This window comes from Enoplosus armatus, chromosome 7, assembly GCF_043641665.1.
Source record: "Enoplosus armatus isolate fEnoArm2 chromosome 7, fEnoArm2.hap1, whole genome shotgun sequence".
NCBI lineage: Eukaryota > Metazoa > Chordata > Actinopteri > Centrarchiformes > Enoplosidae > Enoplosus > Enoplosus armatus.
Genome location: NC_092186.1, coordinates 46,230 through 118,318, shown reverse-complemented (window position 1 = coordinate 118,318; position 72,089 = coordinate 46,230). Strand labels below are relative to the sequence as shown.

At 43.2% G+C, this 72,089-nt stretch overlaps 2 protein-coding genes across 3 annotated transcripts in view; both read right to left on the bottom strand.

Moving 5' to 3' along the window:
- grin3bb (glutamate receptor, ionotropic, N-methyl-D-aspartate 3Bb) overlaps window positions 1-6,798 on the bottom strand; it is a 66,245-nt gene extending 59,447 nt beyond the window's left edge. The window contains exon 1 of the mRNA XM_070909014.1: window positions 6,256-6,798. Coding sequence (XP_070765115.1) covers window positions 6,256-6,735 — 480 coding nt within the window. The 5' untranslated portion in view covers window positions 6,736-6,798. The remainder of the gene's footprint in view (window positions 1-6,255) is intronic.
- A 10,613-nt stretch (window positions 6,799-17,411) lies between these two features.
- wdr18 (WD repeat domain 18) lies at window positions 17,412-57,681 on the bottom strand. Of its 2 annotated transcripts, none has more exons than XM_070909281.1 (10): window positions 57,457-57,681; window positions 56,532-56,642; window positions 56,160-56,293; window positions 53,855-53,996; window positions 45,935-46,078; window positions 42,057-42,121; window positions 41,316-41,440; window positions 20,015-20,178; window positions 18,693-18,761; window positions 17,412-17,691 (listed from the first exon to the last, which is right to left on the bottom strand). In XM_070909281.1, exons 1-10 carry the CDS (start codon window positions 57,664-57,666, stop codon window positions 17,563-17,565), a joined length of 1,293 nt encoding a protein of 430 aa, XP_070765382.1. In that variant the 5' UTR covers window positions 57,667-57,681; the 3' UTR covers window positions 17,412-17,562. The 2 variants fall into 2 exon arrangements, with proteins under 2 accessions (XP_070765382.1, XP_070765381.1); XM_070909280.1 differs by having other exon boundaries at window positions 18,693-18,758; window positions 57,457-57,666.
- Window positions 57,682-72,089: the final 14,408 nt, after the last annotated feature.

Below are 72,089 nucleotides of genomic sequence, written 5' to 3'. Positions count from 1 at the left end.
GACTGCACTCTGCCAAGTGTAAAGTTTGGTGGAGGGGGGATTATGGTGTGGGGTTGTTTTTCAGGAGCTGGGCTTGGCCCCTTAGTTCCAGTGAAAGGAACTCTGAATGCTTCAGCACACCAAGAGATTTTGGACAATTCCATGCTCCCAACTTTGTGGGAACAGTTTGGGGATGGCCCCTTCCTGTTCCAACATGGCTGTGCACCAGTGCACAAAGCAAGGTCCATAAAGACATGGACGAGAGAGTTTGGTGTGGATGAACTTAACTGGCCTGCACAGAGTCCTGACCTCAACCCAATAGAACACCTTTGGGATAAATTAGAGCGGAGACTGAGAGCCAGGCCTTCTCGTCCAACATCAGTGTGTGACCTCACTAATGCGCTTCTTGAAGAATGGTCAAATATTCCCATAAACACACTCCTAAACCTTGTGGAAAGCCTTCCCAGAAGAGTTGAAGCTGTTATAGCTGCAAAGGGTGGACCGACGTCATATTAAACCCTATGGATTAAGAATGGGATGTCACTTAAGTTCATATGCGAGTCAAGGCAGGTGAGCCAATACTTTTGGCAATATAGTGTAGTTCTGGTCACTGCGTTGACTGTCCTTCAACAAGAAATAGTTAGTCACTGCACTGACTCATTCAAAAAGAAATAGTTACAATCACTGTGCCAACTGTCCTTCAACAAGAAATAGTTTCCGTCACTGCATCGCAGGATTTCCCCCAGAAAAGTTGTTAGGCCTGGTGGCAAGTATCATTTGACTGGGCCAGGCGAGGGAGATTTGAAAATATGGCTAAGTCATGTGTTGTTGGAAATAAATCACTTATTCAACACACATGTACTGTCTTGGTCCAGTCCTGCTGGACACACAACAACAACAAAATAAATTAAAACAAATATATCAAAGTGTGTTGCACTCTAAAAGGGTTAGGGTTAGGCCTAGGAATAAATCAGCACTTGCTGCCACTCCATTTGCTTGTAATTGTGTCCTCTCCTTCATGAGGACTGGAGTCAAACAAAGACTGGGTCAGTGAAAGCAAGCAAAGTAGTATTTCCATGGTGTTGCACTGTATTCAGCTGTTCTTGTTCTAGCGCCGTTTCAGAGTACAGGGTGCTCGGCTCTACCGAGGACGAGGTGCTCCCCAGCTGCACCTCATCGAGCCGAGGCTGGGCTAACGTTGTTGACTCAGTGGAGCCGCGAATGTTAGACATTTTTTTCAGACGGCCAAATACTGGAGGTGATGGTGATGGCTTTTAGCACACACACTTTTGGCTTTTACCTTTCCTCCTTGACATTATCCCTAAATGTCTCAAAGGAAGTATCTGTGTTACTGACTGTTTGGCTAGCTAGCTAAGGTTGCTGGGTGACGTTAGCTTATGTTTGCGAAAACAATTCTTTTTAGATTTTGAAATCCACATTGTAACTAATAAACGTTGACAGATTCAGTGATGTTCAACAGCATCTCTTCTGGTTCACACCAGACTTTATACAGATTTTTTATGTTTTAAGTCACGCTACTTGATTTGGGACTGAAGAGAAAAAAGGTTAGACTGAACGTAATACAGAAAACCAAACTTCATTCATATTTTCAAAGGTTTTGTCAGCTAGTTTCCTGGTAAATGACAGGGCTCATTCAGATTTTGTTATGATTTAAAAGATGATGTTTGCAGTGAAAAACATAACAGAGACAGCCAGACAACCATCAACCAAACTGAATTCTAATTTGAAATGGTTTTATTGGCTACTTTCACAATTAATGACAGGGCTGGATGCGCGGCTGAACAGACAGTAAAAACCTGTTGACCACGTGATCAGTATCACTCAATCAATGATCAGTATCAGTACCTGTCTGTATGTTTATTTTCTTATTTATAATCTTGTGTGAGTGTGTTCACCGACTTTGACCTGATGAGAGGAATCTGCTGTGTAAACATCAAGCAGCAGCTAGTTTCCCTCTCTGATTTTCTGAGTCTCTGAGTCTCTGAGCAGATGTTGGAGCTCCTTCAGAGAATCTCTGAAATCAACAACAACAACAAACAGCAGCAGGAGGACGAGTAGAGTAATTTCAAACACTGAAACACTGAAATGCAGCAGAATCAGCTGGTTTGTTTCTTCGGGACAGAAAGAGAATATGAGAGTTTGTTGTTCACATGTCTGTGAAGCTCATTGCTGTGTGATGTTGCACTAAACTATAAACCTGACATCACAATTTCAATTTTTAATTTCAAACACTCAGCCAGTCTGAATCCTAGAATCTGATGTTCTTAAACAAGTGAGACAGATAATAAAGTGATTAATCTGAGAAACGACAGCCGAGTCACAAACATCACAAAAGACTCAAATATAAAGTAAAATCTAATAAACGTGACTTATTACTACACTGATCTACTGCAGCCTCCACCTGCTGCTCTCTGATCACCTCAAACCTCCACCTCTGATGACTCATCACCTCCACCAACCCCCCAGAGTTTAATCAGCTGAAACTGGGCCAGAAGAAGAAAAGACTTCCCTCCACCTGCTGCCCCCCTCCACCCTTCTCTCTTTCTGTCTGTTTGCTGCAGACAGCAGAATGAGGATTGACTGTGCTGCTTCATCATGTGACGGATAATATTATAATAATATAATAATAATCCTCCTCTGATCTCTGACTGCTCACACAAACTGCTCACATCATCCAGAGACCAGAGACCACAGAGTCCACGTCCTCCTCACACAAACTGCTCACATCATCCAGAGTCCTGTAAAGTTCTGATCCTGATCCTGCTGCCTGTTTAGACTGACACCTGTCTGTCTTGTGGATTAAACTAATCTAAATCTAAAATAGTCTGTGTTGTTCCAGAAAGGAGTTTATGATTAAATTAAAAATGATTATGATTAAAAAACAAGGAAACCTCCTGAAATCACTCTGCAGACATAATCTCATCAATACACTCACAGGCTTTTACTGCGAAGGAGTCCAGGAAGAGGTGCTGCTCTTTCTGGGTCAGTGGGGAGGAGGAAGAAGAGGAGGAGGAAGAGGAGGAGGAAGAGAACAAGGAAGAGGAGAAGGAGGAAGAGGAAGCGGAGGACAAGGAGGAGGAGGAAGAGAAGGAGGGGGACAAGAAGAGGAGGGAATAGGGGAGACGGGGCCTGCTGACTCAACAAAGAGTCGAAGTTCTTCACACTGTTTTCGCATTTAAATATATTTATTGTCATATTCATTAATGTAAATATACTTATTGTCATATTTGTTCATATAAATATATTTATTGTCACGTATATTAATATAAATATTTAGGTTTTCTACATCTTCCATCATCTGTCCAGTAACCCCACCTGCAGTAACGATGACCGGCCTGTAGATCTGACATCACTGGTGATGAAGAGCCTTGAGCGGCTTATTCTAGCCCGGCTACAGAGGGGGGTCGGTGTGCTCGCAGACTCACTCCAGTTTGCCTACATGCAGCAGAGAGGCGTGGACGAAGCAGTGCTAATTCTACGGCACCACACTAACGCACATCTGGAGAAGCCCAAATCATTTGCCAGGACATTTTTTGTGGATTTCTCAAGTGCAACACTGTGCTACCTCACGACTTCAGATGAATGTCAAAGTCCTCATCCTCTCTTTCCTCACAGACAGACACGAGACAGTCAAAGTCAAAGGCCACTACAGCTCCAACAGAACCATATTCACCAAGGAACCAGAAGGTTCTGTCATCTCACCAGTCCTGTTCACCCTGTACACAGACGACTGCAGCAGCTCAGATCCTCAAGTACTCTGACTACTACTAACTACCAACAACCACATCAGTAAGGACAGTCACAGTTTTTCAGGGTCTTGTGAGAACAACTACCTGGACTTACATCCCATTAAACCAAAGAAATGCTGGTGGATTTCAGGAGGGACCAGCCCACTGCCCCTATTCTATAGGTAAATGTCCAGACAATAGAATATATTTTGGGAAATCCACACTGACCTTCAATATTATGGCATACTTTGGAGGAATGAGCGCTATGAACCTGAACTCCCTCAACAGGAATGCAAAGATCAGCATCATCAGGCTAACTGAGGAGGACTAACTGGCTAACATGCAGTTTAAAGTAAATTTTGTACATTTTATGTCATCTTATGCTCTAAATGTTGAAGTCGTCTGTGTGTGTAAAGAAAACTACAGTTTAAATCAAAAGTAAATCTGCAGATCATTTTAATTATAAACTGAAGGATCTGAAAACCCTTCCTCATATTTTACACAAACCATTTAAAACCAGTCTGTCCTCCCAAAACAACTTCTGTTTCCATTCAGTGACGGCAGATGATGTCGTCATAGAGACACAAAGGGCAAAACACCAGCCACTGGCTGCGGTCGATTAGTGTCTTTTCTGTGACCTCGATGGAAAACATGATGAGGTCGAGGACAAAGAGAACTCATCAGAACTCAAAGACATCTGGTGCTGAGAGGATCCAACTGCACTCACACGAAGCTACGGAATTATTATTTCAAATACTACAAAATATTGTACAAGGAAATATATATTTCAGTTGATCAAATAGAAAAATTATCATTTTTAGACCTTATATAGAAACATGAAACAACATTATCAGACATAACTAAATGCCCCCACCTACCACCCCTGATATATACTCAAATATCGGCCGATATTAGTTAGTTGTCTGCCAGACGAGTCGATTTCTACACTGTAAAATTTTCTGATCAGCACGTTCCTGGTTGTGTAAAAAAATGTATATCTGCTGCTCAGTATCAGAGATTTTACATCTTTTCTTCTTCTCCTGTTAACGGTCTAAACTGTAGCTCTGTGACAGGAAGACGACCTTTCTACTGAAAGGACAAAAAACTTCCTGTTCTTACAGTGTAAGAAGTGTCTGAATCAGATTCACTATGATGATGAAACCAGTCCAACAGCAAACCAGTCTGACTCAGACCAACAGGCAACCAGTCTGATTCAGTCCAACGGGAAACCAGTCTGACTCAGACTAACAGGAAACCAGTCTCACTCAGACCAACAGGAAACCAGTCTCACTCAGACCAACAGGAAACCAGTCTGATTCAGTCCAACAGGAAACCAGTCCAACAGGAAACCAGTCTGACTCAGACCAACAGGAAACCAGTCTGACTCAGTGCAACAGGAAACCAGTCTGATTCAGTCCAGTCTGATTCAGTTCAACAGGAAACCAGTCTGACTCAGTCCAACAGGAAACCAGTCTGACTCAGACCAACAGGAAACCAGTCCAAGAAGAAACCAGTCTGACTTAGACCAACAGGAAACCAGACCAACAGGAAACCAGTCTGACTCAGTCCAACAGGAAACCAGACTGACTCAGTCCAACAGGAAACCAGTCCAACAGGAAACCAGTCTGACTCAGTTGGTCTTGATGACCTTTCCAGGTTTCCAGGAGGAACCTTGAGTCATCCCAGTGAACTTTTCCCACCTGTACAGCTGAGCCTGAACACATCATCCTGTCAGACCTTTGAATAAACTGAAGATGAAGATGAAACAATTAAATTAAATAAAAAAAATATTTTTATTACATTTCATATTTCATTAATAACAAACCTAATAATATATTCAAAAATAAACTAAAACAGTTGAAGTGGATGATCCACACTCTCCCCTCCTGCACACAAAATGATTCAATCTCAAAACCTCATATCTCCCTTTTTTAACATTTAACAGGTTTCATGTTTGCCTTCCAACCACAACTGGAGATACAAGGTTTCCAGCTCACATTGACCTAATTGTTGAGTTTTAAATCTCAAATCTCTGACAGTTTTTTCCTTGGGAGTCTGATGGTTTGTGGGAAATAATAAATAATATCATCTGGACTGAAGCAGACTCCAGACTCCAGAGACCGGAAACATAAAACCAGAACCATTAAAGAAAGCTGAAACCTCTCAGGAAACAAAACCCGGAGACTCTGAAGTTTTTATCTTTAAGCTTCAAATAAACACACAGGTTCAGGTCCGTGTTTCCGGTCTGTCACAGAGCAGCCGCAGGCGCTCAGCGCTTTTCTCCAAAAACCACAGACTGGAGCTCATCTGCACGTTAGAGAAACCTCCAGAAATCAAAAAGGTCAAGGTCAAACCGGATCACACAAAACCACAAACCAGCTACACAGACCAGAACACAAACCAGACACAGACCGGGAAAGACCGGGACAGAAACATGGAACAGACCAGGTGAACCGGAGCCACATGTCAGCTCCGGGAGCGCACGTACCGCCCCGGGTCCAGGTGTAGTTTTCAGAGAGATGAATACCTGCGTGCGGAGCGGCTCTCCTTGCTCAAAGACGCTGAGGAAGGGGATCTCCAGGAACGAGGCCATGAAGTCCACCTGTAGCAGCTCCTCGCGGTTCTGCGGGAAGGCGAGTACGGCGGACACTCCCTGCACCACCACGCCTTGACACACGCACCGGAACAGGGACTCCGGGTCCGCGGAGGCCGGCTGCCGGGACACCAGCTCCAGGCTCAGGTTGTAGGGAAGAAAGTTGTTCCGCTCCCGGTCCGGGTCCCGGTCCCGGTCTCGACTCAAAGCGGCCGCCGCGCGGCTCAGCGCCGCCTGGACCTGCACGCGAGCTGCCCGCTGCGCCGGGAGGAGCGCACCGACGCGCACCGTGTGTCCGATCTGAGCCAGGAGGTGGCACGGCTGCGGGTGGAGGAGGCACGACGGCACGAGGAGGAGCTGCAGAAGAAGGAAGACTCGGAGAGTCCGGGACCAGGAGGAGGAGGTGAAATACATCCTGCCGCGCTCTCAGCATTGCTCTGCCGCTCCTCCGGTTTCTCCTCCTGCTCCGCCGAAACACCGAGAGGCTGCTGCTGCTGGAGAGGGGAGACTGCTGCTCCTCCTGCTGCTGCTGCTACTGCCGAGGGGAGACTGAGAGGGGGAGGAAGGAGGAGGAGACAGGAGGGGAGGTGGCTCCCAAAAAACAGGAGGTGCAGAGGAGACCCTGACGGGAGAGGAGGATATGGAAGAGAGGAGGACGACAAAAGGTATTAAGGAGGAAGACAAATTGAGGGTGGGGGTAGGGTGAGAGGAGAGGAGGTGCTAGAGAGTAGAGGGAGGGGGTGAGGAGGTGTAGAAAAAGGGAACATGAAAATAAGGGGGTGGAGAGGAGGTGCTTTAAGAAGAAGGAGGTGGAGGTCAAACTTTTAAGGAGGTGTCATCCCAAACAGAGGAGGAGCAGACAAGACAGAGAGGAGGTGGAAGGTGGAAAACCTGAGGGGGGTGCAGTGGAAGAGGAGAGGAGGAGGCGAAAAGGAGGAGGTGTAGAGAGGAGGCGAGGCAGAAGTTAAAAAAAAGATGAAGGTCAAACTAGAGAGGAGAGGAGGTCCTACAAAGAAGAAGAAGTACGAGGAGGTGTAGAGAGGAGGAGGCGAAGAAGAAGTACAACAAGTGAAGGTAAAGGTGGTGAGGAGGTGCAGAGGAGAGGGGATATAGAAAGGGGGTACAAGTGAGGTAATAGAGATGAGGAGCTGAGGAGAAAGTGTAGAAGGGTTGGAGGTCAGAGTGTAGAGGAGGTGACGAGGAGGAGGTGTGGGAGAAAAGTTTAAAAGTGAAGGGGATGCAGGGCAAGAAGAGAGGAGGTGTTTCACAGAAAGAAAAGGAGGAGTAAAAGAGGTGCAAGGACATAAAAAGAAGGAGGTGCAGAGGAGAGGACATCAGCACAGGAGGAAAAAGTGGGGGGCAGGTAAGAAGATATGAGAGGAGGTGCTACAGAGGGGGAGAAGTTGGAAAAGAGACATTTGGAGACAGAGGAAGTGAAAGGAAGATGGAGGTGTTACAGAAAGGTTGGGAGGTGGAGGACGAGGTAAGGTCAGCAGAGGAGGAGGTGTAAGGGGGGAGGACAAAGGGGAGGAAACAGAGACGGAGGAGAAGAAAGATGAGGAGGTGCAGGTATTTGTGTATTTAGTGAAGTATGTTATTCAGTATTTATTCGAGGGAGGGGGCGGGGTGGGTGTCACATGGTACAAATATATTATTGTGTATGAATGAACTGAGTGAATATTTTATTTTGTAAGTCTTTCTGGAATATTCCTCTGGCTTTCAGAATAAAAGCGGATCATTATGATACTGTAAGTGATTTGATGAAACATTTAATATCTGATCACTGCTGTCAGGAAAATAATAAATACTATTCACAACATGTTAGTCAGTGTACAAATATTATATTCTAATTATTATTATTATTATAGTTATAACGAGTCATAAATGATACATAAATAATCAAACTGTTACATCTGTTCCTGATGATGTTTTCGAAAATTGATTTTATTCAAAATTCCCATCAGAAAAATATGAAGTTTATGTTTTCATTTAAAGGCAATGTGGTCGTCACAGCAGTACAGGAATATGTTAGAAGTACTACAGGAGTATCAACAGTACTACAAGAGTATCAACAGAGTACTATATGAGCATCAACAGAGTACTACAGGAGTATCAGTGGAGTATAAATAAATAAGTATATGATAGCAGTATGATATTTTACTGCTGCAGAGGATTTTTGGGGAGAATCCAGTTCGTTTTTACTTGGTGAGGTTTTGATTCGTCATCCTGAGAACATCACAGCTGAGAGCTGGGCCACTGTTACATAACACACACACACACACACACATACACTCACACACACACACACACACACACACACACACACACAGTAAATATTCCCATATACACCTAATCTCCTTGAGAAAAAGTGGAACAAGAATCATCATTAATTAGCAAAATAAAATCATCCAAACTGATCCTCTGATGTGATGAGAGAAGAACAAACTGACCTGAAATCAGCTCTCTCTCTCTCTCTCTCTCACACACACACACAAACACACACACACACAGAACTCTGAACTGTGATTGGTTCTTGAGCTGTAGTTCAAACGGAACACTTACTGTTATGTTCACAGCTCACCTGACTCACGTGACAGCAGAGACCTGTACCGTTCATCGTACCCGAGGTATCTTTACGTTATCTGGCTTCACTGACCCACACCGCCCACCTCCACCTGAGCGTGACGACTACGTCACTGAACTCATAGACAGCGCTGCTGCCAGCCTCATATTTCTACAGCCATCAGTCATAGAATGTTTCATTATAAATTTACTTATATTTAATTTATACAGAAAAAGGTTAAGAGGTGTGTGTTTGATTGTAAGTGTTGAGTTATTTTTTTTTTTCATGTATATGACATACCCTACAGATATGGACAATGAAACTGTAGTGAAAGGTACTTGACACTTGGGACACCCAGCTTGAAACCAGGACAATACCAGACAAAGTGGGACGTCTGGTCGCCGTATCCTACAAATTTTAAGATTGGCACATAACATATCTGGACTAATCTGCGGAAATTCTTCTTCTTTCAGATTTTGAACTTTTTGAACCTGTGACTTTAAGTTCAATTTTACAACGTTCATAAATCAAAATTGGCTTAAGCTATTGTAACCAAACTTGGTGCATGTATTTGAATGTTGGAATATTCTATCACAAGGGGCGCCACAAATGTGAAAAGTTTATATCTTATAATTAGCTGCTCGGATTTGAGTGAAAATGTTTCCGCATGTGCTACAGTCATGTTAAATTCACTGTATAACGTTTGGTCATGATTGGTGAAAGGGGAGAGGTTTATGAATGTAAACTGACATTGTCATCTATATTACAGTCAAAACTGCATTCAAATTTCACCATAGGTCCTAGAGAGATGACATTTTGTCAGCACATCCACTGATGTGTGTTTCAGAATTCTGTCACTCACTCTCTTTTCAAAATGTGCAAAATCAATTAACATCTATATCTCCACAAGTCTTCATTCAAATGCTAATTGACAATTCTCTTGACCGGTCAAACAGTGAGTCTGCAGTGATATTGAATAACTTGTTGTAATTTGTACTGTATGCACACAATAACTATTTGTATAGCACCTTTGAAAACAGAGTTACAAGGGTTGATTAATAGGCTTGAGTTGAAGATGGCTGAAACTCCACCTTCTCGGCCAGTGCCTCGAGGAATGTGAGTATTAAAATGACTGGGCGGAGCGGATTGGAAAAAGTATGTTTGTGCAGCTTTATCAGTCTCTGTATGTCCCGGGGCGCCTCCTTTTGGAGGTTTTCTGAGCAACTGGTAGGAGACCCAGAACACAATGGAGAGATTACTTATCTTATCTGGTTTAGGAGCAACTCTGGATCCTCCAGGAGGAGCTAGAAGATGTTGCTGGGGGAGGGACATCTGGACTAGCTTTCACAGCCTGCTGCCACCATGACCTGGCCCTGGATAAGCGTTAGAAAATGGATGGATGGATTGCCCTGATGTGGACTTTAATGTGAATGATGAGGTTTCACAAGTACAAATGAAAAAGCTCACCTGAGCTTTAAATCCTCACAAAGACAATGAAAGCCACAGAAACACACTCTCTGTGGTGTGTTAGTGACTGAATTTCGACCTGAAGGCAACTGAAGCACGAAGGCGTTTAATTTGTTGTCAGACACATCGGAATCACAGTCCAGCTGCTGATTCAGTCACAGAGGTGAAGGTAGAGGGACACCTGCAGACACTGTGATTCACCCTCCCTCTCTCTGCTAAACATACACACAGTAACACACACACACACACAGTAACAGCAGTCAGTCGGGTGGAAACGAGCTCCTGAAGTGAATCCCAGACGAGCTGCTGGAATTAAAAAGATAATTAACATTCAAACGCACAGAACCAAAACACAGACGAGAGGAGGACACAGAGGAGAACAGAAAAAAACAACAGGTAGACAGTTATTTTCATCGTATTTATCAGATCGATCTCAGTTTATACACGTTAACGATGAATCCTCCATGTACGCCAAAGTCAGTCATGGAGTTCCACAAGGTTTTGTGCTTGGACCAATACTATTCACCTTATATCTGCTTCCTTTAGGAGATATTATTAGAAAACACTCCATAAACTTTCATTGCTATGTGGACGATACCCAGTTATATCTATTGATCAAGCCAGAAGAACCTCATCAGTTAGATAAGCTCCAAGCATGCCGTAAGGACATAAAGACCTGGACGACCTGCAATCATCTTATGTTGAACTCGGACAAGACAGAAGTTATTGTTCTTGGCCCTGAACACCTCAGAAACACAGTATCTAAGGATATTGTTACTCTAGATGGCATTGCCCTGGCCTCCAGCGCCACCATGAGGAATCTTGGAGTTGTCTTTGATCTGGACATTTCCTTTAACTCTCATGTAAAACCGCCTTCTTTCACCTCCATAACATCAGGAAGATCCTGTCTCGAACAGATGCAGAAAAATTAGTCCATGCATTTCTTACATCTAGGCTGGATTACTGCAGTTCCTTATTGTCAGGCTGTCCCAATACGTGCCTGAAGACCCTCCAGTTGATCCAGAATGCTGCGGCACGTGTACTGACAGGAACCAGGAAAATCATATTTCTCCTGTATTAGCTTCTCTGCACTGGCTCCCTGTAAAATCCAGAATAGAGTTTAAAATCCTTCTCCTGACCTACAAAGCTCTTACTGGTCAGGCACCATCATATCTTAAAGAGCTCATAGTACCCTATTACCCCACTAGAGCACTGCGCTCCCAGAATGCAGGGATGCTTGTGGTTCCTAGAGTCTCCAAAAGCCAAACAGGAGCCAGAGCCTTCAACTATCAAGCTCCTCTCCTGTGGAATCGGCTCCCAGTTTGGGTCCGGGAGGCAGACACACTCTCTACTTTTAAGAGTAGGCTTAAAACTTTGCTTTTTGATAAGTTCGGGCTGGCTCAGGCCTGCCTGGACCAACCCCCAGTTATGCTACTATAGGTCTGGACTGCTGGGGGAATTCCCATGATGCACCAAGCTTTCCTCCTCTCCCTCCCCATCTTTACACATTCATGTCCCTCCAATGCATGTTACTAACTTTGTATCTTCCCCGGTGTTTCTTTGTGCTTTCTCGTCTCACAGGTTCCTGTGGATCATGGTCCTGGTACACCTGGCTGCTGCTGCCATGGGCCTGCCTGACTCTTATCACTATAGTTATTATTATTAGTCATAGTTCTAATAAAGTTGTTATTACTGTTATTAATCATATCTCAGTTACTTTTACAGCTGTAACTACTATTATCAGTCATATTTCCATTGTTATTATAATTATAGTTGCTATGGCTACTGCTGGTGCTGCTATATATCTCTGCCTGTCTCTCTCTCTCTCCTGCCCACCTAGAATCTGGTTCTGCTTGAGGTTTCTGCCTCTGAAAGGAAGTTTTTCCTCTCCACTGTCTCGATAGTACTTCTCATGGTGGGAACTATTGGTCTCTGTAATAATATTATAACGAGTCTAGACCTACTCTACATGTAAAATGTCATGAGATGACTTTTGTTATGATTTGGTGCTATATAAATAATACTGAATTGAATTGAATTGAATTATTTCACAGAAATAACCTCCAAACTTCCTCATTACTGTTCATCAAGTCAACTTTATTTATAAATCACAATATCACGAATCACAAATTTACTTTGATTCTATGTTTTTCACTCATCTGAATTACTGTTTAACAGGCCAACTTTCGAACCCTGAAACCACTTGAATCATTACACAGACAAGCACTCAAAACACTTGATAAAAGCTCTTCCATCACTGCCCAATTCTAAAAAAATATCTGATTTTAAGATGGGATGACTTGATAAAATATGTAAACTTGTGCTTGGTGTACAGAGTCACCCGTGACTTAGCTCCACTGCCACTTGTAGCCTGTAGCAACAAGAACCAAAACGAATCATGTCACTAGGGGGTCTATAAGAGAAGATTGCACTATTCTGTTGCGCAAAAGTGCCTTTAGCCAGTCAGCCTGGTCTGTCAGAGATTCTTTAGACAACTAAACACTTATAGATCTATCAGTAACCAATTAAAACAATGGATGAATAACACATACACGTGTCAGCTCCAAACTCTTTTTGCTGCTGGTATGTGTCCTGCTTGTTTGCAGTGTCATTCTATATCCTTGGCCAGGGATGCGTCAGACAGGAAATTGTCCTTGTGTGAAGCATTCTCACTCCTGGAAATAGTTTGGTTTAGACAAGGGGTGAAGCCTGGGTAGAGCTGCAGGAGGCAGGACATGACGTAAAAAAGACTGCGGAAATTGCAGTGATTTCTTTACAGCACTTCATAAATGCCGGACGAAGCTACCTACTCATTCGTAACGATGACAGTTTTTGCGTCGACCTTTTCGTTACTGTCTTTGTGGAACTGACCCTTCTTCTTCACCCTTGGATGTTTGTATTCTTCTGGTTGCATGAGAGAAACATTATTAAAACGCCCAATTCCTCGTTGTGAATTCTCCAGACAATGACCTGGGCTCAATCGGACATTACACAGACTTTGTACAAGGGAGTTGGGGGTAAAGTCTATTTAATGTCCAGTCCAACTGATTCGGACATTTGTGTTCTCACATACAGCTCTTTCGGGTAATATCTAGACAAGTTCAGGGTCGCAGTGCATGTGTGAAAGATGCTTGAATCTCCTCAGCACCTCCTCAGGACCTCAACACATCTTTGACGCCTCTTCAGAACCACTTCAGTGCTTCAACACATCCTAAGAACCCCTTTTAGAACCTTCCCAACACCACCCCAGCCTCCTCAGCACCTCCTCAGGACTTCCTTACCATCTCCATTTTACCTCAACACCTCCTTAGCAACTTCTCAAAATTTCAACCTCCATGGTACCTCCTGAATACCTCTTTGGACCTCCTCAGGACCTTTTCAGCATCTCCCAAGAAACCTGTCCTCTGGACAATCTCAACACCTTTAGCATTTTCTTGAGACCTTGTTAATAGCTAGTCTGCACCTCCTTAACATCTTCTCAGTACCTCCTTGGAATCTCCCTGACTACTCTTGAGGACCTGAGAACACCTCCTCATCACCTTTAGTAACTCCTAAGGACCTACTCATGACCTCCTTACAACTTATGACCTCCTCACCACCTTGTTGCATGTCCTCTGTACCTTCTCTGAATTTCCTCAGGACCTTTTTGGTACCTCCTCAACACGTCCTCCAAACCTCCTCATCACTTTTAGTACCTCCTAAGGATCTACTCACAACTTCCTTAGCACCTCCTTAGAACCCCTTCACTGAGGGTGAACCCGAACCCTAATCCTAACCCTGAGTGACTGATAGAGTTTGTTGCCGTATCCTGTCTTGATGGATCAGTGACATTGCCATTATAATCAGATTAGATTACAGAGGATTTATTTTCTAGTGAAAGTGAATAAATAAATTTCAGCTCATCAGACTGAAATAATGAATCTTGTTTAAACACTTGTTAACTCAGTGTGATTCACAGACTAGAGTCAACTCCTGCTGTTTTAATAGTCCAAAACATTCAAAATTCATCCTATAATTCACAGCTTCCTGCTCCTGTAGCCCAGCTAGAGGGTTGAAACAGCCCAGTCTGTTTTCATGACTGTTTAAAGACATAAAAGCGTCTATGTCGATCACATGAATACAGAAATTGGGGTATGATTTTACAACAATTTTACTGTCTTGTGTCTTATTGCTGCACTGCATGTGTCATTAAATGGTTATAATCAGTATCACTTAGCTGTGTTTTGATGCTTCATGCTGCTTGCATCGTTACATGTACTGAATAGTAGATATTGATGTTGTATTACTGTCCTCATGTACTGTTTCCTGTTGTCTTCTATAATTTTTAACCATCACTTCATCGGTTTCATGGCATCTCGTCGAAGGTTTGCAGATGGAAAATCGGCAGCTGGCTAACACTGGCACATTTACAGAAATGTTGATTCATTTGTCCTTACAAATAAATAAATGAAATGAAAAGTTCTGTTGTCGTCTTGTTGTTCATATGAGATTAAACTGAAAATTAACTTCAGTCCGAACAGCCAGCCACACTCTGCAGGAAACACTTACACTTGTTTCTTTATTTATGATCAGTTTTGAACTGAGGCTGATTCCTGTTGATCTCATCATGTGATCCTGGTGAACAACAACAACAACAACGACAAACACATGTGCCCCCCTCAGAACAGAAAAGTAACAGCACTAGTTTTGACCACCTGCAGGCAAAGAAAGGAACAGCTGCTGAACACCTGAGGCAACCTGCAGGTACTCAGAGAAATAGCTGCTGTTCGCATTCATGACTTTGACATTTAGATTTTTTTTTAAATGTCACAGCTAATACAGATAATAAATAGAGTTTTTTATCAATCCCTAAGGGAAATCATAGAGTTACAGCAGCCACTTCATACACTCAATGAGGTAGTTGAGAAACAATTATAATTAGAAGGCTACAATAAATACAATATCTACAATAAATAAACTAGAAAATATTAAATAGAATCAAATAAAGAGCTGAGAATAGAGACTAAAGATAAGACTGACATTAATAAACTCTGATATGTCCTGACTTAACACAATGTAGTAATATACTGTTATATAATGTCGATGTACAATAAGCTGCTGGTTGATGTGGAATGCATTCTGGGATACTTGTCTGTCCACACACAGTCAACTCCCAAAGAATCATGGGTAACATGGACCTCTAAGGTCATTCAGACTGAACCTTTTTAGATGTGAACAGAAGTTCGACTGAAGATGTATTCTGAGTACAAAGCTGAAGAGTCAAACTGATGTTTCACTGTTGATCCCAGAACAGCTTTTAAATGATTGAAACACTAAATACAGTCACGTTTCCTGTCTAATGTCCTGATTAAAGCTCCTCTGATGCCGTTCTGGCATTTCCAGACCTTCCTGCCTCTGATCTTCCTCTTCCAGTGGAATCATCCTCACCTGACTGCAGGCAGATTTGCACTGACCCAACATACCCCCCAAAACCTCCCCCTTCTTCCTCCTCCTCTCTGATTTCATACTCCTGTGCAGTCAAGGCTGTGAATTGTGAATTGTAAAAACAGTCCAGTGACATTTAAGGAAAGGCATCGAGTTGCTCGTCTGTTCAGGAAGCTGCAACAATTTGAGCTCACACTCACAGACACTCAAACAAAGTACACATATGAGTTTATAACAAGAAGAATTATTATAATATTGATAATAAGAAATGGTCTCTGAGCACTGAAACTATGTCTTACATGGAGATATGTAAAAATGACAAAGATACATTTGAAGCCTGAGATCTCAAATACTTAAATTAAAAAATGTTTTTAATATTACAGCATTGGATGAGTATTTTACCTATTTCAGTAAATAGCTTGCAGGTGTAGATTTGTGTGTGGACAGTAGAGACGTGACCGTAAATGTCAAGGTGCAAGGTAAGATCCATGCAGAGCTGCCAGTTGTGTTTCCTGCTAAAAGGGAGTTATTGTGATGAAGAGTGACAGAATGAGATACCTGGCAGATACCTGACCTGATGATCTGTACTCTGCTGTACTGCACATGCCTGCTAGCTGCAGTTGTGTTATATATCACACAATAGTACTGTAATATTTGTGTTATATTTAACACGTTACTGTAATAGCTGTATGTTATGTAACATGCAGACTGTGGGGTTTATTTTTCTTCCTCAATTCCGTCTCTCCCCTCATTTGTTTGGATGATTATATTCATACCTGATATTATTTCCCCTCCTCATGACAGCAGCTGCCAGCTGAACCTTCTTCCTCCGCCTCCTCAGACTCATTACCCAGCAGCCCTCTCACTGAGGACATCCTGATTTTTCTCTGACATGGATAATCAGTGATTCATGTGTTCAATCTGATCAGTTTAATAATTAGTTGATAATTAGAAGATTGATCCTCTCTTTATGTCTTCACTGTGTTCTGAGACGTCAGACATGTTGGTGAAACTGTTTTTCAGACAAATATATTTTCTGCTTACATAAACCTGCTGTCAGGTGACACCAGGATTTTACAAACATAATTCACACCTGTACAGGCAGGTTTTATTGGCGCCATAAGAATATTCTAGAGTAATGTTGTAGTAAACTTTATCCCACTACTGACAGCCTTAGAGGGTGAAGACTATATGATATAGAGCATTAGTCACTACTGTAACTCCAGGTTCTATGAGTATAGACAGTCCTCTGAGCTCTGGGCCTCACTAGTTCCTTAAATGACTGAAGAAAAAGCTGTCCAAAGTCCAATTTATACACAAGTTGAGACCGAGGTGAGGCCCACACAACAGGTAGACTTGGATTAAAGTTTCTTCAGTGCTATAATATTAGAGTCCAGTCCAGACCTGCTCTATGAAAAGTGCCCTGAGGTGAGACAACTTCTGTTATGATTTGACTCTATATAATTATAATGTGGGTAGTTAACACTCTGGTCAGTTAGTGGTGAGTTACAGTTGATGAGTCTCTGTTGGTAACAGAGTGTAACAGCAGAGTCGCAGGTTCAAACCCCCTGAGGGTTAAAGGTTAGCAACAACAAACACAGCAGACAGGAAGTTCTACAAAAACAAAAGACTTTAATTTTCTAACAAAAATCATCACAGTGTGAGAGACTGTGCTTATATGTGTGTATCTGTGTGTACATGTGTGTCTATGTGTGTACAGTGTACATATGTGTACAGTGTGTACATGTGTGTCTATGCGTGTACAATGTGTATGTGTACATGTGTGTCTATGTGGGTTTGGTGAGCAGCTGGCTGGAGAAGTCGTACAGATCTTTGTTGACTTTCTTCAGAGTCTGAACTTCCTCTTCGAGCTCTGCGACTCGAACCTTTGTGTTCTCACCATCACCAAACACCGACTGAAACACAGCACACACACAGATTATTATAAATACGCACTATCAGACTGGTTAAACTGGTTGAACTGGTCCCATTCTCTCTGTTGGTCCAGTTTCTGATACACACTACAGTAAACATCCGGATGTGATGTCACAGAGTCTCTGATTGGCCGGTTATCCACAGGACGAAAACAGAGGATTTGTATTTAATACATTACTGTTCGTCATTTTAGCTGAGTGTAAGTTTATACTCCTCATAGACCCTCAAACATCTGCAGATAAATGTTTAATATGTAAATAATGACCATAAAGATTTAAATCTTAGCAGAAACTGAATATCTAATGTTGAAATGTACTTACCACTGAATTTATAATGTAAAATATTTTACTTTAAAATGGTCCATGTGAATTATTTCAAAGTAAAATATCTTAAGTTCAGTTGCTGCTGAGATTTAAATCTTTATCAACAGGTTTGTTGCTGACTCAGCTGTCAACAAAACACATAAACTGGCCCCACCCAGTCAGAGGGTTCAAGATTAAAGGAATATTTCACATATTTATCTCCATTCAATAAAATATTAACGTCAAAGATTGTGAAGGTTTCTGTTTGTTTTTTTAATTATTTAACAAATCCTTAAGTCAGTTGATAACTGATAACTAATCAATAATTTTAAACCTGCTGATAACTGATAACCAATCAGTAATTATAAAATGTAGTCAGTCTCATCTCTTCAGGCTTTTTGTGACATTTTTTTTATTTTTGACTGTGACATTTAGTTTCATTGCTTACAGGCTCACTGACCTCTGACCTTTGACCTCTGACTAACACATGTGAGCTGTCCTCTGTGTAACAAACTGACACATTGCATTGTGGGATTGTTAGAAGACAGTAGACTACATGTTCGACTATTTTGTGTTCTATTGTGTGAATGTTTGAGGATTTAAAGAAAACAAACAGGAAGAGACTTCACACACAGGTAAGGTAATACCTGGTAGACATCTGAAGCCCCGCCCCCTCTCACCTTGTCAGTCACAGCGTTCATCAAAGAGTTCAGCCTATCAGCTTTTTGCAGGTAGGTCTCCTCCTCCTGCTGAATACACAGGAAGAACATTTCAAAATAAAAGAAATGTTAAGATCTGCAGTCCAATTTCAAAATAAAAGAAACATTTTAAGTCAAATTTCTAAATAAAACAAAGCCTTTTGAGTCTCATTTCAAAATAAAAAAAATATCTTGACTGTAATTTGTAATTTGAGAATAAAGGAAAACATGAAAATTAAATTCTTGGATTCTAATTCAGAATATAAGAAGAAAATAAAGATTTTCAAGCTAATTTGAAGCTCAGGTTACAGTTAGCCAGTTGTCCCCCCCTGCCTGGCAACACTCGTGGCTAGTAGAAATCAGTCGTTAGTTATACACTAGGGTTGGGCGTTATATATGTTAAAAATATCCAGCCGGCCACAATCAGCTCAACAACCTGCAATTGCTGATATATTCGCACAGGTGTGTGTGCAGCAAGCTAGCTAACTAACAGATCCACAGTCTGAATGAATTAGCTGACGTTATTTTTCAATACAGAATTTTGCTACGTTAGCTAGAAAGCAATTCGTCCATGTTGGCAAGCAAGCTACATGGACATTTGTTGACGTTAGCAGACCCCATTTCTAAGCTAACGTTAGCTAGTGTTGCACACTGTTTGTGCTGTAGGGGAGCTGAACATGGAGCTGAAGTGAGGCTAAGCACACAGGAATGCTCATAACGTCACATCCTTTGGATTTTCCCGGTAAATTTGTCCCGAGTCCTTTACATAGAAATCAGTCCACAGGCTGTTATAGGCAACCAAGAAAGTTGGGAGGGTCCTATTTTATGTCACAATCCGTTCACACGTTGGCAATAAAAAGAGATTAATACATGTGAAGTGTTACATATAGTACCTTTAATATAAATATTATGAATGATTGTTTCTTTCTGTTGTCTTAGTTTCAAATGATACATGAAGGAGCAAAGTCAATATTTGTTAACATTTCAAACTGTTTCCATTAAAGTAACTGACTCAGCTCCTGTTTGCAGTGTACTCATGGATGTACAGACAACTATCACTGGATCACTGTGATACTGAAGGAAACTTTAAAACATGATGATTCTCAGGCAAGTTCTGCAGCGTCTCTTTTCTCTGATGTCTAAGTGGATTTCTGGAGGTTTATTCTGGGTGGACATCAGAGATAATGATCTCTTCTGCAAGTGTAAGTCACACTGAATGATTCAACATGTGTTTCATGTCTGTGTGTTGTGACTCAGTATCTTTGCCTCACATCTCTCCATCCACATTTCACATGCTGACTCACCTGTGTGTAGAGTCCAAGTCGGACACACACCTCTCCCGATTCTCCACCATCGCCCTCCGAGGCATGCAGGTGTCGGCTGAAGCGCGGCAGAGGGATGGCAGGCCGACTGTCAGGCAGGAACATGTTAGCAGGAGCCGCCATGATGACAGCGTTCGTCACCGGACCTGAACACACAGGCAGGAAGTTAGGTCAGAGGACTCCAGGTATCATGACTGTGGTTTATGTCTCTGGTACCATGAACTATAACAACCAGAATTCATCTGTCCTGTAAATCAGTGCAGGTCAGAACAGTTTAAAGCCTCAGATATGTTTTTTAATCGACAGTAGAGAAGATGTTTCTGTCGGTGGAGAATTACAGAACTCAAACACCTGCTGTTTCAGAATACTTTCAGAACTGTTTCAGTTGCAACTAATCATTATTTTCATTATTGTTCAATCTGCTTCTTATTCCTTCGATAAATTGATCATTCATTTAGTGCACAAAATGTAAACAAACTGGCCAGCATGACATCTTCAAATGTCCAAAAGAGATTCAGTTACTGAGATACTGAGATTGTTTGTGTCTCCTGTTGGACAGTAAATCTTCTCCTCTTTAACTTCCTGCAGCTGCACATATACAGACCAATGAGCTGTCAGCTGACCTGTGACATCAGCTGAATGAGGCTGAGGAGATCAAAAAGAGGAAGAATTTCTTCAATTTGTAACCTGAAATAACCTCAAAGTGAGAGAGATTCACAGAGAGGTCAGAAATGACAAATTAAATAGTTTTAAACTGAGATAAACCTATAGAAAACCCTTGAAAATCAAACATAAAAGAGAAGAAACCAGCGAGGGGACAAAAATTTTGAAGAAAATCACAAAGAAAAGGATCATAGAAGACAAGAAAAAAAGTAAAGAGACACAGAGAAGCTAATTTGGCTAACATGACAGCTAATCACACAGAAGAGGAGAGGAAAGGCAACGCTATGCTACGCTAAGCAAAGGACAAAAAAACTCCAAACTAAAGGATTAAAGATACCAAACTCTAGCAGTCTTCCTCTCACTCAAGTGAAGCTGTAGAGTAATAAGGTAAGTACCTTCATATCCACAAAACTCTTATTTTAAGTTTTACCTCTAGATATACAAAGGCTAGCCCTGCGCTAAACAGCAGAAAGACGTTAAGGAGCCATCATGAACGATACAATGCTGCAAAATATCATGGGAAAACTGTGCCCCCTTGTCATTAACTACCCAACAAAAGTGCAAAGCTTATAAACACAAAAAACCCAGAGGCTCCGACACACAGAAGAGAGACTGGTCATAACTAATTATTACTGTACACAGACAGTACTGATGCCTGGCATGATGCTATCTGTGCTCACTGTGACCATCAAAAGAGTGAGCATACAGTGGGAGACAGATAGTCACTGAAGATGTGGACAGGCACAGCCCACCTCTCACTGTAAATGTTTATCACAATGGGACCATCATGTTTCAAGGCAATGAGGCCACTTTAAGACTTTAACGCTATCAAAAAAACCACAAGATCATTAACCGTTAACTGACAAGATTAAAATGTACTATTTAGAATGGATGAATGTCTGTGATCAATTAACAAATGACCAATAGGCCTATTACAAATGTTTTTTGTTCATAAGGGTTTATTTTATATGTGCAGTCGCAGCACAAACAAAAACAACAGAGACACGCTTCGTAGGCTGACACACATTGAAGAAATACTAAGATTCTCTGAAATTCCTGTACATTTTTCAAAGATTCAACTTTTCACTCAAATTGTTAAGCTGATATTATCATTTGTTATTATTCAAAACAAATGCAAAATAGAAGAATCTTGACTGGTGGTCTCAGACTTTTGGACCCTACTGTATATATAGCTTATTAAAACAAATAGCCTAGCAAACAGTAGCCAGACTTTTGTAACAGACTAAAAAAAAGCTGCAGACATGTTAACAAAAGCTGGGGAAACACGTCTCAGACTCGTGGAAGATCAGCACCGGCTCCCCTCAAGGCCGTGTTCTTTCTCCTCTACTCTTCTCCCTGTACACCAACAGCTGCACCTCCAGTCACCAGTCCGTCAAGCTCCTGAAGTTCGCGGACGACACCACCCTCATCGGACTCATCTCTGGAGAGGATGAGTCTGCCTACAGGTGGGAGATTGACTATCTGGTGACCTGGTGCAACAGCAACAACCTGGAGCTTAACGCTTCAAAGACAGTGGAGATGGTTGTAGACTTCAGGAAGAGCGCAGCCCCACCCGCCCCCATCACCCTGTGTGACTTTCCAGTGGACACTGTGGAGCCCTTCCGTTTCCTGGGCTCCATCATCAGCCAGGACCTCCGGTGGGAGCTGAACATCAGCTCCCTCATCAAGAAAGCCCAACAGAGGATGTACTTCCTGAGGCAGCTGAGGAAGTTTAACCTGCCACAAACAATGCTGGTTCACTTCTACACTGCCATCATAGAGTCCATCCTCACCTCCTCCATCACTGTCTGGTACGCTGCTGCCTCCACCAAGGACAGATGCAGACTGCAGCGTATCATCCGCTCTGCAGAGAGGGTGATCGGCTGCAACCTCCCATCTCTTCAGGACCTGTACTCCTCCAGGACCCTGAGGAGAGCAGGGAAGATCGCTGCTAACCCCTCCCACCCCGGACACCATCTGTTCGACCCCCTCCCCTCTGGCAGGAGGCTGCAGTCCATCAGGACCAAAACCTTCCGCCACAAAAACAGTTTCTTCCCCTCTGCAGTCAACCTGACAAACTTACATTTACAGTTTCTGATTCTTCTGATTCTGATTCAGAAATAGCAACATGTTGACATGCTGGGGGGTTAGTCTAGTGAGCAGTCTTTTGACTGTGAGACCTGCGGTGGAGAATACGTGCTCAGATGGTGCCGACATCCGGGGAACACAGAGACAGCGCCTCATGAGCGGTCAGCCTTGGGAAGAACGTCTGAATACTTTTCCACCAGTCAAGTGGATCCAAGGTCCAATGAGGGGGGACTGTCTCTCATACAGGTGTCCCCCTCAGCCTCTGGGTCATTAGCTTGATGAAGGGGGCTGGAGTAGTCTCCCAGGAACAACATCAACATCAATATTTTTTTTTTTAACTGTTTAACTGAGAAGTATTAATTGGTCAAAATTGGTCAGTTAACGGTTAATTATTAACATCCCTAGTTCTAACTGTACTGGTTTAAATTATAATAAAACAAAGTCTTTATTTCTTGTTTGTGTTTTTAGTCTCAGTAGACACTCTAGCTTCAGTTTAATAATCTGTTCTGATGTCCAGCTCAGATCATATTACATCACTTCCCGTCCTCCTCTTTCATTGTGTTTATGTTTCATAACAAAGTTAATGTTTCAGGCTCTGAAACATTAAAACTCTCCTCTAAAAGCTGCAGCCAACCTTCACTTTATTCTTTTATGGGACTCTTCAACTTTTGAACCAGACTGCTGATCTCTGATTGGTCCATTACTGTCAGTCCTCTACAAACATACTGTGAATCATCTGAACGCTGCATCAAGGCTCTCTGAGCTCTGATTGGACAGATGGATCAGACTTGTTCTTCAGTTTGACGGCCAGATGGCCATCTGGATCACACTCACTTTCTCTGATCAACCACCACTCAGGTGTTTCGTTTAAACCAACACATTTTCCTTTGAACCACAACACTTCACATTTATTGTTGTCAAGCCGCTCTGAGATTCCAGAGTGAAACATTAGCATTTTCTCACGTTTCTCTCTAAAGTTGGTCATCACCAGAAGATATGGAAATTCCTTTACTTGTTTATAAAGCTTTAAATGAGCTTGCTCCTCCCTACATCAGAGATCTTCTCTCATTTTATGTTCCAGCCAGATCACTAAGGTCCTCCACGGCTTTTCTTTTAAATGTTCCTTATGTGTACCGGTGAGTGAGTCTGTTTTTATGCTGTGGAAGTCACTGCCTCTGGACATTAGAATAGCAAGCACTCTCTGTATTTTCAAATGGAAATTAAAGACCAATCTTTTTAACCTAGCTTTTAATTTGGAGTAATGTAAATTCTGGGGCTAACCCTAACCCTTATGTAATGTTGTTTTATTTTTTTGCTTTTCATTGATGTTCAACATTTTATTGTTTTATTGTTGTAATTTTCAATCTTGCAAATAGCATCTATTGTTGTTAGGGTTAGGGTTATTACTTTTTGTCTGTGTTGTTTTAATCTTGTTATGTGAAGCACAGCATGTTTGCATGAAAAGTTCTATATAAATAAAGTTGATCTGAGTTGAGTTAGTATCATGGATGACGTTAGCTGGTGAGGTAATTTGGCAAGCTAGCCAACTAACAGATCCACTAAGATATAATTTTTCTAGCAACAGAGTTAGCAAGATGAGGTTAGCCAGCTAGCTGTAACTATAGCTACAGTGCAGAGTACAGATCAGAGTAGCAAAGAGGAGCTACACTGAAAAGCTAAAAAAACAGCTATACAGCCAACAACCCTATCAGTGGCCCTGTTTATACTTGGTATTAACATACGTCCTAGGTGATCCGATCACAAGTGGACAAATCCAAGTACGTCTGTGCACACTTGGCACCAACTTGTGATTGGATCTCACTTCTCCACTCTATATGCTCATAAACGCGTACATCATTTCCATTTCCCCCTGAAGGACATCACAGCCCCCTGGACCCCCTGCAGTTTGCCTACAGGGCACAGTAGTAGTACAGGACTGCACTACATCCTGCAACACCTGAACTCTCCAGGAACATATGCAAGGGTCCTGTTTGTGGACTTCTGCTCGACGTTCATCACCGTCATCCCAGACATCCTTCACACCCTACAACCAGCACTGGCGCCCCCGGGGGTGTGTGCTCTCCCCATTACTCTTCGACCTCTACATCAACAACTGCACCTCAGGAAACCCGTCTGTTAAATTCCGCCATAATAAATAATAAAAAAAAAACATGGCATTTGAATATTGATTTGGACGTCAATTACAATGGTAATGGTAGAAGTTTCGAGGTTAGCCCAAATAGACTCCAACATCAAGAGGGCCCAGCAGAGGATTGACTTCCTGCGCCTGCTCGGGAAGTTCAACCTGCCTAAGGGCTGATGATCCAATTTTACACCGCCATTATTCAGTGTGCTCCCAGCACATCCGTCACTGTCTGGTTACCAGCGTCGACAAGAAGAGGCTGGTATTGTTATTAACCTTGTGAGTCTGTGTGTGGTGTTTATTTGTCTGTCTGTGAACAGATTTTGTCAACGCAATTGTGTCACTGGTATTCGTGCAAGATGCAGTCATGAAACTTTACAGGTGTGTAGCTGAGATCAAAATGAAGGCAGAGTTAGAAGATGGGTGTGGCAGGGTTGTTAGGCCAGGTGGCAAGTATCAATCAAAGTATCAATTTCATTTATATAGCGCCAAATCACAACAAAAGTCATCTCATGACACTTTACAAATAGAACAGGTCTAGACCGATTCTTTATAATGTTATTACAGAGACCCAACAGTTCCCACCATTAGCAAGCACTTTGGCGACAGTGGCAAGGAAAAACGTCCTTTTAAGAGGCAGAAACCTTGAGCAGAACCAGACTCTAGGTGGGCGGTCATCTGCTTTGACCGGTTGGGTTGGAGAGAAAGACATAGAGAGAGAGACAGATAGACGTAGAGACACAGACAGACATATATATATATATATGTCAGGCTGTGTCTCTACGTCTATCTGTCTATATATATATGTATACATATATACAGTTTCTATATGTATAGCTGTACATTAGTTTAATGTTTGTTTACCTTGTCGAGCTTGTTGTGTTTGTTTTTTGCTATATGTATGTCTATTTCTGCGACTTCCACTTGATGAAATGTTATTGATACTGCAGGTTTTGACCAATATCCTCTTTCTACATCCTACATACTGACAGAAACATCCTTCATCTGTGAACTGATGATTCTTCATCTTCAGTCAATGCAAGCTTAGTTGGTATTCAGCTGAACATTTCAGCAGCGACACGAGGAGACGAGCTGAGGGCCGAGTGAAAAACTGACCATCAAACTTTCATCACATCACAAGTCTGACAGACCAAACTGGAGAAACCCACAAAAACCTGAAGGAACTCAAAATAAACTCAATAGTTTGAATTTAAACTTTACACTAAAAAGGAAAATATACTTTTATGTATTTATTTGAATCTCATCTGCTGCTGTTAGTTCTTACACGCCACAAGATCAATCATTAGAGCTGCAACTAACGTATTTTAACTAAAATCATTTTTTTGTTTTAAATAGTGTATTCTGTAAAATTAAGGGCAATTGCTCATCACTTGTTATGAAAACTGCAAAAAACTACCACAGAAGCAAAGAAAAGATCCACATTTATAAAATATCAATATGATCAAAAATTATAAAAATTATTACTGTGTCAATTAGATTAATGGTTCCCAAGCTCTGTCGGCTCTATAGGACGGGCTCAGGTCATCCCACCCATTCGTATAGAGACTGGGCAAAGTGAACATCGTGATCAGTGGAGTTTAGTTGCTGCAAAGTGTCGCTAAAATAGAATTAAAATTAGGAAACAAACAGCATTACCCAAACCCCACGATAAAAATTATTAAGACTATATAATCAGACTGCCTCACAGAACAACAGACTGCTCAAACATCACAAACTGGACATGATCTTCAGTAAGTTCTTCAAGTTCTTTTAAAGGATTTCACAGTAAAATATTAAAGCTGCTCTACTTCTGATTTGTCAGTAAAATATTTAAGCAGCTCTGACCCTCTCTGTCTGTTCTCTGAAGGAAAATTCTGGTTTCCATCCTGCAAGTTTCTGAAGGAGTTCTTGTTGACCAGTCAGAATTGGACTCTGAGGGAGCTTATCCTGGAGGTGAAGCTCCAGATTCAGCAGTTGATCTCTGGTCCTGGTCTCTGGGTAGTGACTGAATGACATGGTGGATATGTCTGGACCACAGGTCAGGTCCAACACAAAGCAAAACCTTAGTACAAATGCACTTAAAACAACAACAACAGTTTGAACTTGCAACCTTTCCACCTGTCTGGATTACATTCGTTCAGTGTTTTGTTTGTCTTTCATTTTTGTACCAAACAGCGAAAGTCAGAGGTCGAGGTAGACTGTTGGACCGCAGAGATTGGAGTTCTTGTCTTGAGTTCCACCTCGTTGTCAGGTGTATGTTACATGTTTCACTAAGAGCAGACACAAACTGTTTTTACTGCAGCTCATCATCAATACTTTCTCAATCAATGTGCGATCAGTCGGCATCTGACTTCTTGGCTGATCCAGAACAGACTGACTGTTGTTTATGTTGTTAAAAAGAATGTAATAGTATTCCTTTTCCTTGTTGTTTCTGAAATCTCTACATTTATAATTGAAATTGTGTCCATGACAACATGTGAGCAACCTGTTTCAAGGAGGCTTTCACTCAGAAGCTTTAAATCCACACAAACAAGAAAACAACATCAAGTGTTGTGATGTTCAGAAGATTAGATGTGAATAAATGTGTGACCATTTTAGACCAAACAAAGGAACCTGCAGCAGCAGAAGCTTTAGTGTGCTCAGCTACTGAATCTCTGTAAAAAACATTTTCATTCTTTCAACATAAACAACTCTTGATTTCCAGCTTATCAGAAGGAAGCCACAAAGACAGAGCGGGTCTCTGCTCTGCCTTCAATCAGTACATCAGCAGCTGAGCTGACGAGGTGACGCTCTGCCAGACTCATTTCACGCCAACAAAAGAGCCAAATCACAACATGTGGGAGTCGTTTTACTGATGCTCAGAGAGCAACAACCTTCAATCCTCACAGAAAACACTCAAATCCCTCAACAATACAAACTGACTCGAGTGTTTTTTCTCCTGAGGGAGGTTTTCCGCCTGCAGCTCAAAGCCTTGGCCTGTTGTCACTCCAACTTCCTCTCTGGGGACCTTTCAAATTAATTTCCCTCAGATTACCTCAAGGATCAATTTAAGATGACAAGCGACTCGAGGAGCAGGAAGTTATTTGCAACAATGACTAAGAGAGCTGCATCACACTTATTGACGAATCCACTAACAAACGTGATAATTAAAAAGGAGGCTGTTCATTTACATACTGAAAGAAACAGGTCAAATCAGTCTAACAGAGCAAACCATCAAACAGACGACTGAAGCCTGATCAGGTGTGTCTGGATGTTTTTTACTCTCAGCTGCAGCAGTGAGGAGTTTAACCCTTCATATCCTGCTGGAGATAATCTGCTGTCATTAAAGCCAGTGTATTGAAGTCTACCAGACACCTGCTTTTGGTCTGATAGTCGGTTCCATTTTGAATTGAGTTCACTGTCAGAAAAATTCCATGAATCATCAAACTCTGAAGTTAACAAAGAAAAACAATCTCGTACTGAACCTTTTCTTCCGCTTGTTGTATATGAAAAGGAACGTCCTGAATGTTTCCAGGTAGAAAGCACTCAGAATCAGATCTGCCAAGGCAGCGCCACAGTTTAGAAACCCTCCTGTATTAACTGGCATCTTCATAACCTTCTTATAACTCTTTCTCCGATGGTTTCAAATTGTTTATATTTTCTTTGGACTCTCCCTGAATTACCTGTTGTATTTCATGGTTTTGTATTTTCTGTGAAGCACCTCGTAGAGTTTACTTACCTGACTCTAACCCTTGCATTTCTGTCAAATAACACGCCATTTCTTCCAGAACATTGTGAAATTGCAAAGTCATTCTCATTCTGCCTTTTTTGTGTCACTGCGTGTACCACACTGAGCATGGACAAAAGACAAAAAGCAGAGAATTGTCTAAGGTCAGACAGAAGATCGTAGTCAAGCATGGACAATCTCAAGGCTACAAGTCTTCAAATCTCCAGAGACCTTGATGTTCCTGTACACCATGTGCAATGTTATCAAGAAGTTTAAGGTCCATGGTACTGTAGCTAACCTCCCTGGAAGAGGATGCAAAACAAAAGTTGACCAAAGATTGCAGCAAAGGATTGTTCGTATAGTGCAGAGAGGGCCTCGGACAACTGCAAAATGGATTCAAGCTGACCTTCACTCACAAGTTACAACCGTTTCAACTCGCACCATCCGTTGCCAACTCAATGAAAGGGGGTTCTGTGGTAGGAGACCCAGGAGGACCCCACTGCTGAGAAAGACAGCCCGGCTGGAGTTTGACAAAACACACCTGAATAAGCCAAAATCCTTCTGGGAAAATGTCCTGTGGACAAATGAGGTTTTTGGTAAATTGCATAAACTGTTTCCAGAAAATAAAATAAAGTTAAAATCAAATAAATTAACACTGCACCAACAGTCCACCAACAACCACGGTATTTTGGATCACAATGTTCCACCCAGTGTCACAAAGCTGCATCTCCGTTGAAGGCCACAGGTCCTTCATCAGGACAATGACCCAAAACATACATCAAAAAGCACCCAGGAATGGTGCAAAAGAAAATACTGTAATGTTCTTAAGTGGCCAGGAAGGAGTCCAGATCTAAGTCCCATTGAACACCTGTGGAGAGATCTGAAAACAGCAGTTGGAAGAAGGCACCCTTCAAATCTGAGAGTCTACAGGAAGCGTTATTTTCTCCAAAGGTTCTGCTGCCAGATATTAAATCTAGGGTATCAATAATTTATCATTTCTGTCATTTCTGTTTCTTTAATGATATAAAAGGATATGTTAAGTTCAAAGTTATGGTACTACTAACAGTGAAATAAAGAATTGTGGGGAACAAATACTTTTGTCAATTTCAATTTATTTTAGAGACAATTGTTAGTTTTTCTTTGAATGCGCACGGCCAATGCCATTATTTTTGTAGTTACTTTCTGCGAGGCATCGACTGTGCCAGCCAAAGACCATTTGCGAGGAAAAGAAACATCACTCTGTAACTGTAGGTCATGACTGTGTGTTTGTACAGTTCAAACACACAGTCAGATGGATGTACAGTACATGATCAGCTGATCAACTCACATTAAAGGAAAATCTCCCAGTATCAGATCAATAACTTAAGCCAATCACACATCTACACTGAATATCTGATGTTTCGTCATTTATAACACAAGATTAACCTAATCAACATTTATTCTAAAAAAAATATTCACAAAATGATATTGAATACTATTATTAATTAATACTATACTAAATGTGTATGTCATTACTGATATGAAGTTAATATTTAATGCTGAGCTCAGGGAGTCAAACCCTCAGCCCTGACAGTGTTAGTGCCTTGCTCAGGGGAAGCAATCACACACATCACTGTGCTGTGTTGTTGGAGAATCTGTGTCTTTATCTTCCAGTGAGCTGATGTTTCTGTAACTGAGCAGCTGAATAAAACATCAAGCTGCAGAGACCCCTGGGAGGTGATGAGGAGGGTAAGAAAATAAAAAAGAGGGGGGAAATGACCGCCAGGTGACCTCACAGGTAAAGAGAGAGAGAAACTTTCATGTTGAAATATAAAAACCAACCTCTGAGTTGATCTGTCAGACTGACAGAAACGGGAACAAACTGTTTAATTTTGCACTAAAAGAACAAAATATTTCAAGCCCAATTTCAAAATGAAAGAAAGATTTTGAGCCCAATGTCAAAATAAAAGAAAGATGTTGACTAATTTCAAAATAAACGAAAGACTTTGAGCCCAAAAATAATAACAAGTCTGATCTCCTGCTAGCATCCATAGAACTAAATATCTAAAGTTCGTCTTGAGGGTGGCGCTAGAGGAAAGGTCATGTTAAGAGTTAATTCTCTGTAGAACAGGAAGGAGATTTTTTCTGCTGCTCATCTCATTTTCAGGTTGCAGCTACAGTTTGTGAACATAATAAGGGTAGCTTAATCAATGTTACTGTTGATTCATTTAGTAGCTACCAATGAAAAACAGTTTCTCGCTTCTCTTCCAACAACAGGTGATCACAGGTATAAACTGAATATTTGACTTATTTGTAAGTGATGAAAGCTAAACTTCATGAGATTTGATGTGATGTGATCTTAATGGTGTGTGATTAAATTAAATTAATTAATTAAATTGCATGATCCTTCATGCAGGTGATATTCAGCCAGCGGGACATGACTGTGTTTTACCTGACTGAACATTATCTTTATGAGGTTCGATTTATTACTCTTGAAGTGTGCTGTTCCGACAGAATCAGAGGTTCATTCTCAAATATACATTATTTGTTCAAACCATAAACAAGCTTTAAGTCTTCAAGTGTTCCCAGAACATCTGACCTGCAGCTCATCAGAGGTCAGGACTCCTCTGAAGCTCTGATACATTTAGAGTATGAGGTTAAGACATTATAAAACCTTTTACCTCTTAAAAAGCAGGACCAGAAGTGTGTCATACCAGTAAAGGCTGATAGGAAAAAACCCAGGACATTTCAGGACAAGCGGACTGATAATTGTTGAGATGTTCTGGACCAGTTGGACGAGTGTACAAACATCTCTGTATTTAGTGTAACAGCATCTTCCAGACATTTCCTGTAGCTGTGAGGTCAAACTCTGTCAGCAGCTGTCTCCTGCTCAAGGACACATCAGCAGGACACTGACCCTCCACCTGCTGCCTCATTAACAGTCTCTGAGGACCAAGCTGACAGACTCAAATGTAAATGTGAAGAGACACAAACAGGGCTGAAGGCTGAGGACACACCCCCTGCATTAACATCTGAGCAGGTCAATGAAACGATGCTCCGGTTGCCAAAACGACGCGCCATGAATAATATACAAAGAGACGGAGACGAGGAGATAAATGAGGACAGTCAGATATGTGTGATATCACAAAACATCCTCGAGATACTTCCTGTTACTAAACATCTGACCCTGACAGAGTTGCACTGGTTTTATAGTGGTTCACCATTTAAACTGGTTCACCATTAAAACTGGTTCAACATTCAAACCACATGTGGTCATGAAAACAGCTTGAAATGTAAACTAAACTACAGTGATGTTACAAGACACTTATCTACCATATTATATTAAACAGTATGATGCTTACTACTGTTTTGTATTTTTTTTTTATACATACACCTTTGCATACATAATTCCGGTGCTTTAGTTAGTGTTTTCACACCACGTCTGAAACTAGTTTGTGCTCCAAATGGATAAATATAAATTCTTATATTCTTCTTTACAGGTGATCAGTGTCTGAATTAAATGAAAATGATAAAGATATATGTTGGTTGTACTGTTGTCTTATTCTTTATGGGTTGTCCATGTTGGTTTTGAACACACCTTTAAAAGGTTTTGTCACTTCAACATGTCTTCAATGTACTGAAAAGTGAAAGTCTATTTCTTGCTTGTTGTGGTAATAGAAACCAACTAATTATCTCCCACTCAATTACAAATATTGATCCACTGCTTGGCTCCGGCTGCTAGAATTACACTAATGGTCTAAATGTGGTCCAACATGGAGACATAAATCAGACAGTGTGTTAGAGGCTGAAGAGCTGCCAACACACTGCAGATACTCCCAGAGAAAACACCCTGCAGCCACACACTGACTGAACACCTGGACTGACACCGGGACTCACCTGAAGGACACACCTGGGTCGCCTTCTTTCAGCATCCCTAACTTCATGTTAGCTTACATAAGAATGATGCCTCTAATTTTCATGAAGTGTAGAGTTGTTATCTGCCAGCAGTTTTTTAGATTCATTTGAGAGATTCTTTTGTTCAAAGGGGACTTCATTCCAGTTCTGGGACCAGAACTGAGAAGAGTTTGACTGAGATAAGCAATGGGGTAGCAGATCGTCTAGAGACAGACAAGGAGTGTAGGGTTTGACCTCGACTTGTAGACAGGAAGGAGTGGTTCCTTTCACTGCCCTGTAGGCCAGTACCAGAGGCTTGAACTGGATGTACGCTGCGACAGGGAATCAGTGGAGTGAACAGAGAAGGGGGGTGGTGTGGGAGGTCTGCTACACAGGTTTGGGGACTAGTTGTACAGGTCTGAGGACTATCTTCCAAGATCTGGGGATTAATTGTACAAGTCTGAGGAATATCTTCTGAGGTCTAGGGACTAGTTGTACAGGTCTGAGGACTATCTTCCAAGATCTGGGGACTAGTTGTATAGGTCTGAGGACTATCTTATAAGGTCTGGGGACTAGTTGCAGAGATTTGGGGAGTAAATGCAGCGTGTTGTGTTCAGGTGTCCTCTGTGCTTATTAATATCATGCTAGTGATAGGCTATAGGCATATAGTATACTATCATATCAAATTATATACATTATACATTATATAATTAATATATTCATATTATTAACATGTTTTTTATCTAATGTTATAGTATTATACTAATACACTAATGTATACTAGTTAATCATCCGGGTTGTAGATAGTGCATCTGCCGTGGAAAGATAGAGATTTAGCCAGGATGTCAGTGCCATTGTGCACTTGCTCCTTCTAGCCAGCAACATGTGCCCCTTGTTCTATTTTACTAAATAGAGTAATCCTGTCTTGTTTAGATAAAGTGGGTGGTGTTGGTGTATCTGTCCCTAGTTCAAAAGTCCCACATTCCACAATGCACCAATCAGAGTTTTCTGAGTGATCAGTGTTTTCAAAAGCTGTTTCAATGTTTTAAAAAGCTTAGTGCCGGGTGTCTATATACTATACTATATCCACTACCTTGTTTGTTAATAAACTCTTTCTCACTGTGCTCCTAAATGTTTTCCTCTACGAGCACATTAGGAGTACTCCTTGGGTTAGGGTGCAGCATGTTGTGTTCAGGTGTCCTCTGTGCTGTCCTATTTGATGCAGTGTGTTGTGTTCAGGTGTCCTCGGAGCTGTCCTATTTGATGCAGCGTGTTGTGTTCAGGTGTCCTCGGTGCTATCCTATTTGAAGCAGCGTGTTGTGTTCAGGTGTCCTCTGGGCTGTCCTATTTGATGTAGTGTGTTGTGTTCAGGTGTTCTTGGGGGTTCCTATTTGATGCAGCGTGTTGTGTTCAGGTGTCCTTGGAGCTGTTGACCTCACTCGGGGTGTGATGAAGATTTAGAGTGGTTCAGATGATATAAGAGCTGGTTGTAGAGTGAAGAGGTCTCACTCTGATGCTTCCAGCAGAGCCGTTCTGCTGTCAGACGGATGTTTCTTAATAACAGTTGGAGAGATTTGACACGTTGAGACTCGACAGCCTCAAGGAGACAGAAACATTCGGCTCTGCAGCGCAGCAGATATCAGACTGTGGAACTGATTCTTATCTTTCATTTCTCACTTTCCTGCCTGCCGTCATGAACTCTGACTGAACCTCACACTTTATTCACACAGCTGAAGAGTTACAGAGGTGACAGCCTTAAAGACAACTGATCCACTCTGGATTCAGTAATTCATAACTGCCCAGCTTTAAACTAATGAATGTTTCTTCAGTCCTCTTTGATAAAGATTATACTTAGGTCTGGCTCAGGTGAGCCCTGAACCAGCCCCTGTTTATGCTGCTATAGGCCTAGACTGAGAGAGACTTCCCATGATGCACTGAGCTCCTCTCTCCTCCTCTCCCTCTCCATCTGGACTCATTCTCATCCCATTAATGTTACTAACTGGACATCTTCTCTGCTCTCCTTCAGAATCAGAATCAGAATCAGAATCAGAAACTGTTTATTGCCAAGTAACATACATTACAAGGAATTTGCTGTGGTCTGAAGGTGCTATTGTTTTGATAACAAATAAGTAGAATATAAAAGCTAAAATAACAATAAGAATAAAATAAAAATAAGATAAGATAAATAACAACAGTGCAGTGACCAGAATAAAGTAAAGTAAAGTGTCCAGATAAAGTGTCCAGTAGAGGGTGGGTGCGTTAATGTAACGCAGTGGGGACAGGGGTGATGTACGTTAATATAACGTATAGCTTGTATAGCTTGTGGTAGTGTTCGGGGGGGTGTCAGTGAGAGTTTGTCAGGTTGACTGCAGAGGGGAAGAAACTGTTTTTGTGGCGGGAGGTTTTGGTCCTGATGGACCGCAGCCTTCTGCCAGAGGGGAGGGGGTCGAACAGATGGTGTCCGGGGTGGGAGGGGTCGGCAGCGATCTTCCCTGCTCTCCTCAGGGTCCTGGAGGAGTACAGGTCCTGAAGAGATGGGAGGTTGCAGCCGATCACCCTCTCTGCAGAGCGGATGATACGCTGCAGTCTGCGTCTGTCCTTGGTGGAGGCAGCAGCGTACCAGACGGTGATGGAGGAGGTGAGGATGGACTCTATGATGGCAGTGTAGAAGTGAACCAGCATTGTTTGTGGCAGGTTAAACTTCCTCAGCTGCCTCAGGAAGTACATCCTCTGTTGGGCTTTCTTGATGAGGGAGCTGATGTTCAGCTCCCACCGGAGGTCCTGGCTGATGATGGAGCCCAGGAAACGGAAGGACTCCACAGTGTCCACTGGAGAGTCACACAGGGTGATGGGGGCGGGTGGGGCTGCGCTCTTCCTAAAGTCAACAACCATCTCCACTGTCTTTGAAGCGTTAAGCTCCAGGTTGTTGCTGTTGCACCAGGTCACCAGGTGGTCAATCTCCCACCTGTAGGCAGACTCATCCTCTCCAGAGATGAGTCCGATGAGGGTGGTGTCGTCCGCGAACTTCAGGAGCTTGACGGACTGGTGACTGGAGGTGCAGCTGTTGGTGTACAGGGAGAAGAGTAGTGGAGAAAGAACGCAGCCTTGAGGGGAGCCGGTGCTGATCGTCCGCGAGTCTGAGACGTGTTTCCCCAGCTTCACGTGCTGCTTCCTGTCAGACAGGAAATCTGTGATCCACCTGCAGGTGGGGTCAGGCACGTTGAGCTGGGAGAGCTTGTCCTGAAGAAGAGCCGGGACGATGGTGTTGAAGGCAGAGCTGAAGTCCACAAACAGGATCCTGGCATAGGATCCTGCGGAGTCCAGGTGCTGGAGGATGAAGTGTAGAGCCAGGTTGACGGCGTCGTCTACAGACCTGTTGGCTCTGTAGGCGAACTGCAGGGGGTCCAGCAGAGAGTCTGTGATGGATTTGAGGTGGGACAGGACCAGGCGTTCAAATGATTTCATGACCACAGAGGTCAGGGCGACGGGTCTGTAGTCATTTAATCCTGTGGGCCCTGGTTTTTTGGGGACGGGGATGATGGTGGAGGCCTTGAAGCAGGCTGGCACGTGGCATGTCTCCAGTGAGGTGTTGAAGATGTCCGTGAACACCGGAGACAGCTGATCGGCGCAGCGCTTCAGGCAGGATGGGGAGATGGAGTCTGGTCCAGCAGCTTTACGCGGGTTTTGTCTCTTGAAGAGTCTGTTCACATCTCTTTCAAGGACAGACAGAGGTGTCGATGCTGGAGGAGTGGGGGGCGCTGTGGGGGGCAGCTGTGGTGGTAGGAGGTGTGAGAGTTCAGCCCCAGGTGTGATGAGGGGGTTGGGGCTGTTGGGCTGGAGCTGGTGGGTGATGGTGTGGGGGATGGTGTCAGGACTGTCCCATTGTCTTTCAAAGCGACAGTAGAAGTCGTTGAGGCTGTTGGCGAGGCGTCGGTCGTTAGCAGAGTTGGGGGCTCTTGGCTTGTAGTTGGTGATCTGCCTGAGCCCCCTCCACACAGAAGCAGAGTCGTTGGAGGAGAACTGGTCTTGTAGTCTCTCTGAGTACAGTCGTTTAGCTTCCCTCACCGCCTTGCTAAACTTGTACTTGGCTTCCTTAAACTCTGCTCTGTTGCCACTCTTAAACGCCTCTTCCTTTTCCAACCTCAGCTGTCGCAGTCTTGCTGTGAACCAGGGTTTGTCGTTGTTGTAACTCACCCTGGTCCGAGTTGGTACACAGCAGTCCTCACAGAAGCTGATATATGAAGTCACAGCCTCTGTGTACTCATCCAGACTGTTGGTAGCAGTCCTGAAAACATCCCAGTCAGTACAGTCCAAACACGCCTTCAGGTCCTCTGCAGCTTCACTGGTCCACTTCTTCGAAGTTCTCACAACAGGCTTAGAAAGTTTTAATTTCTGCCTGTATGCAGGAATCAGGTGGACCATGTCGTGGTCAGAGTGTCCCAGTGCAGCGCGGGTGACGGCGTGAAAAGCGTTACTGACTGTGGTGTAACAGTGATCCAGAGTGTTCCCCTCCCTGGTGGGGCATTTAATAAACTGTTTGTATTTGGGGAGTTCATGTCTGAGATTACCTTTGTTAAAGTCACCGAGGACAATAACTAAGGAGTCCGGGTTGGTCTGCTCCGTTTCCAGTATCTGATCGGCGAGTGCGCGCTGTGCGTCCTGCACGTTGGCCTCCGGTGGAATGTAAACACCGACCAGAATGAATGAAGCGAACTCACGGGGGGAGTAGTAAGGTTTACAGTTTATGAAAAAAGTTTCCAGGGAAGGAGAGCAATGCCGTCGGATCACTGTCACGTCGTTACACCAGCTGCTGTTGATGTAGAAACAAATCCCTCCACCCTTTGTTTTGCCGGAGAGGTGCGCGTCGCGGTCCGCTCGGAGTAGCTGGAATCCGTCCAGCTGCAGCGCCGCGTCGGGAGTTCTTTCCCCCAGCCATGTCTCCGTGAAGCACAAAACAGCAGATGAATAAAAGTCCTTGTTTCTCCTCGTCAGCAGCTGGAGTTCGTCCATCTTATTCCCCAGTGAGCGCACGTTAGAGAGAAATATTCCGGGTAGCGGTGTCCGTTGTCCTCGCCGGCGAAGACGCACGAGCGCACCGGCACGTTTCCCTCTACGTCGACGTAGAGCTGCAAAGGTGAGAGCACCTTTGACCAGAATGTCCCATAAAACAGTTAAAGGTGCGAGAAATTCGGGAAACAAATCCACTGGAGATGTTCCCCTGATGTTCATGAGCTCTTCTCTGGTGAAAGAGCTCCGTGAACCAAAACAAAAAACACTTCTGTTGCTTTCTGCCTCCGGTCCTGTAGAGTCTGGAAGTTTCTTCTTGCCGCTGTCGCCAAGTGCTGGTGGGAACTGTTGGGTCTCAACAGTCTCAACCAATTTCACAATAAATAATGTGTCTTCTGTCCCTCCTGTTCACTCGTGTCTCCGTCTTCTCTCCCGGTATCGTTAACTTGTCTTATCATCTGTTACTCGCCTCTCACCTCTCTCGTCTGTCTGTATTCAGTCGCCATGTTTAGTGCCCGGAATGCACAGATTTTATAGGCTGAGTAGCATCACGTGGGCTGGCGTAACTCGTATGCAATTGGTCTGTGAGTTTCTTGAGCCGCTAAACCAGTGCCGTAAAGACTAGAAAAGCTGCGCCGGTTAAAATAGAAGCGCACCGTCAAAATTTAAAATCCCTTAATAATTTATGGATTATAAGTCCGGGTCCGTATAGGACGGCATCTGGGTCCAGACTCGGACCATGGTCCGCCTGTTAGTGACCCATGGTCTAGTCTATGAAAAGAACCCTGAAATAACCTCCGTTATGGAATAAGATTATTACTTCTGTAATAAAATTGAATTCAGTCCAGGAAAAGATTTATTTCTTATTAAATTATGATTATTAATTATTTATTTGTTTCCACAGTGGATGTGAGTAGAATACTGCTGAGAGTGAATGTGAGTAAAACTGTTGGGCCTGATAACATCCCTGGCCGTGTACCAAGAACATGTGCCAACCAGTGAGTTGATGTCATTACTGACATTTTTAACATCTCGTTTGTACCCACCTGCTTCATGACAGCCACCATCGTCCCTGTACCAAAGAGGTCTGCAGTGTCTAGTCTAAACGGCTACCCCTGTACTGATGAAGTGCTTTGAGAAACTGGTTCTCCAGCACATCAAAAACAACATCCCAGCTAGGCAGGACCCTCAACAGTTTGCATACAGAACCAACAGATCCACAGAGGCTATTTCCACTGTCTTCGCACACCTTGAAAATAACAGACATCAGAATGTTTGTTGATTTCAGCTCAGCATTCAACATGAGACTGATAACTCTGGGCTTGAGTACTACACTCTGCAACTGGATATTGGACTTCCTCACAAACAGACACGACACCATCATCATCAGCCGGATTATAAACAAAGATGAGACTTCATATCAGGAGGAAAAAATAATCTTGCAGAATGATGCACAGAAAGCAACATACTGCTCAACGTCAGGAAAACCAAAGAGCTGATCATTAATATTAGAAAAAAGGAGGCAAAGACACACACTCCTGTCTACATCAGTGGAGCTGAGGTGGAGCAGGTGAACAGCATCACAGAGAACGTGTCATGGTTAAGAAGTTAAGCCAAAATTCCCCTCCAAGTTCTTGTTAACAGAGGAGCAATAGAAAGCATCCTGACTGCAAACATTACATTACACACAGGCATGGGATGTGCACAGCCCAGGACATGGGCTCTGCAGCAGATGATTAAAACTGTCCCTTACAGATTTATCAGCATGATTTTTGTATTTGATCTCTAATATTGGCCCACTAATAATAAGTTACATTTAAAGATTAATGGACAAAGTATTGAAAAGTTTTCTGAAATAAAATATTCGTCTGATCCTAAATTCCCTCCGAAAATGTGAAGGCTGTAAAAACAAACTGTTTTATGCTTCAATCATCTGCAACAATCAAACCTCTGATGAGAATTAAAACCTTGGACAGGAAGCTGATAAGATCTCTTGTTTTGTTCCACAGATATGAAATATGTTCAGTTTTGATCATTTCATTTAATTAGCTGACATTAAACTCTGATGAACTGTTCTCCAGGTGCTCAGTGACCTGCTGGTTCCTCTCAGGTACCAGTGTTGAACAGTAAGGTGCCTTTTAGTGAATCCAGACTTCTTTTGATCAACAGGTGAAACGCATGACTGAGATCAGATGAAACTCAAATATTTAAGGAGGGATCAGTCATGAATGAGCTGTGCTTCTCATTACCTTTTATGGTTTTGGTCACTTTATTGTATCATCGTAAACTGTTTTGTGCTGCTCTGTGTATATTGAATATGCTGAGTTTATACATATATATATATATATATATATATATATATATATATGTGGTTAGCTTGTGTAGTAGTATGTGGCATTGGTCTATGCTACATAAATACAAAGAAACAAAGAAATACCTTAAATATCAAAATATGACTGATGCTCTGACGTGTGTTTCCATCACCTGTTTTTTTCAGCATTTCAATTTGTGCATAAAAAAAACGCAGAAAATAAAAATAATATCGCATTCAAGTTTTTCTCTTAATATTCACAGAAAAGCGGTGAAAGGAAACACACATTTAATCACGTTGAACTCTTCATATTATAATGAAACATATTTTAATGAGGTTGTTTCTACATCATCACATTTTAGGTTGTATTAACTTTTTATTTTTATTTTTTAACTTCTTTCTCATAATTGTTTTTATTTCAATTTTCTGATTTTTTTTCTCCTTTTTGTTTAAATGGTTTGAATTTTAAAATATATCACTGAGATTCAAAGATGATTAATATTATTTTGAGAACAATTTAACCACACAGTTGTTTCAGAATCTGATGTGGGGTTTTCAATCATATCACGTGATCTTCTTTAGCATATGGATGTTCTAAGGATGTTGATGATGGTTTAAAAGTCATCACCTTTATGCTAAAGAATCAAACTAAGTGAAAATGGTTGCTGATATATCATCATAATAATATTAATCTAGTTATAATCAGGTTGTGATTTTAAAATAAAAGATTCTCAGTCGTTCTTCTGGTATTTTCCCAACATGCAGGCGGATGTGAAGCAGCTGGATCTGTTCTGCTGAGACAAATCGGTTTGAAGCGCTGCCGTCATGGAGGATGAAGCTTTTTCTTTTAACAGTCTGGCTCTTTGTGAGCAGCGTCGGCATCTGCAGGAAGAAAGTCCGAAAACGTGACGGAGGCGGGAAAAGACCACAAGTCTGTCCATCCAGCCAGAGGAGGGATTATCGTCTCCTGAAAGTCCGTTTGAAGTGAGAAGGCCTTCAGCACAGAGAGGATTTGGTTAATTACAAAGTGCCAGTCATGATCACGGCGGGGCGTTTCCTCTTCATGTTCTGTCAGCCGCAGCACGATCACTTATTGTGAATGACATAGAAAACTAAAAGCTCTGCCGGAGAGGTGGAGGCCAGCGGGTCAGAAGCTTCATTAATAAACTAGAGGCAGCAGCAGAGATGAGGAATTATTTCATCCAGAGGTTAAATTCACCCTCACCTACAGAGACTCTCTGAAATAAGGTCTGACCTGATTCAGTCTAAAATTATTCAGTTCAACATGTCAGTACTGCTAACAATACAGACGCATCACAACAACAACAATGACAACAAGAGCACCAACTGAAGAGATAAAACTATCAGTATAATTAATACATTAATAACAAGAATCAGCAGGACAAGTCACAACAGGACCGAATGATTAGCCTGGACGGATTGTCTAAACCAGAACAGTCTAAACGTGAACTGTTTGGGTGGTTTGGCTTACCTTTGTGTGCAAGGCAGCGGATGCTCTGTTTGCTTTGAACATCCCAAAGTCGAACCATCTCATCATGTGACCCAGAGAGGAGGAGAGTCCCGTCCATCGACACTGAGAGACAGGTCACCAGGTTCCTGAGAGAGACATTCAAACTGACATCAGATCAGATCACAAGTGTTTCTTATTAAATCTACTGATTTTTTTTATTATTAGCTAATGAAATAGGATTGATTCCTCCATTTTGGACTCTCCATCCACTCAAAGGTCTGATCTCCGTCAGAACAGCTTTTTATTGGTTAACAAAGTGAATTCAGGAGTTGAACTTGACATGAAAATGAATGTGAATTTATTTGATCGATGTGAAATTAATTAACTTTGCAAGAGTATTTAGGCGACATGTGTTGCATTTGAATAAATATGAAATAATTCTGATTAATTTTTAGTTACTTGTTTGTTTGTTCAAACTTGCTTTTTAAATAAATGTCCTACAAAGTGTGAATCCTGTGTTTTTTCTCTAATTGTAGGAAATATGAAGTCTGTAGTGGATAAAATCAAAAAGTTAGTAATCTTTATCCTTGTGACCTTCTGATCATGTAAAAGTGATTTTCTGTTACGCACCAAGGTGTAAAAATAGAAACTGTTTAGAAGTGCCATGTTTAAAATAAACTTTACTTCAATCAATTCATCTTGGTTTTAAAGGAACTGACTTTAAGACTTTTCTGAGTTTTTCTTCTTGAGTTGTGGTCTCACCTGTGTCCTTTGAAGACCTGGTTCCCATCATTGTCGGACTGGAAGGATTTGTCCCGAATGAGACTCTGATGATGAAACAGTTCAAACAGTTAATCTTTTTTGACAAAACCAACAGCTCATCCTTCCTTTATTGGCTCTGAGTCATCTCTAAACGCTTTAATTGATTCCTGTAATTACATCCATTACACATGTTGCATCAGACAAGTCGGCAGGAGGAGACAGTCTGAAAACGACCAATAAGACAAGTTGACAGGGAGAGACAGTTTGAAGACGACCAATAAGACGGGTTGGCAAGAAAAGACAGTCTGAAGACGGCCAATAAGACGAGTTGGCAAGAAAAGACAGTCTGAAGACGGCCAATAAGACGAGTTGGCAAGGAGAGACAGTCCCACTTAGACGGGTGGCAGACAGAGACAGTCTGAAGATGACCACTAAGACGGGTTGGCAAGGAAAGACGGCTAATAAGACGAGTGGGCAGGGAGAGACAGTCCCACTAAGACGGGTGGCAGGGAGAGGCAGTCTGAAGACGACAACTAAGACAGGTTGGCGGGGAGAGACAGTCTGAAGATGACCACTAAGACGGGTTGGCACGAAAGACTATCTGAAGACAGCCATTAAGACGAGTTGGCAGAGAGACATTTTGAAGACGACCAATAAAACGAGTTGGGAGGGAGAGACAGTCTGAAGACGACCAATAACACAGGTTGGCAGGCAGACAGTCTGAAGATGACCAATAAGACGAGTTTGCAGGGAGAGACAGTTTGAAGACCACCAATAAGGCTGCAAAAATGCCAGTCCTCCCATTCATTTGAATGTGGGTAGTCCATTTAGGCTGCAGCAGTGGGGACCGCAGGGGGTTCTGGAAAAAAAACAGATACAACTTTTGGAGAAACGCAACCTGATGTCGGAGCTCCAGAGCTCCCACATCGCCACACAACCCCGTGCTAATCACAGAAACGCCTTCTAACTGTACACACGTATTTCTACTGTCCCTGTGTCTCACTGTCCACTCAATGTCTCAGTTAGGAAAAAAAGCACACTCTCTTTGTACACGTATGTCTTTCTACTGTCCCCACGTGTCTTTCCACTGTCCCCACATGGGTTGGCACTGTGTGTCTTTTTCCTGTCCCCACATAGGTTTCTAAGTGTCTTTCTATTGTCTCCATGTGTCTTTCTAATGTCCTCACGTGTCTTTCTAGTGTCGCCAAATGTCTTTCGACTGTCCCCCCATGGGTTGGCACTGTGTGTCTTTGTCCTGTCCCCACTGGATAACAGTTTGAATTAAATAAATCTTTGCTGACATGTTGATTTTGCGAGTTATCCAACAGTGGAGTTGTCAGGATCGGGATCAGGATAAGATTCTGGACTACATGAGTCAGAGCTGAATCTTTTCAACACTCATATCCCTCTCTCCACCCTATTTGTTTCGGTACCATTAGGTGGAAGTTACATTAGGGGGAGGTTACATTAAGTAGAGGCACCTCTCAGGGTTCATGAAATGAAAAACACTCTTGTTCAGATAAACAGCTCCCATACTTTAAAGGTGAGCAGCAGAGAGGATGCAGACTGAGTAATAACAGCAGAACCATCACAACTGGTCTGTTTTTACCAACACAAGGAGAAACCTATCATTAAGACAGCTACAGAAAACATCAGGAGATTAAAATGACAAATAATTGATAAGACACAAATCAGGGGTATCAACCTCAAAAATCCAGTATTAGTTGGGTTATACTGAATTACAAACTGGGCAAAGAAGGCAAGTGCCTCATTTTCTATTTTTGTTTTTTAAATCACAGTGAACTGAATCTCTTTGGGTTTTGGACAGTTGTTGGACAAAACAAGACATTTGAAGACGTCACCCTGGAAACTGAGATGAGATCTCACATTTTATAAACAACAATTAATCAATCATAAAAATAGTCTGCAGATTAATTGATAATAAAACGAATCATTAGCTGCAGCCCTGGACAGATCACTTCACCTGTTTGACACCTGATTCTACTATATTCCAAGTTGATTTGTGGAGAAAATAACCTCTCCCAACTGGCTGATATATTTCACTAGCCTAAGAAAAGCTCAGATTTTCTGACTCAATAACAGTCATGATGCAGATTTTTGCAGTTTGTGGCAGAAAAGCAGCTTCAGTCAGCTGAGGAGGTTTAAACATCCTCACAGACTAAGTGACAGAATCATCTACATGGTGGTGCAGTGGTTAGCACTGTCGCACAGGAGGTGAAAGCTGGTTAGAGCAGGTTCGAGGTTCGCTGGCTGCCCCCCGTCATGTCGAAGTGTCCTTGAGCAAGACACTGAATCCTAAGTTGCTCCCGATGGAGACTAGCACCTTGCATGGCAGCTCGGTCGCCATTGGTGTGTGAATGTGTGAAGGAGACTTAGCTGTAAAGTGCTTTGGGAACCATGAAGGTTGAAAAGCGCTATATAAGTGAGATCATTTATCACTCTGTTTTAGTTTAAGTGATACTTGTAGCACAAGGAGCTTCAGTTGCTTCAGTTGAGAGTACAGAGATTTAACCCTTTAACACCGAGTGTGACGTCAGAGACACACGTTTGCACAAGCGCACTTTGGATTACTGCTATCTGAAAAATTCCAACTGTGTCTGAAAGCTGAGACTGTGCGCTTTACAGCCAGGTTTAGGTTTTAAAAGGTTAAAACCTAAGCCTCAAAATGTCCTAGACTTTTTTGCTTATTTTGACTGAGAGGCGCGAGTGAAATTACCGTAATGACACCATATTGGCTGTAAAGCGCAACGTCTCAGCTTTCAGAAACTAGTGGAATCTTTCAGATAGCGCAAACCGTGACATAATTACTGTAATCCAAAGTGTGCTTGCGCAAACGTGTCACCAACGACACACTCGGTGTTAAAGGGTTAAACATCCTCAGAGGCTGAAAACAGAATCATCAGTTCAGGGAGAGGGTGGGAAGGATAGGGGGTGTTTATGAAGGACGAGCTCTCTGGTTTGTTTGGAGGATTAACTCGATGACGCTTTAAAATGTAAATCTGCTGTGAAAAGAAACAACAGTGTTGAGTCAGGGAGAAGAAAAGAGGGAGAGACGATGGGGATGACTGAATAAAGAGACGAATCATCAGAAACACTTAGTCTCTCCAGGATTTATACTCAACCACATAATTACACATTTCCTCTTTACATGAACTCAAACATTATCTGTTGTAGTTTTTACTTAAAGAGCAGACTGAACAGACAGGATTGTTTCTGATTAATGAGCTCATTAAGATCCAACAACAAACTGTTTAAATACTAACATCCCTAACACCTTCACTGTTTTACTGTTTGTTTTAAGATACACTCTGGAGAGCAGCACTGACACTGAAGATTATTCTGCTGAAATAAAGTAAAACTTTAGTAAAACAGATCTGATCCAAACAGCCTGAACAGTCTCTGCTCAGAGTTAAACAGTCAAACCAACAGGTTTATCAGAAAATAAACTGTAGTGGTGTAAGATGTTGAGATCAGACCATTAAACACGTTCAGACTGCTGAATAATGATGGAAGGAGAATGAAGAATGTAAGTTTGAGGATGTAGTTCCTAAGTTGTAAGACGTAGTTTGTAGAGAGCAATTTGTACTTTGTAGGATGTAGTCGGGGGGGACACAGACAGAGGGACGCAGAGAGAATGTAGGAGGTAGTTTGCAGGACACAGAATGTAGGAGGTAGTCTGTACAATGTAGGAGGTAGTTTGCAGGAATTAGGATATAGTTTGTGGGACATGGTTTGTAGGACGCAGGATGGAGGACGTAGTTTGAAGAACGTAGTATGTAGTTTGTAGGATATAAGATGGATGATGTAGGCCATAGGATGGTAAAATGTTTAGATGAAGGATGTAAAGCGAGTCTCACCTGGCTGCACAAAGACACCTGGAAAATGTTTCCGTCACTGCCTCCACAGAACAGGAAGTACTCGCAGGGGTCAAAGGTCACTGACATGATCTCCACGTCAAACAGGATGGACAGGAGCAGCTCACCTGAGGACAACTCCCACACCTGGACAGAAAGAGACAGAAAGACAGACAGACAAACGTGTCTGTAAATTAACATCTCAGTGACTCAGATCACTTTCAGAAAACACAAACCAGCAGCAAGTTCAGACTCAGATTAAACATGACTGCCAGAGAACACAGAGGACAGAAATATCCTTTAAGACTCACTCACAGACCAGCAGCACCTAGTCAGGTTTTATAATCCTGCTACTATTACAAATATCAGAGAAAATACCAAACTTCTCTAAATTCAATTCAATTCAATTCAATTTTATTTATATAGCGCCAAATCACAACAAAAGTCATCTCATGACACTTTACAAATAGAGCAGGTCTAGACCGACTCTTTATAATGTTACCCAACAGTTCCCACCATGAGACCCAACAGTTCCCACCATGAGCAAGCACTTTGGCGATAGTGGCAAGGAAAAACTTCCTTTTAAGAGGCAGAAACCTCGAGCAGAACCAGACTCTAGGTGGGCGGTCATCTGCTTTGACCGGTTGGGTTGGAGAGAGAGACATAGAGAGGGAAGGAGAAAGAGGGAGGGGGAGAGACAGAGAGAGACAGAGAGAGAGAGATGGACATAGTGACACAGACAGACAGACAGACAGACAAGCAGATGTCTCTGTCAAGTCATCATCATAGATAAAACACTTAATCACAGTGGTTAGGATATCTACAGTATATCTATACAGTTCAGTGTTTCCCCTAGGATGGAGTTGTAGCAGCGGAGGTCAAGCAAGAAAATGTTTTATTTCCTGTGCATGTGAAACAATCTTTTCTAAGATCTTTGACAGAAGTGGGAGTTTGGAGATTGGTATATAATTTTAATAACATCAAAAGGATCTAAATTATTTTTTTGAGAAGAGGTTCCACAAGAGAATGCTTGAAAAAAGATGGTACATAGCCAGTGGCTAGTGAAAGGTTGATAATGGAAAGAACAACGGAAAAGACGTGGTAAGACCTCTTTGAAGAGTCTGGATGGGATTTCATCTAGATGACATGAAGAGCAGTTGAGCTGAGTTCCAGCAGCGTCTGGAGAGATCGTTTCAAAAGAGGGGGAATGAGACTGTAGGTGGGTAGGTAATAGTAAAATTACAAATCTGTGGTATGATCTGATTCCGCATGACAGAGAGTAGAGCTGGCCATTGCTTTGGAGACACCACGGCTCCTCTGGTTTGGCTGAGACAGCCCGAGGCTCTGGTACTACTGTGGTGATGGAGCCGGTCCACGGAAGAGTGGGATCGCTGTACCTGGTCATGTTCCAGTTACTGCAGCCAGACAAAACCAGGACTGCCAGGTGTTTTGCTTGGGCCACGGCGACAGTGGAAAACCCCAAAATAAGCTTGTCTATGATGACCTGATATGTTAATATCTCTGTGAGGGAGTCTGTCAGGTGTCTTTCAGATTGACAGCTCTCAGAGTCACGGTGGCCCTCTGCATAGTAAGGCCCGCCTCCAGGAGGAAGACAACAGGTGTATGTGGAACACCTGCTATCAAGATGGATCTTCCACATGTTGTTTAGTTCAAAGATGTGTTTTGTTGCGTCTTCCTATCAAATGATTGTGTTTGCTATAACATTAATGTGCGATACGATACAGGACTGAATGATAACCCGGAATCTATGACCAGCAGCTTCATTGTTGACGTCTATCTGCTTCTTGTTATAATCGTTGTGCTGACATCAGGTGAGCACAGAGTTTCTCCTTTATATGTTTTACTCACAGGTGAACTGACCTGGATTTGAAGCATCCGGAGCGCCAAATAATATAACGTTAGTTTTTGTTGTTTGTTTTGTTGTGTCAGTTAGTTGTGTTTTCCACTGCAGGAACTAACCAACCCGTAACCTGGTTCTGCTCAGAACTTGAACCTTTAGGAAGCTCGTGGGTGTTTGCAGTTCTTCTTGTGGTTTTACAAACCAGAAGGTTTCAGACACGTCATTAAACAGCAGGACAACTCCTTTACTAGTCTGTTTGTTTCGCTGACGATCAACCAAAACTGCATCATCATTGTGCTTCTTTATTTTTCAGGTAAATAAAGTTGTATTGGAGAGGAAGAGGGAGGAGGGATAGAGAGGTGTAGTAATGATGACAGGATGTGATTCGTCTCAGGTGCCAGCTGACCTCTAACCTCTGCCTGCCCCCCCCCCCCAATGTAATAGAGCTGCTGGCTCTGCAGAACACAGACTGTGTTTCTGTTCCAGATTCCACTTAAAAATCTGACAATTTAAAATGTGAGCAGCAGCGATGCTTCGGCTCGTGTTCAACACCTCCTGACCATCCGTTATGATGTCATAGTGAGATGACGTGTCATTACTGAGACTCCACCTCCTGTGATTTATGTTAGAGGGGATTTTACCAAAATTAAATTAAATTAATTAAAAAGGGATCTGAGGACAACAAGAGGAGACGCTGTGTGTTTAAAGATATTAATCATTCTGATCGGAGGTGATCAATGACCTCACAGTAACACGATGTGATTGGTTAAAAACAGGTTTCAGTGGTGCTTCAATAAACACTCAGTGAATACAAAGAAAAGAATGAGAGATAGATATACACAAACACACATACAGTTGTGTTCAAAATAATAGCAGTCCCATATCACTAGCAAGATAAATCACTGTTTTTGTTAAAATTTCAACTTCTACACTGCAAGTAAGTTTCTAGAAGGTTTAGTAAAGGTATAGAAAACCAACAGACCCAACAGGCATGGCGTGCATGCTGCTGATTCTGTGAAACTGAATCATTAACTGAAAGGGGCGTGTTCAAAAAAATAGCAGTGCTGAGTTCAATAAGTGAGGTCATTGATAATGTGAAAAAACAGGTGTTAAACAGGTGGCCCTCATTTAAGGATCAAGGCAACTGACGCTGCATATGCTGGCTGTGCATTTGTCCTTGAAAAACAGAGTAAAATGGGTCGTTCAAGACACTGTTCAGAAGAAGAGCGTTCTTTGATTAAGGAATTAATCAAAGAAGGGAAAACCTATAAAGAAGTGCAGAAAATGATAGGCTGTTCAGCTAAAATGATATCTTTAAAATGGCAGCCAAAACCAGAAAGGCGAGGAAGAAAAAGAAAAACGACTATTCAAATGGATCGGAGAATAACCAGAATGGCAAAGGCTCAGCCAATGATCAGCTCCAGGAGGATCAAAGAAGATCTAAGGTTGCCTGTGAGTACTGTAACAATCAGACGACGTCTATGTGAAGCCAAGCTACCAGCAAGAAGCCCCTGCAAAGTCCCATTGTTAAAAAAAAGACGTGCTGAAGCGGTTACAATTTGCCAAAGAACACACTGACTGGCCTAAAAAGAAATGGCGTAATATTTTGTGGACTGATGAGAGTAAGATTGTTCTTTTTGGGTCTAAGGGCCACAGACAGTTTGTCAGACGTCCTGCAAACACTGAATTCAAGCCACAGTACACAGTGAAGACGGTGAAGCATGGTGGTGCAAGCATCATGATATGGGGATGTTTCTCGTACTATGGTGTTGGTCCTATTTATCGCATACCAGGGATCATGGATCAGTTTGAGTACATCAGAATACGGGAAGAAGTCATGTTGCCGTATGCTGAAGAGGAAATGCCCTTGAAATGGGTGTTTCAACAAGACAATGACCCCAAACACACCAGCAAGCGAGCAAAATCATGGTTCCAGACAAACCGCATTCAAGTAATGGAGTGGCCAGCATAATCCCCGGACCTTAATCCCATAGAAAACTTGTGGGCTGACATGAAAAATGCTGTTCATGAGGCAAAACCAAGAAATTCAGAGGAATTGTGGGACGTAGTACAATTGTCCTGGGCTGCAATACCTGTTGACCGGTGCCAGAAGTTGGTCGACTCCATGCACCACAGATGTGAAGCAGTTATCAGAAACCGTGGTTATGCAACTAAATATTAGTTTATGATTCTCAGGAAAGTTGAATCTTCAAGCATTTCTTAGTTTATACAGTACATTTGAGTTTGTAAAGACTGATGTCAACACTGCTATTTCATTATATTTCTTGACTTTCTGTAAAATATTATCAAATTCAATTACTTTTTCCAATTTTCTTGCTTTGAAATAGAAAGTGCTGTGTCCCCAATACATTTGTGTTCATTAAAATACAATTTATTTGAGGGATTTTGACGTTTACTCACCTTTTTAATCACACTGCTATTATTTTGGACACAACTGTATATATATCTATATATAGCTATCCGTTCTTCATCACCAGAACACTGCAGCATGTTACTGAAACCTTGTTCAAACTCACTAAAAGTCAAACAAAGACTGTGACCTGTTTGTCTCTGGTGTCACTTTCCTTCATTAAACCATCAATCATCCTCAGTCTGACTTTATCTCAGAGAGGACACAACCTCCTCACCTGTCCTACCTGTCTGATCATCATGACAACCGTCAGTCTCTCTCTTTCCACCCAGCAGCTTCATAACAAGCTCATCCATCAACTAAACGAGTACAAGGTCGGCCATGATGGTTTGAACCCTCAGAAACATCGGTTTATTTAGACCATGTGGATCATGATCACTGTGACCCATCAAAGTGTTACACTGTGAGACCACCTTAATGTGGATCATCAGTAACTGAAGAGTCCTGACAGGAAGTTATTTCAAACCATGTGACGGATGAAGAGGTTCAACACTGAACATGAAACTGTGAACCAGAAAACCTTTGGAGATGCTCAGACATTTCGAAAACCTCTAAATATATAAAACAGTTTCACTGGATAAAGACAAAATGCAGTCTGAAGACACTGAAACATAAAAAACTGATTCTATCTGCTGCTCACATCAGATTTAATGTCTCAACACATATGAACGATATGATATATAACAATACCACACACTATGTAGAATATACAACCTTTATACTACACTGTTTCTGCACTTACTTTACACACGTCCCAGACAATCAAACTGACTGAAACCAGATCTGAATCAGGATCAAAATGGACTCTGATGAGCAGCAGAGAATCCAAACTGAACTCATTCTATAAATAGAACCAACAGACACTCCGAGTTTAATAAAAGGTTTTTATAAAGAAGGTCCCCGCAGGACAACCAACCAATCACAGACCAGACAGAAGAAACGATGAGTGTCCTCCAGTTCAGAGCATCTGGGAGGATTTATCAGCACTCAGATTAATTCACTTCTTGTTCAGTAACGCTGTGAAAACAGATGAGTTTCATCTCTGCAATCTGTCCTCAGTCTTATTTCATCCAGTTTTATATACATATACATATATATACATACATACATATACACCGATCAGACATAACATTATGACCACCTGCCTAATATTGTGTTGGTCTGTCGAGGCATGGACTCCACTAGACCCCTGAAGGTGTGCTGTAGTATCTGGCACCAAGATGTTAGCAGCAGATCCTTTAAGTCCTGTAAGTTGCGAGGTGGGGCCTCCATGGATCGGACTCGTTTGTCCAGCACATCCCACAGATGCTCGATTGGATTGAGATCTGGGGAATTTGGAGGCCAAGTCAACACCTCAAACCATTCCTGAACCATTTTTGTTTGTAGCAGGGCGCATTATCCTGCTGAAAGAGGCCACAGCCATCAGGGAATATCGTTTCCATGAAAGGGTGTACGTGGTCTGCAACAATGCTAAGGTAGGTGGTACGTGTCAAAGTAACATCCACATGAATGGCAAGATGCAAGGTTTCCCAGCAGAACATTGCCCAAAGCATCACACTGCGTCCGCCGGCTTGCCTTCTTCCCATAGTGCATCCTGGTGCCATGTGTTCCCCAGGTAAGTGACGCACACGCACCCGGCCATCCACGTGATGTAAAAGAAAACGTGATTCATCAGACCAGGCCACTTTCTTCCATTGCTCCGTGGTCCAGTTCTGATGCTCACATGCCCATTGTTGGCGCTTTCAGCTGTGGACAGGGGTCAGCATGGGCACCCTGACTGGTCTGCGGCTATGCAGCCCCATACGCATCAAACTGCGATGCACTGTGTATTCTCCCCCACAAGAGCTGCAGTTTTGGAGATGCTTTGACCCAGTCGTCTAGCCATCACAATTTGGCCCTTTTCAAACTCGCTCAAATCCTTACGCTTGCCCATTTTCCCTGCTTCTAGCACATCAACTTTGAGGACAAAATGTTAATTGGTTGCCTAATATATCCCAGGTGCCATGATGAAGAGATAATCAGTGTTATTCACTTCACCTGTCAGTGGTCATAATGTTATGCCTGATCGGTGTATATATATTATATATATATATATATATATATATATATATATATAGACCAGTTGTCATAAAAACACAAATATTTTAGAAATTTCTCAAAAACTTGTTTCAAACTAAAAATTGTATTGTTATTTATTAGGCAAATAACAAACTGGAACAACTAAATAGTCCTTATTCACATATATTAACCAAAAATCTTAATATTTTGTATGACCTCCTTTGGCCCTGATAACAGCTTGCATTCTTGCTGGCATTGTTTTTATGTACTTTTCAACAGTCTCTTTTGTTATTGAGTTCCAAATAGTTTCTAGTTGTTCCCAGAGACTTGCTTTGGATGAAACCTTTGTGCGATCTATTTTTAAATTCAACAAATCCCAAATCTGTTCAATAGGATTCAAGTCTGGACTTTGACTTGGCCAGTCCATCAGTTCCAGTACTCCAGATTCCTTTTTCTTGGTCAAGTAGTCTCTGCACAGCTTTGCAGTGTGCTTGGGGTCATTGTCTTCTCAGTATATGAACCCACGACCAATCAGGTTCAATCCAGAAGGGATTCCATGATGCACCAAGATGTTATGGTAGACCTTCTTGTTCATGATACCGTCGATTTTAACTAATTTGCCCATGCCGTTTCCACAAATGGAACCCCATACCATAATGGAATCTCCACCGTGTTTCACTGTGGGTGCAATGCATCTAGCATCAAAATGTTCTCCAGCTTTTCTGCGGACATAAACACGACGATGCTGACCGAAGAGTTCACACTTGGACTCGTCCGTCCAGAGTACCTTCTTCCAGTCATCTACAGTCCAGTGTTTGTGCTCCCTGACATATTTTAGACGTTTTTGGATGTTTGCAGGCCTCAATAATGGCTCCTTAGCAGCTATTCTTCCCTTTAAGCCTTGTTCCTTCAGTCGTCTGCTTATGGTCATTCTGGAGACTTTCTCAGATTCTGATCTAGAAGCATTAATCTCTGCCTGAAGATCAGCAGTGGTCTTCTTTCTGTTTCTAGTACTTAAAATATTGAGGTGCCTGACATCTGCTGAAAGTTTTAGGATGAATGTTTTGTTGTTGATCACATAAATGTTTGCCCTCAGTTTATACATTTAACAGTTTTATCTCAGCAGGACACATGTTGTTTGTTTTGTTCTCAGTAAACAGAAATATCAGATATGAAGAGTCACCAGGTCGTGTGATGCTGCAGCTGTTAAACTCTACCCATTATAAACTCTACCTGTTGTACCTGCGCACATTTTATAAACTCTACCTGTTATAAACTGTACCTGTTGTACCTGTGCACGTTATAAACTCCACCTATTATAAACTCTGTTATAAACTACCTGCGTAGGAACAACAGGTGTTATGAAGTCTACCTGTTATATTATAAACTCTACCTGTGCAGGAACAACAGGTGTTACGAAGTCTACCTGTTATATTATAAACTCTACCTGCGCAGGAACAACAGGTGTTATGAAGTCTACCTCTTATAAAGTCTACCTGTTATATTATAAATTCTAGCTGTTATAAACCTCTACCTGCGCAGGTACAACAGTTATAAACTCTTAAAGTCTTACCATGACAGTTTGGTCTAAGGAGGCGGTGGCGACTCTGGCCTGAGCTCCCATCAGGCCACACTGCAGGTCTGTGATTGGTAGTGAGTGACGAGAAAGGATGTGACGTGGCTCAGGGGTGTGGCTTAAATCCAGCTGGATCACACTGAAATACACACACACACACACACACACACACACAGGAGAAACAATGAGAGTAGAACAACAGAACATCCTGACACTGGTTTCCACACTCAGAAAAAAGCAGTGGATTTTGGTTTTAATGGAGTTTTAGGACAAAAGTGAAGAATCAGTCAGATTTTAAGCGTTTGTGTGTCAGAGAAGTTAAAGAAACTCCTCCGAGTCTTTGAACAGACTGAATAAAAATCATGAATTATTAATGCAGATTCATGACGTAGATTAAAAAGCTGACGATTTATGTAAATGAGCACCGACCATTAATCATTATTAATCATAATGAAGCTGATCACAGTTTATTCAGATAATGAAGAAGCTCAGTGAGAGAAAGCTGTCGATGTGTATCAGTGTATGTGTGCTGACTGACAGTTGATGGTTTTAATAAAGGATCAATAGAATCACTATTATCTATCATCATTTACCAGATTAATAAAAATAATTGTTTGTTTTCAGCTAAAATAAAGTAACCTGCAGTGAGAGGCTGCCTGGACACTGTGGGGAGGAGGACTCTCCTTGCAGTCTGGTTTTGTCTTGTTCCTTTAATCAAAACGTTCACATGCCGTTTTAAATGTCATGTTTGAAGTGTTTCCACAGACAGACCCGACTTCAGCTGAACGATGACAACACATAGGCGGCATTGGGGCGAAGTGGTTAGCACCGTCGCACGGGAAGTAGAGCGGGTTGTGGGTTTGATCCCTGGGTCCCCCCGTCATGTCGCAGTGTCCTTGAGCAAGACACTGAAGTTGCTCCCAATGGAGGCCAGCACCTTGCATGGCAGCTCGCCATCAGTGTGTGAAGTGCGTTATAAATGAAGGCCATTTACACAGTTTTACAATAACCGTCGTCCATTTTCTGTAACTAACCAGGAAACTGTAACGCTCCCATACAGTGATCTATCTCTAATCTCTGTCAGGAAGGATCCTCCAGCTCTGGTTTTAAATAATGTATCCTTCCTAATAAAACTTGAGCTCTAGAATTTATGTTCCCCATGCGAGAAGTCGAGATAAATAAACTATTTTGACAGGAAATCCACGACGCGGATGATGGAACCACAACTCGAGACCGTGGGCGTGTTTCAGAACCGTACACCCCTAAATCAGATCATGTTTAAACAGACCTCAGATGAGATCCTGAGTTGAGAGGAAGACATCAGAATGATGAAGACGAAACTGATCAAATAGCTGAAATATGTTTAACATTCAGTTTAAGTTTCCCATCATCCTTTGCTGCTCGCTGACATCACAACATCACAAACATCAGAGAGAGAGGGGGATGTGTATCTCTGTGAGGACCAGTTGCAGCTTTATACACTGACAGTGACGTATTGATTATTGGCTGCAGCTGGCACCGACATGTTTTCAGTAACAAAACAACAAACTGAAGTCTGAGACTGACAGAGACCTAATCTAACCAATCAGGGAGGCGAGAGTCCAGATCTGACCAATCAGAAATCAGTCCAGAAGATGTTCCGTTTATTGTGATTTATGATGAGGAAAATCATCAAAAGATCACATGAGAAGCTGGAAACAAAGATTTCCTAAAATCTTTTTGTTTGATAAATGACTCAAACGATTAATCGAGTATCAATGGTCGATCGATGAATCAATAGAGTGATAGCTTGAGCTTTAAATGTTTCTGATGACAGACAACAGTAGAGATGAAACCCTGCTGATGGCCTCTACTGTGTATCCATGGCAACATGGTGATCAGCTGCTCACCTGTCCACACTCAGTGTTAGAGCTCCCCCCAGTGGACACTGCAGCTCTCTCTCTTGACATGTAAAGATTATTATTATAATATTCTTCTACAAACAGACCACAGATCAGATCCTGCAAAGAGTTCAGAGGGAGGCCTCAGAATGATGATGATGTCCAAAGAAGACACTGTTACAATATGTTTGTCATATAAGACACAGCGATCCTGGAGTTATATAATTAATAATTAAGAGAGTTAATTATTATAGTATTGATTTTTATGAACAGAAAATCTACAGTGTGAATGTGTTCAACTTAACAGTCTGAATAAGAAACAATAAAAGTGACCAAATATAAAAAACATCAGAAAGTCAGAACAACAGGTGTGCTCAGGGTTAGGGGTAGGGTTAGGGTGCCCAGGTTCAGGTGTGTGTTACCTGGACAGACTCCACACCAGACCCAAGTTGTCTTTTCCTCCAGAAACAAAATGGCTGCTGTCATCTGTAAACTTCAGACAGGTGACATCCTGATAGTGACGACTGAGGACAGACAGCAGCTTACCTGTCGACACCTGAACCAATTAGAAAACAGACGTTATACACCTGAACCAATCACAGAGGAGGACATTGTTTTCCAATGTTAAATGTTATGAATCCACAGTTTCTTCATTCTGAACTATTTAAATAATACCGGGTTTATATATACATATACATACATATGTATGTTTAATGTATTCTCCTGTTATTTGTATTAGTTCATGAAACATTTGAACCACAGAAGAAGAAGAAGCTGAGCCGGAGCTGACTCACCTCCCACAGGTAAATAGCCTCAGCGACTGCAGCAGTGAGGAAGAGTCCATTAGGTGAGGCGGTCAGACAGGTGACGACACCTGGACACACGATCTTCTGCTGCAGCTGATCCTGAACCCCCAACAGGAAGTCACATGTACAACAGATTAATATTAACTGGTTAATATACTGCATACACATACTTAATATTAACTGATTAATATACTGCATACACATTAAGTATGTATATGCAGTGTTTTCTATAGAATTCAGTAAAATAAAAGTGATGATGTTTGCACATCTGTTTGAGCTGAGTGATTGGGATAAGACATTAAAACACACACACATAAGGGCGCGAGCGTCACGTCATGATGCAGAGAGAGAACATGACCTACGCCTTCATTCATAAGTCAATTCATATTGTCTTTGATTATCGTGCATTACAACATATTAACATACGAAATGTTACTTAATGTAAAAAGGTACATAAATAAAAACCAACACGTTATTTATCTAAATGAAATCTTTACTACTTGTCCACACTACTTGGTTTCCGTCCTTCTTAAACTAAAACACACAATGAAGGGGGGTGGCAAGCTGAGCTGAATTAATTAGAACAGATCAGTTTTAAGTAAAGTTAAATTAAGTTTGGTGGATGTTTTACATGCCGAACTCACCAGCAGTCCCGGCAGGTTGGTAATAAGTCTAACATGTTGTTTTAGATGTGTATTAGTGTTTGCAGGCGAGCGTCGGCTTAAAATGACAAATTTTTTAAACGAGTTTGGTGATGTTTTGTCTGTCCGTGTTCAGGAGCGATTCAGGGCTTCCCGGCCACCTGTCCCCGCAGCAGACGATGTGTTAGTGAGGTGGCATGCGGCAGGTGTGTTCCGGTGTATTGTACTGTGTTCAGGTGTCTCCAGGTGTGTTAAGATGTGACAGCCCGTACCTTCCTCTGGATCTCCCACACGTTGATGAAGTTCTTGCCCACCTGGGCGGAAAGCAGGTACTGCCCGCTGAGGACGGTCAGTGTCCGGGCCGAGCTGTTCCCTCCCCGGTAAGATAGCAGGCTGGAGCCGCTGTGCAGGTCGAACACGGTGGTGTTCCACAGCTGAGAGCCGGAGTCACTGCTCACTATTACTTCTAGGGGAGCCGCCATGTTGCCTCCACAACACACACACTACACACGCGGGTAACCGGCGGTGTGCTGGCTGCGCTGTCACGTCATTTCCTGGGGCATTGTGGGAGTTGTAGGTGTTGTAGTTTTTATTCAAGTTTTATTTAAAACAAAAGGACAAAATAAAATGTACGGTGTATACAGACACAGTCAGGAGAACAAACTATAAAATAAATGGAAATAAGATGCTAGTGGAAATGTTCTTTTAGTGCACTGATGTGTTTTATGTGAAACATATAATGATATATATTTATTTGACTTTGTCACTTTGAACAGGAATGTCGGGCTAAAGTCTGGTATTCTACTTTACTCTTCAGTAGAATAATATACACAATACTACAGATGGGATATAACATAGTAGACAATAATATAAGAGTTATATGTAGGCTACAGGACAGAAACATGAGGCAGAGTTTGTAAAAACGTTTACAGAAAGGAAACATGATGCAGCATTATTAACAACATCTACAGGAGCTGAAACATGACGCAGCATTAATAACCATTAATAACAACATCTACAGGAGCTGAAACATGATGCAGCATTAATAACAACAGGAGCTGAAACATGATGCAGCGTTAATAACAACAGAAGTTGAAGCAGCATTATTAACAACATCTACAGAACAGAAATATGATGCAGAATTAACAACAACATCTACAGGAGCTGAAACATGACGCAGCATTATTAACAACATCTACAGAACAGAAATATGACGCAGAATTAACAACAACATCTACAGGAGCTGAAACATGACACAGCGTAGAGTCTCACTGTAGACTCTCAAAGTAGATTCTCAAAGAAGAGTCTCACAGTAGAGTCTCACCATGTGATGTTGGAGAGTAACTGTTAAATGTTGAACTGTGAATTCACATCAGACGTCAGCAGTTCGCTCTACTGAAGCATCCATCTGTATAAATGTGTGTCTGTGTGTGTGTGTGTGTTACCTACTCAGGTGTACATGTGTTTGCTGCTTTCACATCTCATAAATTAACCTCTAGGGATTAAAAGTGTTCTGTTCACTGAGTTCAATCTGTTTGCGTCCAGTAATACTCTGTCACAGTACTACAGGTATCACCAGTAGTGGTATTAGTAGTAGTAATAGTAGTAGTAGTAATAGTAGTAGTAGTAGCAGCAGAAGTAATTGTGGTAGTAGTTGTATTTGTCATAGAAGTATCTAGTGCTGAGTCAGCTGGACTTCAGAGGGGGAACAACATTTTTTATATTGTTTAAATATGGAGATGTTACTGTCTCACCTCCACACAGCTGTCAGAAAGAAGTGGTTGGACAGATTCTCTGAAGCTGATAAACACTTTATATTATAACAGTCTACTGACTACTCTCCTCTTCCTCATCCTCTTCCTCATCCTGTCCTCCTCCTCTTCCTTTATTTAGATTTCAGATGAGAATCACCTGTAGTGAAGGGTTACCTGTCACTCTGACCTGTGACCTCCTGTCACCTGACTCAACTCGTCACCTGGTGATTCTCTGAAAATTGTTAGTTTGATGCCTTTTGAGTGTTCGTTTTGCAGTGTAGTCATACAGTTCTGAACAGCCACTATCAGCTCATTGGGGGGCATTTGGAAGGAGACAAATGTACCCACGTGGGATTGAAGACAAATTTTAACACTGTGGCTTAAAGTAGGTCTAGTGTTCAGCAAGAGAGAAAGAGAGAGAAAGAGCAAAGTGGTTGAAAGCAGCAGTGAGATAAATGATGATGGGAAAAGAGAAACGGTGAAAGACTCAGGGACAATTCAATTAAATTCAATTTTATTTATACAGCGCCAAATCACAACAAAAGTCATCTCATGACACTTTACAAATGGAGCAGGTCTAGAACGACTCTTTATAATATTATTACAGAGACCAACAGTTCCCACCAAGGAGACAGTGGAGAGGAAAAACTACCTTTAAGAGGCAGAACCTCGAGCAGAACCAGACTCTAGGTGGGCGGTCATCTGCTTTGATCGGTTGGGTTGGAGAGAGAAAGAGAGAGAGACAGACAAACAGACATAGAGACACAGACAGACAGACAGAGATGTATGGCAGCACTAGCAGTAGCCATGGCAGCTATAGTTATAATAACGGAAATATGACTGATAATAGTAGTTAAAGCTGTAATAATAACTGAGATATGATTAATAACAGCAATAACAACTTTAATATAATAACAGAACTATGACTAATAATAATAATTGTAGTGAGTCAAGCGAAACTCCGGGGAAGATATAAAGTTAGTAACATGCATTGGTGGGACATGAATGTGGAAAGATGGAGAGGGAGAAGAGGAAAGCTTAGTGCATCATCAAATATGATCTCTTTTTCTGGTTCCTGTCAGTACATGTGCCGCAGCATTCTGTATCAACTGGAGAGTCTTCAGGGACTTATTGGGACAGCCTGATAATAAGGAGTTGCAATAATCCAGCCTAGACGTGACAAATGCATGGACAAATTTTTCTGATTTTTCAACATCAGATAATTGCAGGTCATCAGGGTCGTTATGTCCTTAAGGCATGCTTGGAGCTTAGCTAACTGATGAGGTTCTTCTGGCTTGATTGATAGATATAACTGGGTATCGTCCGCATAGCAATGAAATGGATTGTTTTTGGTGACTGACTTTGGTGGACAGGGAGGATTCATCGTTAACGTGTACAAACTGAGATCGATCTGATAAATACGACTTAAACCAGCTTAGTGTGGTTTCTTTAATGCCAATTGAATGTTCCAGTCTCTGTAATAGGATATGATGGTCAATGGTGTTGAATGCAGCACTAAGATCTAACAAAACAAGTACAGAGACAAGTCCTTTCTCTGATGAAATTAGAAGGTCACTTGTAACTTTCACCAGTGCTGTCTCTGTGCTATGATGAGCTCTGAAACCTGACTGAAAGTCCTCTGTCATGTAGAAAGTCACACAGCTGGTTGGCGACTGCTTTCTCAAGAATCTTGGAGAAAAAGGGAGGGTTAGATATAGGTCTATAGTTGGCTAAAACCTCTGGATCAAAAGTGGGCTTTTTAAGAAGTGGTTTAATTACAGCTACTTTAAAGGACTGTGGTACGTAGCCTGTTAATAAAGACAGATTGATCATATCTAGTAAAGAAGTGCTGACTAAAGGTAAAACCTCTTTAAGCAGCCTAGTTGGGATGGGGTCAAAGAGACAAGTTGATGGCTTAGATGAAGAAATGGTTTTAGTAATTTGGTGAAGGTCGATGGGAGAAAAGAAATCTAAATATACATCAGGTTTTACAGCTGTTTCTGAGATTCCTGTGTTTGAAGGTAAGGTACCACCTGAGGACAGGAGGTGGTCAATTTTGTCTCTAATAGTTGAGCTGTGACTGTCAGCCTGGCTACAGTGCTGAAGAGAAACCTGGGGTTGTTCTTGTTCTCTTCTATTAATGATGAGTAATAGGCTGCTCTGGCTTTACAGAGGAAGTTCTAAAAATATCTTGCCAGATTGAACGTGATTCTTTCAGTTTGGTGCCATTTCCTTTCAAGTTTCTGCGCTGTTTGCTTTAATTTGTGGGTTTGGGTGTAGCTGGAGCTGACTTTCTTTGTTTTATTATCTTCTTTTTGTCACAGTCTGCCTCTCTCCTCACCTCTGTCACCTCAGTAAATTTCCACTGACCTCTCCTCTGCTTCACCTGATTGCCAGCCACACCCACCTTTCAGCTACCTGCTCCCACAGCTGCTTGTCATCAGGCAATCAGCCAGGTATTTAGACTGCCCCTCTCCACTCACCTGTTGCCAGATTGTTCTTTGTTCCTCATGCAGCGTTTTTCGGACTGATCTCCCGGTTTCGACCCTGCCTGCCTCTGACCATCCTGCCTCGTCGCTGCCCCGGACATCAATTTAGCCTTCCGTCCCCGACCACAAGCTTCACCTCTCTGTTCCTGGTTTCTGTCTGCCCCTCCCCTGGGCTGTTTGGTGATTCTCTGCACAGCGTGAGTTCAGTCATCTTCTCCCCTGTGGCTTTCAGTGGATCAGAGACTCTCACAGTATCGCCACACACACCACCGTGTGCACATACTCGCCTGTTGGCTCCTCCGCTCCCCTCTGAACTTTGTTGTGAGTACCAGAACTGTCTACCTGCCCTGTACTCACCTCCACCCCGGTTCGGCTCCGCTGAGCTGAGCTCACAACGCGCCGCAGAGCCTCTGTGGGCTAACAACCAGAAGCAAGACCTGCATTGTTTCCAGTTGTACCTGTCTGCATTATTCCCTGCATTCACGTCATTAACCAGAGCCTGGAAGACAGCCGGGGCGTTGGTAAGGCCGAAGGGCATCACCAGGTAATCGTAATGACCAGTAGGGATGTTGAACGCCGTATTCCACTCATCACCTTCCCGGATGCGGACCAAGTGGTAGGCCTTGCGCAGGTCCAACTTCGAGAAGATGGTGGCCCCCTCCAGGAGCTCAAAGGCTGACGCGATGAGTGGGAGGGGGTAGCGGTTCTTGACGGTGATGTCGTTGAGGCCCCAGTAATCGATGCAAGGCCATAGGGACTTGTCCTTCTCCACAAAGAAGAAGCCAGTGCCAGCGGGTGATGAAGAGGGACGGATGATGCCAGTAGCCAAGGAGTTGTTGATGTACATCTCTGGTGTCTCTCTCAGGGGCGGACAGAGAGTATAGCCGGCCCCTGGGAGGAGCCGTGCCGGGCTGGAGGTCAATGGCGCAATCGATGAGGAGGAAGGGAGATCGCCTTGGCCTTGCTGAAAACCTCTCCGAAGTCGTGGTATTCCACCGGAACCCCTGACAGCCGGACTGGAACGGGTGGATGGCTGGGGGGCAGCCGTCTGCTTGAGGCACACTTGGTTGCAGGAAGGAATCCACCCGAGGATGGACCCCGTTGCCCAGTCGATGTTGGGATTGTGGCGCCGGAGCCAGGGATAACCCAGGATGAGGGGAAGGCGAGGAGACCGCAGGATGTGGAACTGGATGGTCTCATGATAGTTACCAGAGAGGAGCATGCGCACAGGGACCGTCTGGTGGATAACTGTGCCCAGGAGATGACCGTCAGAACAGGACCAGGAAGAGGAACCCGGTCAATCCCTAGCTGCTGAGCTAGTTCTTCGTCCATGAGACTGACATCGGACCCAGAGTCAATGGAAGTGGCGAGGGTATGGGAACCCTTGGCCAACAGCAGCCAAGCATGACACAGAGGGCGACGAATGGAGGAATGATCAAAAATGCAACTCACCAGTAATTCCCCCTCTACTGGTGAGTCCGGGCTTTTACTGGACATCGGGAGATGAAGTGACTGGCCTGACCGCAGTAAATGCAGAGGTTGCCCTGGCGCCAGCGTTCACGGTCCTCCGGTGGAAATCTGGTGCCACCCACCTGCATGGGCTCAGACTGCCTCAACGGCGGACTCGTTGTGGAACCCCCGGCCTCTGGAGGGAAGCGGGGTTGATTCGACGAGCATCGGTCTAGCTGCCCCCATCGCCTCTCCTGGATGCGATGATCAACCCGGGACGTCAGCTCGATCAGCCCGTCCAGTGAAGAGGGGAGGTCATAGGAAACCAGCTCGTCCTTGATGTAATCACCCAGCCCCAGCAGGAAGGCGTCACACTGGGCGGCGGAGTTCCTTTCACTCTGGCGGGCCTTGGTGCGAAAGTCAATGGCGTAGTCAGCAACGTTCCGGTCCCCCTGCCTCAGACCCAGCAGCCCTATGGCGGCGTCCGGACCCACGGTGACCACTCCGAACACCTTCCGGAGCTCCGTGGCGAAGGCTGGAAATGAGGAGCAGGCAGGAGTTTGTTGCTCCCACTTAGCCGTTCCCCACTGGCTCTGCCAGTCAAGTGGTTGATGGTGAACGCCACTTTAGCTTGTTCGTGGGCGAAGGTGTAGGGCTGCAGGGCAAACAGGATGGAACAGTTTGTGATGAAGGGGTTGCAGCCCTCCGGATCTCCAGACCGGGAGCTGAGGCTGGCGGTGGCGGAGCCGGGGGGAAGCAGGGGCTGCCGCCTGAGCGAGGACCGTAGTTAGCTGCTGGACTTGGGTGGCAAGCATGGTTAGCGCCTGCTCCAGATTAGCGGCTGCTAACCGGACCTCGGCTGCTGTGAACGCATGCTAAACAAGCACATCTTTGTCTACCTTGATGACATCCTGTTCTTCTCCCGGACCATGAAGGAACATGTGCACCACGTCCAGGCAGTTCTTCAGAGGCTCCTGGAGAACTCCCTCTTTGTGAAGGCCGAGAAGTGCGATTTCCACTCTTCATCCGTTTCCTTCCTGGATTACATCGTGGGTAAAGGGAACATACAGATGGACCCCGCCAAGGTGTCCGCTGTCACTGCCAGGCCCGTTCCTGACTCCCGCAAGCAGCTACAGCGTTTCCTGGGGCTTGCCAATTTCTACCGATTCATCCGAGGTTATAGCACCGTGGCTACTCCCCTCATGGCCCTGACCTCCTCCAAGGTTCCGTTCCGGTGGTCCTCTGCTGCTGACGAGGCCTTTCAGTCTCTCAAGGCCCGGTTCACAACGGCTCCAACGTCGGGGTGGGGGCAGTCCTTTCTCAGCGGTCTGCCGGCGACCACAAAACTCCATCCCTGTGCCGCCTTCTCCAGACGTCTGACCCCGGCAGAGAGGACCTATGACATCGGCCACCGGGAACTTCTGGCGGTCAAACTGGCCTTTGAAGAATTACTTACAATACCTCCAGTCGGCCAAGAGGCTCAACTCCCGTCAAACCCGTTGGTCTCTGTTCCTCACGAGGTTCAACTTCTCCCTGTCCTACCGACCCGGGTCCCGCAACATAAAGCCTGATGCCCTGTCCCGCCAGTTTTTGGAGAAGGAGGACTCCATCTCCAGTCCCAAGACCATCCTCCCCTCTCCACACCGGGTCGCCTCTCTCACCTGGGAGGTGGAGGAGAGAGTCAAGGCAGCCCTAGGGGACCAACCTGGACCCAGTGCCTGTCCGCCCGACCACATGTTCGTTCCCTCCATGCTGGCGTCCGAGGTCCTCCAGTGGGTTCACAACTCCCGTCTCATCTGTCACCCGGGCATCCAGCGGACCAAGGAGGTCGTGCAGCGGGGATTCTGGTGGGCGACCCTGGAAGAGGACACCCGGGAGTTTGTGAACGCTTGCCCCATCTGCAACCAGCACAAGTCTCCCCACCAAGCTCCCGCTGGTCTCCTGTTGTCACTGCCGGTGCCCCATCGGCCATGGTCTCACATCTCCTTGGACTTTGTTACTGGTCTGCCACCGTCCAAGGGACACACCACCATCTTGACGGTGGTAGATTGGTTCAGCAAGATGGCCCACTTCGTGTCCCTGCCCAAGCTCCCATCGGCCAAGGAAACAGCTTAGCTCATGCTCCTGCACATCTTCCGACTTCATGGTCTCCCCACTGACGTGATTTCCAACTGGGGACCTCAGTTTACCTCGGTGTTTTGAGGGAGTTCTGCTCGCTAGTTGGGGTTCCACCCTGAGTCCAACGGCCAGACCGAGCGCAAGAACCAGGAGATGGAGACGGCTCTGCGCTGCATGGTTTCCAAACACCCCTCGTCCTGGTCCCAGCAGCTACTGTGGGTGGAGTACGCCTATAACACTTTGACCAGTTCCGCCACTGGACTTTCCCCCTTTCAGTGCGCATACGGATTCCAGCCTCGCCTGTTTCTGGCCCTGGAAAAGGAGGTGTCCTGCCCGTCAGTCCAGGCCTTCATCCGACGCTGCCGCAGGACTTGGATCCAAGCTCGGGCCACTCTTCTTCACTCTGCTGACAGCTACGCCACCGCTGCCAACCGTCGCTGCACCCAGGCCCCCATCTACCATGCCAGCCAGAAGGTGTGGTTGTCCACCTGTGATTTACCCTTACGGGTTGAGTCGAAGAAGTTGGCACCCAGGTTCATCGGTCCCTTCGAAATTCAGAAGGTCATCAACCCTGCAGCAGTGAGGCTCAAGCTGCCTCGGTCCATGCGGATCCACCCCACCTTTGTCTCCAGGGTCAAGCGGTCCGAGAGAGCCCCCTGATCCCCGTGGCACCTCCTCCGCCCCGCTTAATTGATGGAGGCCCTGCCTATACGGTTCACCGCCTCCTTCGCTCCCACTGCCGTGGGAGGGGTCTCCAGTACCTGGTCGACTGGGAGGGGTACGGTCCTGAGGAGAGGTCCTGGGTTCCGGTGCGACACATCCTGGACACCCGGCTCATCAGGGATTTCCACCGGCGTCAGCCGGACCAGCCCGCCAAGTCTGCCATGCACTCAGGGCGCACCGCCCTTGAACCACCTTCCTCCCTTTTGTCCGAGGCATCAGATGACCCGGAGGATGAAACACCCTCTGATGCTGAGGAGGAGGATCCCGCCATGGACGTCTCTGAGTGGATTCATTCAGGCTGACATATTCTTCATGACACAGCCAGGTTTCTGCTATATACAATAGATCAATATGATTATCTGATATTAGCTCGTTTACTAATACAGCTTTAGATGACAGAGATCTGATGTTTAGCAGTCCACACTTTCCTATTGTTCTGGACTATATCAGAGGTGGTGTTAATTTTTAAGTTTTTATTAATGACTCCTCTCCTGTTTACTTTTGATTGAATTCATTTAAGTGGTCAGGGGGGCAGACAAAGTCATTATGGGGTTTTGGGTGGGTAACTGCCCTAATGGAAGCGCAGAGAGCATGTAGGAGTGCGACTCTGCCACCTGTCTCCCGCTGCATCTCAGCAGGTGAGGTCCACTCACAGGCCGACCTAGACAATCTAATGAGCTTCGATCTCGACTCGTCCTGCACGTACTCTGCCCCTAAACACTTGGATCCAGGTGAACCGCAGGATCCTCCAACACCTGCAGACCAATCAGAGGAAACACTTGGATGACAGCCAATCAGAGATCAGAGAGCACAATGACACAGGTAGACCACAGGTGTTCAGGACAGGGACAGGGCTCAACTTAAACCTGCTGAGTTCTGTAACTTCATCACATTCACACATAAGATGAATAAATGACAGGACACATTTGAGTTTCATCGCACTCATACTTTAATATTTAACATTAATAATTCACTTCTGTACAGTTAGTTTGGTTTGTTGCTGAGGTCTGGTCTGATTTCTGGGAGATTTCTTGTTATGTGTTGTAGTTTTTGTACTTTAGTTGTTAGTTTCAAAGTCAGGTCAACTTTATTTATATAGCCCAATATCACAAATCAGTTCACCTCAAGGGGCTTTAGAATGTGTACAGCACACGACACCCTCTATCATAGGCCTCTGATTCAGATAAAAACTCAAAAAAAAATTTAACAGGGAGGAAATTGGTAGAAAGTTCAAGAAGAGCAACAGAGGGAGGAGACAAGAAATACAGAATAGACAAGACATTACAGATAGATCATAACATATATGATCCAGGTGTCAAACAGACCTGAGTCACATGACCTTGTCTCCAACAACAGTCTGATTAGCAGGTAAATAAGTTTGTTCCTGTTTAGTTCGCCTCTTTTATAATAAAACACCTCTTACTCCTCTTATCTGCCAACTCCCCTTCAAATATTTAATCATCTCATGTGTGATTGGAGGAGAATTTGTTTCAGCCAATGAAAAACCAGTATTTGACGTACCGTCAGCCATCTTGTTTTACTTTCTTCAGGTTTTGTTCTGAATGATTCTGAGATTCTTCTAAGAGACCAAAACCACCACAGGTAAACACACACAGCACACAAACACACACACATACACACACAACACACACAACACACACATACACACACAGCGCACACACACACACACACCAGTGAGTGCTGATGTAAACAGTCTGTGGTCTCGTCAGGTTAATTAGTCCTGACGAGCTGCTCAGTTTAATCCTCCTTCCTCTGTCACACCGACCAATCAGCTACTGATGTCATCCTCTCCCCTCCCCCACCCTGTGTGTGTGTTCAGTCTCTTTGTGTCAGCTCGGTTGCCGCGGCAGCAGCAGTGTAAGAACGGAGGTCGTATGAAGCGTCGCTGCGTTCCTCTGAGAGCCGACCACAACCTGCTGACCCCCGACACACACATACAGTGAGTAACACACACACAGTATATATATGTGTGTGTGTGTGTGTTTGTATCTGGCGTCTCCTAGAGATTATTTTTCACGTGAGAATATTTTTTAAAGAAATAAAATTATAAATAATATAAATATAAAATAGATTGTTATTGATATTTGTGATATCTGAACATAAAGGGGAAACATTTTAAATTAAGGTATCAGTGAAACATTCACTGTCAACATGTTTTATTCATTCTTTTAATTAAATCAGATGAAACCGTTTCTCTGGTTCAGTTTTGATCTTCAGTCTCTGTTTTCAGGTTCAAGAAAGATGTTCTTTGATTCTTTATAATTAAATATTGAAAAAGCAACCGCTGAATTGAAGCACAAATCAGGAAGTATTGTTTTTCAATATTGAACCGAAACCCTCGTCTTTCCTGAACCCATGTTTTAGTATCCTGATTTCTGTTTCTCTGTGAACATCTCTGGTTGTTTTTAGATCTTTGAAAAGATGTACCTTTCCAATTTTTAGTTTGTGAGGTTAACCAAACATGCTAACGTTTCTGCCTAGATGCTCTGATGAAGGCCACTAGGCCGAAATATTAGCATGTTCTGTTGACATGACAAAATACTTTGGCGAACTTGAGATTAGTCTGCTTTGTCCTGAAGATCTGTTTGTGTGCAGCTAGTCTGACGGAGCGTAACAAAGTCTGACGGAGTGTAACAATGTCTGACTCTGTCATACGTTGTTACACTGCATCACACTTTGTTATGTTCCGTCACACTCAACAAGCCTCATTAAATGAATTTACAAGTAAAAATCAGCTTCAGCTCATGTCAGCTAATGTTGATGTAAAAAGGCACCTGTACAGTCTTATATGCGAAGGTAGAGCCAATAATAACGGTCATAGCTTTACTTTAACTAACATTACATCCTGCCAGGATGATACTGCACATTTCAGTAAATCCTTAACAGTAAACTGATCCCAGTCCTGCTGTCTGGACTCTGGCACCCTCTAACTGTTGACAGGTCGGGGGTCAGGCTGCATCCTGTCATCCAGGTGAGGTCGGAAGGTGTGATCTCTTTGTCAGGACACCTGAGTGACTTGTCCAGCAGCAAATCAGCTGTCAGATCAACAAGGCGACACCCCCCCTCAGTATCTCCAACTCGTCGTCTGCGATTCGAGGATGAGACAGAGACGGAAGCAGAGTCTCGTTACCTGGAGCGGCAGAGGAGACGGGTGGGGCAGCGAGGGACAGGTGTCCTGGTTTCCAAACCGGACCTGAACCTGTACGTCAACACGGGTGTGGGGCATGTTGTTGACAGACAGCAGAGAGGATGGACGCCAGCGGGAGGGGTTGGGCAGTGTGACTCCTGTGGGACAGTTTTAGGAGGCGGAGTCAACCTGCACCTCTGTCTCCATCCACCTGTATCTGAAAACCGGGGGCGGAGTTTGTACAGGACAGAGCCAATCAGAGAGACCTACATTGGCTCTGTCACACTTGGTGAGACCAGTGACGGAGGGAGCAGGGCTGGGCGTATCGTTCACAAGCAGGGGATGAGGAGCACCAATCGGGTGGAACTTAATGGAAACCAGGTGACCCTCCCTCAGGCCATGCCTACCACAGATCTGCCAATCAACCCCTACACCCCAGACCAACTGACCATGCCAGCTCCGCCCTCATGTTTAGCTCCACCTGTGGTCAAATGCCTCTCCTCCTCATCTTCTCCCCATGTGACATCAATGATGATGTCACAGAGCATCAGGCTCAATGGCACGAAATCATGGCAGAATCTGAATCAGAACCAGGAGGAGCAGGGGAGACCTGCAGAAGCCAAGCCCCACAGAGAGCTCCGATCTGGGCCAGAGCTGAAGGGGAGGAGCCCCTGTGTGAAGCAGGGAGGTCTAGATCTCGGGACAAAGAGCTCCAACTCCTCCTCCTCCTCCTCCTCCTCCTCAGGAAGGAGCTCAGAGACAACAGGTGAGAACATTTACATGTCAATACATCTACATACATGACATAAAGAGTTTACATGCAGTCAGATAAATTATAGTATAAACCACAGTTACAGTACACAGATACTGTCAGCCACTTCACAGAGTGCTAATGTATCATATAGACAGAAGTAGTAGTCTCTGTGTAATGTCGGGATTTCTCTTCTATTTATTTTTACTAGTCGCAAGCTTTCAAAATAGTAGTTGGCTAGTTGAGTAATCACATAATATTTTTGTAATCTATTTTAATTGAACATTGTTGAGCAGCCACCATTATTATTATTGTTACTGGGTAACAGCCACAGTAAAATGTGTAAACAGAGACTGAACTGTCAGCTATATGAGCAGGAGGCCTCACTCGGCTTCATTACAAGTTTAAGTTTGTTGCTGCCCTACATCTTACCACTTCACCTGTGTGTGGATCCATCTTCTTCTTTTTCACAAACCAAACCTCGCTACTGAGCTCAAGACAGGTTACCAACAGGTTACATTACATCACACATATCACACACTAACATCTCGTCCCTTGATTGGTTTACAGCTGAGAGCCAAACCCCGCCCACCACAGACAGCAGTGGCTATGAACAGGTCAGACAGCCAACGAGAACAGAGCTTCACAATGACGACACTTCACTTCTTGAACAGTGAGTTTAAACCCAAGCTGAGTCTGTGTAACACTCTTTGCTGGAAGTCCTGATCCAACATTAACCACTTCACATGTAGACTGATGTGTCACCATGGATATTACACTGCAGCATCACTTCATCTGTACTGAACAAGCAGTCCAGCTTGGATTGAAGAGTGTATCTATTAAAACAAATAACTAAATGCATGTTCAGTGCTACAGTACAAATACTTGGATATGCTGTTTTAAGAATGAGTCATAAGTAATGATATACTACATATGATATGTGTGCAGTTACTCTGCAGTAGAAGACGGGCAGTGACTCTGCTGTCCTGACTTCAGTGGGGAGTTCAGAACAGAAAAGAGTCTGATGGTGAAAGGTCCAGAGGCAGAGGAGCGTAGTGATAGGGTTGGGGTGGAGGGTTAGACCTGGGCTTGGAGGTAGGAATAAGCACTTCCCTTCACTGCCGGTAGATGAGCACCAGACATTTTCATTGGTTGCTCTTTGTTTTCAAATGCATTTACTTTAACTATCCTTTATACTTAAAACAGCTTTTAGTTCCATTCAAATCATCATATTCACTGTTTTTTTTGTCCTCATTTGAATCAAGGGTCTAAGGACAGCGGGTGTTGTATGCTGTACAGTTTGTAAAGCCCCTTGAGGCAAATTGTGATTTGTGATATTTGGGCTATATAAATAGAATTGACTTTGACTGATACCTGATCCACTTAATAAGGTCAGTATTGGCAACAATACCAATCTAAAATTAAGTATCGTGCGTCTCTACCATCAGTCTCAATTCTGACTTTTCAATGTTCTAATAATTAATCATCTGTTTGCTTCAGCTTCATAAGCAGAGACGAATCTTCTCGTCTTTCTCTGCGACGTCTTTTCTCCACCGTCAGACTGAGCAGGACTCGAACCGGCAGCCTTGACCGCCTCAGCGTAAGGCCACGCCCACCCGCATCTGATCCCGCTACTTCATGTCCCAGGAAGTCCTCCAGCCTCCTGAAGAAAACCCTGTCTGTTCAGTCGCTCAGTGTGGTGAGACGATCATCAATTATATTTTTATTATCACCTGCTGAATTTTTAAGTTGACCTGTATGTTTCACTGTCACTCATTCTTCTTCTTCTTCTTCTTTGTACTGTGTGTTTCCTTTTTGTGAAGCAGGGGTCGCCGTTCTTGCAGTTGAGGAAGTCATCGTCAGTTCAGTCTTTTGGGTCGGAGCAGAAGAAGAAGGATCGTTCTGCTGACTACAGACCAGCTGCTGACCAGTAACTCACCTGTTTCTGATTTTATAATCTGTTCTCCAGAAGAACTCAAATCAGCCAATAACATGGAGATAAAAATTTTACTGTACAGACTGTCTCTCTTATTCTCTCTCTCTCTCTCTCTCTGTCTGTCTCTTTCTCTGTCACACTCTCTACCTGTCTGTGTCTCTCTCTCTTACGGCTTGTCTGTCTGTCTCTCAGGTTCCTGCAGCGATGTCTCAGTATCGAGGACGTTGGTCATCCCTGTTCAGTCCGTTCCGTTGGTCGGGTTCTTCAGGCTTGTTCTGATGGAACGTTATTGTTGGAACTCAGTCGCCCAAAGAGCCGAATATATGGATTCATCATCAGCAGAGGGAGAGGACGACATGACTCTGGTACTGTAAATACTACAAATACTACTGTAAATACTGCTAATACTACTACTGATCACTAGAGGGAGAGGACGACCTGGCTCTGGTACTGAAATATTACTAATAATACTGCCCATCCATCCATTTTCTGCTGATTACGCTGATTACGAAGTACGTCTATTATGGCTGTACCCAC

Bases quoted from the DNA above. Each gene is read 5' to 3' on its own strand.
- wdr18 (XM_070909281.1), bottom strand. From the start codon at position 57,666: ATGGCGGCTCCCCTAGAAGTAATAGTGAGCAGTGACTCCGGCTCTCAG. The intron at 41,441-42,056 runs GTGAGACCACAA...TGTCTCTCTCAG, and splicing joins CAGGTCTTCAAAGGACACAG to GAACCTGGTGACCTGTCTCT. The intron at 17,692-18,692 runs GTGAGAGGGGGC...GCTGTGTTTCAG, and splicing joins TGAACGCTGTGACTGACAAG to TCGGTGTTTGGTGATGGTGA.